Source organism: Benincasa hispida, chromosome 2, assembly GCF_027475165.1.
Source record: "Benincasa hispida cultivar pf3 chromosome 2, pf3_genome.v1.1, whole genome shotgun sequence".
In the NCBI taxonomy this organism is placed as follows: Eukaryota; Viridiplantae; Streptophyta; class Magnoliopsida; order Cucurbitales; family Cucurbitaceae; genus Benincasa; species Benincasa hispida.
In genome coordinates this window covers 28,843,606-28,915,694 of record NC_143479.1, presented here as the reverse complement: position 1 = coordinate 28,915,694, position 72,089 = coordinate 28,843,606, and the positions used below count along the sequence as shown (strand labels likewise).

Here is a 72,089-nt window from a genome sequence, read left to right as displayed (position 1 = left end):
ATCTATAAGGGACCTTTTGTCTAAGGCGAGTTCTGGCTAGGCTGGGGTATTTAAGCTGATGGAAACGAAACACCCCTACCTGGCAACCTACCTGGAAAGGTGAATTAGATAGATTTTCTACAAGCATGCAACAGTTGATTAATGTTCGTTAAAATGTTCAATGAATGTTGATCAAAAGTTGTTTAACTTTTCAATGTAAGTTTTACTTTTGGGTAAACTTAAACAGACACTTAGTAAAAATAATTAGCCGTGTTTTTCTAAGTGAATTAAACTCTAGGTTGTTTAAATACTCAGTGGGAGGAAAAGATATATATGATATGACAATTACACTCATCCGTGAGATTCATGCTTGGCCTCGTGGCCTCCTGCGAGCGTCTCCCTTCGGATGGTGTTTGCATGGGTCAATATTAAGGTGAATGGAGAGAGTATTTATAGTAAGTGGAAGAAGAATGTGTGTCAACATGTCCTACAGTCTCTTTCATTGGTTTGCACCATTAGACCTTCATGCACGGCCTCGAGGATCTTTGGGAGTGACCCCCATTGGATGGTTTGTGTGGTTGGTCAATATCAAGGCGAACTCCAAAAATGGATAGGGTCGCTTTAGTTTTTGCTCCAAAAATATTTGTTCCCTTCAGTTGGCTACTTGGGGGGGGAACTCTAGGATCTAAAATGAAGGATCACACTTATGAAAAATTTTTAAGCAAGTTAATGATTTCTTGACCAAATCAAAGATGGCTAATCGTTATAGGAATAAGAGTTATTTTGGTGTAATGATTAGTTGAAAGTGTCTCAATTCAGAGGAGGGATAAATTGACTACTCCTCGATGACTTTTATCCTAAACCACTGAAGCGTCATTCCAAAACTAGATGTATTACGAGGTTCATTTAGATTTTGCTAAACCTGATTGGATTTTTTTTAAAAGAGTAATGCAAAAATATAACGTAGATCAATATGTTTGTTTTTTTTCAGTACCATGTCAATGTTTGATTTTCCGTTAGTTGCCTTTTATACTTTGACCGATTACATGTGTTGGAAAGAGTCTATTAAAACATATTTCATGGTAAACGACCTTGATTTTTTCATGTTTGAGGACCGTCCTCAAGTCCCAAACCCTGATGCACCGCAAAATGGTCGTAATGCATATGAGGTGTGGATGAAGGCTAATTCGAAAGCCCGACTTCACATTTTGGCAAGCATACCCAATGCATTAGCTAAAAGGGTTGAAAACATGGTCATTGCACGTGAGATCATGGACTTGTTGCAAAACTTGTTTGAACGTAAGTTCTCACTTTTTAAGCAAAATAGGATTGAGACAATGAAACCAGTGGTGTCAGTTCCCAAGACAATCTTTAGTCCTTCTTGAATGTCCAGGGACTCACAAAGAAAGCAATTGTTGCAGACTCTGATGAAGTTCATCGATGAGAATTGTTCTCTGAAATGAAACTTGGAGTTTATATAGGTTCTGATACTGATCCCATTACCCTCCAGGAAAGGAAGAAATTTGAAGATGATAACTGTGATTTATTTGTCTTGGAGACTTGCTTTGTAGAAAATGATGATTCTGCTTGGATACTTGATTCAAGTGCTACTAACCACTTGTGTTCTTCTAATCAAGGATTTAGTTTCTGGAAATAGTTGGAAGCTAGAAAGTTGACTCTAAAAGTTGGTACTGGTGAGGCCGTTTCAGCTGTTGCTGTAGGCAGGCGTAAGTTATTTTTGGACAAGAAACGGTATCTGTTACTGGATAATGTTTATGTAGTTCCTCATATCAAGAGGAACTTAATTTTAGTTTCTTGTCTGATTGAATAAACGTATACCATCTCCTTTTCTGAGTATAAAGTGTTTATTTTTAAGAATGGTATGAAGATTCGTTTTGGTTCAATGAAAAATAACTTGTATGTACTAAGGTCGTTAGTCATAAAGGCCTCTCTTAATACTAAAATGTTCAAAACTGCAACAATTGTAAAAAGACCAAGAGTTTCTCATAAAGAAAATGCCCATCTTTTGCATCTAAGGTTAGGTCACAACAAAATCAATAGGATTGAGAAGTTGGTGAAATGTGGACTTCTAAATGGTTTAGAAGAAAACTCTTGTCCAGTATGTGAATCTTGCGCTGAAGGCAAAATGACCAAACGACTATTTACTAGAAAAGGTTATAGAGACAAGGAAACATTAGAGCTTATACATTCAGACCTTTGTGGTCCAATGAGTGTAAGAGCACAAGGTGGGTATGAATATTTCATCTCTTTCATAGATGATTATTCTAGATATAGGTATCTATATACCTAATGCAACATAAGTCTGATGCTCTTGAAAAGTTCAAGGAGTATAAGACTGAAGTTGAAAATTTGTTAGATAAAAAGATAAAAACACTATGATCAGATCGTGGTGGAGAGTATATGGACTTAGAATTCCAGAACTATATGATAGAACATGGAATAATGTCTCAACTTTTAGCCCTAGGTATACCTCAGTAGAATGGTGTATCAGAAAGAAGAAATAAAACCCTATTGGGCATCAATCTATAATGAGTTATTCTCATCTTCCAGACTCGTTTTGGGGATATGCATTAGAGACTGTAGTTTACATTTTGAACAATGTTCCTTTAAAGAGTGTTTCTGAAATACCTTTTGAGTTATGGAGAAGTCGTAAAGGTAGTTTATGCCACTTTAGAATTTAGGGATGTCCAGCCCACGTGCTTGTGAATAACCCTAAAACTTTGGAACCTCGTTCGAAAGTATGCCTACTTGTAGGTTACCTTAAAGAAACGAGGGGTGGATACTTCTATGATCCAAGTGAAAATAAAATGTTTGTATCGACAAATGCTACCTTCTTGGAAGAAGACCACATAAGGGATCATAAGCCACGAAGTAAGCTTGTTTTAAATGAGATTTCTAATGAGACTACTGAGACTTCAACAAGAGTTGTTGAATAGGTTGATAGATCAACAAGAGTTATTGATGTCAGTACATCTAGTCAACCATCTCAAAAGTTGAGATTTCCTCGACGTATTGGGAGTGTTGTGAACCCACCTGTACATTACATGGGTTTAATAGAAGCCCAAAACATCATATCTGATGATGGAGTTAAGAGTCTATTGTCTTATAAGCAAGCAATGGAAGATGTTGACAAAGATAAATGGATTAAAGCCATGAATCAAAAAATGGAGTCTATGTACTTTAATTCTGTCTGGGAGCTTGTAGATCCACCTGATGAGGTAAAACCTATAGGTTGTAAATGGATCTACAAGAGGAAAAGAGGTGTAGATGGAAAGGTACAGACCTTTAAGGCAGGCTTGTGGCAAAGGGTCATACCTAGGTTAAGGGAGTGAACTATGAAGAAAATTTCTCACCTGTTGTCATGTTAAAGTCTATCAGGATTCTCCTGTCTATAGCCACGTTTTAAGACTATGAGATATGGAAAATGGATGTCAAGACTACCTTTTTGAATGGTAATCTTGAGGAGACCATCTACATGATTCAACTAGAAGGATTCATTGAACAAGATCAAAAGCAAAAAGTTTGCAACTTCATTGGTCCATTTATGGACTGAAACAAGTATCTTGATCTTGGAATATGCGATTTGGTAGTGTGATCAAATCTTATGGCTTTGATTAGAATGTTGATGAGCCTTGTGTTTACAAGAAAATCACCAACAACTCAGTAGCTTTCCTTGTGCTGTATGTGGATGATATCCTACTCATTGGGAATGATGTAGGTTCCTGACTGACGTTAAGAAATGGCTAGCTGCCCAATTCCAAATGAAAGATTTGGAAAAGGCGCAATTTGTATTAGGGATCCAGATCATAAGGGATTGTAAGAACAAAAAGTTGACTTTGTCTTAAGCATCGTACATTGACAAGATGTTGATCAAGTACTCGATGCAGAGTTCCAAGAAAGGTTTGTTACCTTTTAGGCATGAAATTATTTTGTCTAAGGAATAGTGTTTTAAGACACCTCAAGAGGTTGAGGAAATGAGATAGGTTTCCTACACATGGGCTATTAGTAGCCTTATGTATGCAATGTTACGTACTAAACCTGACATTTGCTATGTAGTAGGGATTGTCAGTCAATATCAGTCCAATCTAGGATTAGATCACTGGACGACGGTCAAAACAATCCTCAAGTATCTTTGGAGAATGAGGAACTATATGCTCGTGTATGGAGATAAGGATTTGATCCTTATAGGATACACAAACTCTGACTTTCAGATTGATAGAGATTCTCGAAAATCGATAGTAGTGTTAGTGTTCACTCTAAATGGAAGAGCTATAGTATGGCAAAGCATCAAGCAAGGATGCATCACTAACTCCACTATGGAAATCGAATATGTAGCTGCTTGTGAAGCTGCTAAAGAGGATGTTTGGCTTAGGAAGTTCCTTACTGATTTGGAAGTTGTTCCAGATATATCTTTGTTGATCACAGTTTATTGTGATAACATTGAGGTTGTAACAAATTCTAAGAAACCTCGGAGTCACCGAAGAAGCAAGCACATAGAATGGAAGTATCATTTGATCCGGGAGATTATGCATCGCGGTGATGTGATTCTCATGAGGATCGCGTTGGAGCACATCGTTGCTAATCCGTTTACAAAGGCTCTCACAGCTAAAGTGTTCGAGGGTCATCTAGAGATTCTGTGTCTACGGGATATTCAGCACCTTGTCTAGGGCAAGTGGGAGATGTTACTGGGGTATAATATATGCCCTAGTTTATTGTATTTTGTACTATTTTTTTTATAGTGCATTAGTCTCTCAAGGCTTTAGAACAAATGGGAGATTGTTGGGAATGGTATCCTAAATCTCCTGGTAGTCTCGTAGTTTCTAAACTCTGTAAACATATTGTTATTAATAAAATAAATGTTATTTTATAAAAATTTACTCAATCCAATAAACTAAGATCCAATGTTATATTATGTAACTTAAGCATGTATGTGGAGACATACAAGTGGATCGTGCTTTAAATAATAACTAAATGGTCTATAGTATATGGATAAAGGAGGGATACCTTATCCTGGTGACACTTCGGACACAGCTCGCTTTGTAGATGTTATAAGTGTTGTAAAAAGCTACAAATGGTCTGATCCTGATCATTCACGTGGAGACATGCGAGCGGGGTTATCCTATACAAAGAGTCTGTATAAGAACGGACCATGAAATGATTAGTCTCTTTATATAACGCCATTGATAATAGAGACTTACATTTCACTAGGATGACCATAGGTGACATGACCTGAACACTGAGTGAGTTGGGAACTCTTGTCTATGAGGGCGGTCCTTTGATTTATATGAGTGAGAGTGACTAGATTGCCAACTCAACAAGCCTACCATTTTGGAGATTCGTCTAATTGGGGAGCTGAGAACTCAGCTACACAAGACGGAATTCACTCCTTCCCTGGAGAAGGGGTAAGTAGATAAATTGCTCCCTTAAGAGCTGATTCCGAGTCTTGAACATAGTGGCCACACCTTCTCTTGGGAAGAGAGGACTCAGTCATATTGGGACTATGACTTATTGTTCATTAGAGGAATTAGTGGTACTTAAGGAGTTAGATGTAACTATAGGGGCAAAATGGTATTTAGCTTTACTTACGAGCGATTTGTGAAGGGTCATCACACTGTTGATTGGTTACATGGACACAGAAATATATCTGTAGTGCGAAGAGTGCAACTATCGGTCTTTAGTGGAGTGCCTGACAGTTAAAGGATGGTGGATACCGTGATTAAAGAATTTAGTTAGTTATTCACGTACCGTTGGAGCTTCAAGCTACAGGTCCATAAGGTCCCCTTGGTAGCTCAGTGGGTTCAAGTTGAGAATAAGATTTTGGGTTAGTTTGAAGTGTTCAAATTAACCAGAGGGAATTTGATTATATACGATATAATTAAATTAATTCAATTATATGTGATATAATTGATTTGATGTATTTGATACATTATTTGATTGGAGGAATTAATATAAATATTATTTATATTAAATACCATAAAATAGAAAAAGAACTATGGTTTACATGTGGCATATGATGCGATATTAAAACTATAGGTTATAAATATAATATGATAAGTTAGTTATTGTATTTATTTATAATTTATTAATTATATGATAATTAATAATTATTTTTCTCTACAACCGACGTGAGTGGGAGGTTATTTGCGGTTTTATGGTAACTGTGAGATAAAAAGAAAAATTATTTTTCAATTCATTCGATCGAATCGTTCTCACAAAAACTATCGAGTAAAAGATGTTTTACTAAACGATAGCTTAGCAGAGCATAAACGATCAAGTATCGAGTTTACTATACGATAGTTAATCATTGCTATACGATCGAGTATCAAGTCTGTACAATAGGCTTCTTCTTCTACACGATCATTTGATCGCATACTCGATCATTTACCTCCTATTCCCTCTATCCAAAGTCATATAGAGCCCACAACTTCTAGATTTTCACACCGAGAATACCAAGGTAGTCTCGTGGTTGAGGATCGAGTTGTACTCAATTGTGATCGTGGTTTTTTTAGTTCGTGTTGTTTGATGTGTTGATCATTACATTCAAGTTCTTATCTGGACGCATTGGTGATCAATCGAGGGAATACGAGAAGAAAGAGTTCTTCAATGGTATTATACTCGATCCTTTTGTATTTACTTTAAAGAAGCATGTTGTAATTTAGTCTTTATGCATAATCGTTTTGGTTAGACTGTACTGAGAGGGATCCTGAGGATATGAAAATATGGTTAAGAAAGGCTTAAAAGAATTGAAAGTTATTACCTATACAAACAAGGTACACCTTTCTTTTCGGTGGGTCAATCATAGGAACTCCAAAGTTAAGTGTGCTTAGCTTTGACCAATTATGATGACATAATCAAGTCGCCGGGGATATAGGGGAAATGTTCAAATTGTAAATTAGGATTTGAATTTGAATTGTTCAATTTCAAATTAGGGTTTGTATAATTATAATTAGATGTGTGATTAATTTAATATCTGATACTAAATTATTATTTATTTAATTAATTAAAATCAAATTAATTTTCTTTCTCATTCAATTTCAGAAATTGGATTTTTTATTTTTTAAATTTAGTTAATTTTGAAATAATCAAATTTAGAAATGGAAAATGGAAATTGAGGTTGATAATGAGCTTTCCTAATACTTTTGGCATTTTGATGTGTTTGACCTCAATTCCAACACCTAGCCCATTTCATGCTCCAAATTGAAGTGTCCAAATATGAGAATTTTAGTGCTTGCATGAAGGTTATTGATAAATACCTAGAATTTCTCAGATTGGAGGAGGATGGTTGCTGAAAAATAGTTTTCTATACTAAAGTACCTCTTCACTTGAAACCCGCTCCATTCTCTTCTCAAATTCACTTCAATTTTGAGTTCCACCACTCAAATTCAAGACTGAGAATAGTGGAGAAGATCTCTTGGTGGTTCACTGAAGGTTTGGAGCTGAGAAATTGTGAGGAGCAGTTTGGATTGGAGGGTTCTACAAAGGTATGATTTTTGAAACCCTCTTCTATAAAATATGGTTTTGCATGCTTTTAGAACTCAAATTAAATGTAATTATAGTGCTTATTGATTCTGATTGCTTCTGTTGCATGTTTGTACATTCTATCACCATTTACACCCTATGGGTTTAACCCCTTCAGGTAGATTTACATGTTCTCATACTGAATTAAAGTACATGGACTTCATTTCAAGGTCCATGGCTTTGACCCATGGGTTCTTGTCTATGTCATTCATTACCTGTTTATAAGACAATGAGTCCTCAACACCATCATCTGGTATGAAAACTTGAGTTTCAGTTAAAGCCATGTAATGGTCAGGTGTTGATATAACCCTCCCACGCGTCGAGGCACTCTCAATGATTGAGAAGGACAAGACTGGCATGAAGTGCTTGCTTCTTCACTAACTCTTAATAAAGTACCAACTGTATCAACAACCCTTGTTGATTCTTTAGTAGCTTCATTTAATACTAATTTGTTTCGTGGTTTATGATCTCTCACGTGGTCTTCCTCCAAGAATATAGTGTTTATCGATACAAATACCTTGTTTACTTGAGGGTCATATAATAGAAAACCTCTCGTTTTCTTAGGGTAACTAAAAAATTGGCATAACCTTGAACGAGGTTCCTACTTCTTAGGATTTGTCACTAGCACATGTGGAGGACAACCCCAGATTCTGAAGTAACATAAACTAGGTTTACGTCCCTTCCATAACTTGAAATATGTTTCAAAAACACTCTTCAAGGGAACATTATTCAAGATATGAGCTGCAACCTCTACAACATACCCCCAAAACAAGCTAGACAATTGAGCATAGTTCATCATAGAACGAACCATGTCTAACAAGGTTCTATTTCTTCTTTCTGATACCCCATTTTGCTGTGGTGTACCATATGCTGAAAGTTGAGATTGGATTCCATATTCTATTATATAGCCTTAGAATGCTAAATCCATGTACTATCCACCCCGATCTGATCGAAGTGTTTTAATCGTATTATCTAATAAGTTTTCAACTTCAACCTTATACTCCTAGAAATTTTCAAGGGCTTCAGACTTACATTCCATTAGGTATAAGTAACCATGCCTTGGATAATCATCTATGAGAGAGATAAAGTATTCGTATCCTCCTCGAGTTTTTACATTTATTGGACCACAAAGGTTTGAATGTATGAGGTATGAGAGAGTTGAAGTATTCATATCCTCATCGAGCTTTTCCACTTAAAGGACTTTTAGTTATTTTTCCTTCAAGACAAGATTTACATGGAGATAATGAATCATCTTCTAACTCGCTTACAAGTCCATTCTTTACCAATCTCTCGATCCTATCGAGATTTATGTGACCTAATCTCAAAATCAAAAGATACGTATTATTGTTACTTGGAGAAGTTCTTTGCCTTTTAGTTTGAGTATTTTAAGTTTTAAACATCTCATGATTTAAAAAGGCCTTTGATTCAATTGGTCTTAACGCATATAAGTTATTTTCTAGTTTAGCTAAACAAATAGTCACACAATTTTCATAATGAATGCTTCATTTAATGAAAACTATGGAATATGATTGTTCAATTAAACAAGAAATAGATACAAGACTCCTCATAATTTTAGAAACTATATACAAAATATAAGTATCTATTCCTAAAAAACAACTTACAACTTCTACTGCATGAGCTGAAATGACATCTTATGTTCCAACCTTGACCGTCATTTTACCTTAAGCTGCTAGAAGGAACTAATTCCTTGTAAAGAAGAATAAACGTGATTATTGACTCTTGAATCAAGTATCCGGGCATTATGCTCATTTTCCATTAAACAAGTTTCTAGAACAAGTAAATCATATTTATCTTCCTTCTCTCTTCTCGATGAAGTACTTAGGGCAATTACGTTTCCAAAGACTAGCTACATTGCAGTGGAAGTACTTGCCCTTGTTGGCCACCTAGCCTTGGCCTTGTCTTTCCCAAATGCGGAGTTTTCCCCTTCCCCTCTTTCTTTTTCCGGATCTTCTTAGAACTAGAAGATGAAGAAATAGACTTAATTCCAGAGGATGAAATCTTGTAGAACTTCTTGTACCGGATAACATTTGCCTCTCCTTCTATTGGTCCCTTACATTTCATAAGAGACTGATAAGTTTTTAACTCATTTTGGAGGGTAGTTATGGTGTATTTTACTTTATTCATAACTCCATTGCTATGGAAATGGAGGAAAATCTTCAAAAGAGATTCCAAAATAAAGGAAACCTGATTCTGCTCGTCAATGACCACGTCGTTCATCTCAACGACATCTAAGTGGACCATCAGATTGAAACCATGTTCTCTAACTGTTTGGCCTTCCTTCATGCGCGCGTTATAAATGTACTTGAGAGGCTCATGCCGGATCTAAGAGAATGGTTGTTCATGAAGGAACTCTTAACGAAGAGCATCCATGAGCACGTTCGGATCTTTCCGATTTCATTGTGACCGAAATACAACATACACATTCTAACAGATAGTTATGCAATTTAACACTAATTAACGACATGCTTTGATAAATAAAAACAAGGGATTGAGTTCACCTACTAGGAAGACTCTCTTCAATCTCGAACTCAACGAAATGGGAGAACCTTTATGTTCTCTATCACCCAGCAAACCAGTGAGCTATGGCAGCACAATCTTCTACACAAACGGCTGCAACACGAAAAAGCACGAGTAAGTAGAAGCGAGGACGACACCAACAGTTGAAGCCCTTGGTATTCTCGAAGTGAGAATCCAAATTATGGTCTTTGGTGAATTAGAGGTCAGAGGAACAAGCTGATCATGTAGAAGATAAGCAAGTGGGATAGAATGCTATCGTATAGCGGAGTGCTTATCATTTAGACAAAGCTACACAATCGTGTAGGATTTACTAAGCAATTGTCTAGTAATAGGTAAACGATTGTTTAGAAAACGCGGCACACTAAGCGATCATTTAGAGAAAAGCGTGCGATCGTTTAGACGATGAGACTCTAGCATATAAGCTATCAGCTAAGCGACCGATAATTTTTCACACCGATTGCAAATATTTTCGAACTTTTGCAAAATGAAACAAATTGTCATTTTATTCTTCAGTTACAATAACTAAATGAGATTCTCCCACTTACGCACGACCGAGGAGAAGAATTCAGCCAATTATCTCATAATTAACTAATTTAATAATAAATGAATATAATCATATTATATTCTTACCCTATAGTTTGATATCACATATCTGCTATAGTAATTTCTCCTCCACTTGATATAAATCATATTTATATCTAATTTCCTCCAAAAATAATGTATCTCATATATTTAGCCAATTATATCATATATAATCGAACTTCTTCTTGTCAATTTGAACATTTCAAACTGACCCAAACACTGATTCTTGACTTTATCCAAGCTACCTAGGGGACCTTATAGACCTGTAACTTGAAACTCCAACGATACGTGAATAGCTGACTAAACTCTTTAGCCACGAGATCTACAATCCGTTAACTGCCAGACATTCCACTAAAGACCAATAGCTGAACTCTTCTTACCACAAATATATTTTTGTGTCCATCGGATATAACCAATCATCAGTATGATGACCCTTCACAGATGCTCATAAGTACAGCTGGGCCAATTTACCATTTTGCCTTTATAGATACATCTCACTCCTTAAGTACCACTGATTCCTCTAATGAACAATACAACATAGTCTAACCATGTGTGAACACCTCTTGGGTCAAGAGAAGGTGTGTGGCGCCATATCGTTCAAGCCTTGGAATCAGCCCTTAAGGGAGCTATCTATTTACTTGCCCCTGCTTCGAGGAAGGAATGAATTCCATCTTGTATAGCTCAATTCCCAGCTTCCAAATCAGACGAATCCCCATAATGGTAGGTTTGAGTCGGCAACCTAGCCACTCGCACCCATACAAACAATGGCAGGAGTTCCCAACTCATACAGGATTAAGGTCATGTTACCTATGGTCATCCTAGTGAAGTGAAGTCTCTGTCATGAACGGTGTTATATAATGACACGTTAAAAATTTGTCATCAGGTCTTATACAAACTCTTTGTATAAAACGATCTGCTCGCATGTCCCCTACACAAATGATCAGGATCAAACCATCTGTGAAAAGTCACAACACTTATGACCATTCCACAAAACAGGCCACATCCGTAGCGTTACCAGGATAAGGTTTTCCTCCTTTATCTATATACTACAAACCATTTTGGTTATCACTTAAGACATGATCCACTTGTATGTCACCACATACATGCTTAAGTTACATGCAGATAACCAGGAATTTTTTGTTTATTGGTTTTTTGGTAAAGCAAATAAAATATACAACTGAGCAAAAACAAAATGTGAAGTAAAATATCATATATTATATAAACAAGCGTTCGTACAAACTGTTTACAAACTACAGGACACGAGAATTTAGTGCATCAACCCAAACAGTTCAAACATCTCCTAGAGAGACTCCATGATCTGACGTGTAGTGATCATGATCTCGTGTTTCTTGGTAAGAACGTCAGATAGACATGCCAAGATATAAACTTGAACTTTGTCACTGGCCTTCATCCAGCGGACATAAGCATCAAATGAATAACACGTTGCATAATTTTCTCTGGTTAGTTTTTCGTTCTTAAGCAAATAAATTATTGTTGAAGACATGTTGAAATGAATAACAAACAGTTGACCACATTAGTTATATTTATCTTAACTTGTTACACAAAAAAACAAGTATCCAATAAATTTAGAAAAAATAGACAATCACAGAACCCTAATTAAACTATTGATTTAGTTTTTGCAACGATACTTCAAAGGTTTAGAGCAACAACCACCAAAGGGTGATAAGCTAACTTCCCCTGAATTGAGACAATCTCAGCTAATTACTGATACTAGAATAACTTTTAGTCCTGTAGTTTTTTGCTACCTTTTTTTGGTCAAGGATTCATTAACTAGCTTAGTTCATCTAAGTGTGACCTTCCAATTTTCGGATCCTAGAGGTACGCTTCAACAGGCTACTATAAGGAAAAACAACTGTGTAAGGTCAACCTATGTAACCCTATCCACTATTGACGTTGTTCCAAATCCTATGATCAGGCCCTCCGAAGGGATGGTCCTTTAGGATGGCACGCAAACGGACTATAGGAATCTCATAGTGCTCTCTAATGAGGGAGACCGTAGGATACGCTAACACGCGTCCTTCTCCCACTTACTATGAATAATTTCCCTATTCATCTTGGTATGAACCCATGCAAACACATTTCGAAGGGAGGTCAAACCCAGAGCGATACGAAACCGAACATGGATCTCATGGTGTGAACTCTTAGGGCCGTGAGAGCTAAAAATTGATATATCCTATATACCATTTTTCTCTCACTAAAGTATTATACTATTTTAGGGTTTTATTATACTTAATTAAATTCTGACTAATGACAAGGTCTTTACTCTAATGTTCTATGTGAATTAAACCATTTAATTAACATAGTGACATTGCATGCTAACAGGATTAAGGTTAACTCAACTCAAGTTCCGAGTCAGTTTCCAGGCAGAAGGTGTTTTGTAAATTGTCACCATAAGAACCCCTAACCTAAACAGAATTTCACTGGTAGAGTTCCCTTATAACCTATAGTCCTATTCGTCCTATTAGTTATATTTTAAAACTATTAAAACAAGTAGGATGCAATTCTAATCTTATCATAATTATGTGATCTAAGGTCTAGATTAATTTTAACCATTTTAAAATTAACTCCAATTCCCTAAGATCCTAAATTTGCATGCAATTCTTATTATAGATTGATCATTACTAAATATTAATTTTATAACTATTACAAAATTAATTATTAGCCATATAAAAATGCTTTCTATTATTTACTTGAGTTACAATCAAATTCTAATTAACAAGAAAATCATATTACATGCATTTCCTGACTTTAATATAACAATTATACTAAACTATGGATGTGTCATGCTCAATGCAAATTGATTTTCAACTTAATTAATATAACACTTATATTAAACCACTCATGAAAATCTACTAAGCATATACAAGACATTAATAAATATAACTCTTTATATTTATCTAAGTAATGTCTTGCATCATGTTTTTCCAATTTCATATATTTAACATATCATAATACATTAAATAACTCATGAAATCAATTCCACATCATGCATTAAAACCATACATTATAACACTTATAACATATTAAAGAAATGTATGATCATGCTTAACCTATAGTGAAACTTATGTAAATGACATCCATAAAGTATTTAAATAGCAAATGAACCACTAATTTTGGTCTCTAGAATAAAATAAAACAATAAATTACAACAATTATGCTAATTTTATCCTAAAATAAGCTTCTGCTACTCCAAAACCAGAGTAGACCAACTCTAACTGACCTGGACGCCTTAAAACGACCCCAAAACCACGAATTGAGCCAACTTAGTGATAAACCAAACCAATCCACCTTGAACTGGTTGAACCGGATCGAAACCACCCTAGACCACTACTAAACCACGTGCAACGCAACCTTAGCATTGCATTTTCGTAGCGTTGCAACGTCGTGATCAGTGTTGCAATACTACAAATCCAGGTTGCATTTCTAGGAAGAAACTACAATTGTTCTTCATTTTGGTAAAAAAAAAATGGTCTCAGCCTTCATCGAAACAACCCCTAATTCTAGTCGCAAACTTATAAAATACAAAAAATTTCATGATAAATTCCCAAAAATGCAGGGGCCTTTACATTTTTTTTATGAAATCAAAACATGAAATCTATGACCATAAAATTACCGTAAACATTCATTCACAAAAAAATAACATTCACAATGCAATTTAATCCCACTAAAACCCAGTGCAAATTTCAAAAATCTAAATTAGTATAACGAGATGGCTCTGATACCAATTGTAGGGATGGAAACCCTAATTGCAGCAAAAAACACAGAATCAAACTCATTTTTAATTTGGGTTTTTTAAAATACCCATACACTGAGCAATTTCAGAAAAATACAGAAACCAATCAACAATTTCCTACTGTAAAATATAACCTAGGTTAAGCATACAATTAAAGAATATAGAGAGGATGGTAAGCCTTACTTATGTTGACGACTCAGATAAAATGGCCAAAGTAATACCACCACGAAGGTTAACTCCCTATCCTTTGAGAAGCTTGATGTGAGGTTTGTGGGAACCAAATATCAAAATTGGGAAAAAAGTTGGTGAATTTTTTAGAGTGGCAAAAGGGAATACATAACTTTTCTATGTTATTAGAATAAAATCTCGGTACAACCAACCCCCATGCAAAACAATTTGTAGGAGTTTTATTTGAGAAGAAGAGAGATGGTGAAATGTGGGATTCATCCCACGTTCTTATTAACTCCCTACGTGGGAGTTAACTGTTAAGTTAAATAAATAAATCAATCAATCAATAAATTTAATAATTAATTAAAATAATAATTAAAATAAATTTTAATTTAATTAATGATTTCATTTAAATCATATCTAAATGAAACATTTTTCACATAACCTCTAGTTTTAATTAAATTGAATTAATAGTTAATTAATTCTCCAAAAATTATAAAAATTAAATATCAAATATTTAATATAGTCTATACTCGAATCCAATTCAAATTAAAATTAATATTTGAATTCCTTCAAATATTTAATTCTTCCATAAATTAAATTTGAATTATATCCAAACTTAAATTTATATTATAAAGTTTTAAATAGAATATAATTTTTATATTATAATGTATCATTATACATTATATCATTTTCCTAAGTGAATTGAACCTTTCAAATTCAATTCAAGACATAGTTACCTCAATTTCCTTTATGAGCAAGGAAGGGGACCTCATGGACCTACAGATGAGAAACTCCAATGATATGAGATTAATTGGGTGAACTCATTAACCAAATTAATAAATATTTGTTAATTGTGGGTCCACTCCACTAAGGACCCACAACTACACTCTTCTCATTGCAGATATATTTCTGTGCCTATGGATATAGACCAATAACAATAAGTTAGTCATTCACAAGTGTTCGTAAAACTAGTTGGGTCAAACTAATGTTTTACCCCTAGGTTACCCCTGTATCCTCAAGTACCAGTGCTCCTCTAATAAACAACCTGTTTATCGTCCAACCATTAAGCAGAAAATCCACTTGGGCCAGTTATATGGTAGTGCCCTTTGTATTATTATGTTTCGAGCTCCCTACTCGGTCTTGTCCCCAAAATGGTAGGCTTATTGAGTAAGCGAACTAGCAATTCTCACCCATACAAATCAAAGGACAATCCCTTGTGAACATGAGTTCATAATACACTCAGGATTAAGATTAAGTTGCTTAGGTTATCCTACTGAAATAGATACCTAACTAGTCAACGATGTTACATTTAGTGGTTACTATTTCGCGGTCTGATCTTATGTGAACTCATTGCATAAAATAACCCCACTTGCATGTCACCTACACGAACGCATTGGATCATTGCGTTTTTATCAAATATAAAGTGGGTCGTATCTATAGTGTCACCAGTATAAGGTACCCTTATCCCTATACTGTAGACCTTTTAGGTTGTATCTTGAACATTGATTCCTGTATGTCTCCATATACAGTTCAAGACTCATAAGATAATCTAGGATGTTAGTGTATTGGATTTATGATTATTAAGAGAAATTAAATATAACATAATCAATAACACTTATTGAAATAATATCAGTAACACTTTATTGATGACAATCAATTATTTACATTTACTATACCAAGTTTTAGGGCATAAAAACCAACAAAACCAACATCAACAACTCTTGTTGATGTACTAGCCTCTTCAACAACTCTTGTTTGAATGTTAGTAGTTTCATTGGAAAGTTCATTGAACACAAACTTACTGTGGGGCTTATGCTCCTTAATGTGGTCCTCTTCCAAAAATTTATCGTTTTTCAACACAAATACTTTTTTTTGATTTAGGATCAAAGAAGTAACAACCTTCATTTCCTTGGAATAGCCTACAACTAGGCCCAAATTTTAACAAGGTTCCAATTTCTTAGAATTTGCCTCAAGTACTTATTCTAGGGAGCCCACAATTCTAAAGTGTTGTAAACTACCTTTACTACCTCTCCATAATTCTAAAGGTGTTTTAAAAACACTATTGGATGGAATATTGTTCAAAATATAAGTTGCAGTCACTATTGTGTAACCCCAAAACGAATCAAGTAATTGAGCATAACTCATCATAGACCGAACCATGTTCAAGGTTCCATTTCTCCTTTTTGATACATCATTTTGTTGAGGTGTATCAGGTGTAAAAAGTTGAGATGCGATTCCATGTTCTATCATATAGTCCTCATACCTTAGATCTATGTACTCTCCACCTAATATGATCAAAGTTTTTTAATGGTTTTAGCTAATGCATTCTCAACCGTAGCCTTATACTCTTCGAACTTTTCAAGAGCTACGGACTTATGTTGCATTAGGTAAACATGCCCATATCTCTAATAATCATATATAAAAGAGATGAAATATTCTAACCCTCCTCTTTCCTTAACATTCATAGGACCACAAAGATCTGAATGTACAAATTCCAATGGTTCTTTGGCTCTATGACATTTTCCAGTAAAAGGGTCTTTTTGTCATTTTGTCTTCAAGGTATTACTCACATATTGGTAAAGATTTTTCTTCTAACTCGCTTAGAAGTCCACTCTTAACGAACCTCTCAATCTTATTGAGATTTATGTGACCTAATCATAGATGCTAAAGATGAGCATTGTTCTTAGGAGAAACCTTTTGTCTTTTATGTTAAGTTGTTATAGTTTTGAACATTTCAGTATGTAATGATGCTTTTGATAACGACCTTATCACATATAACATACTCTCTAAATTTTTAGAATAAATATTTATACCATTCTTGTAAATAAATGATTTATTTACATTAAAAGAAATATCATAAGTAATGTTGTTCTTACAAAGTTTGTACAGAAGTTAGGTTTCGTTTCAAATCTGGAACCACATAAACATTGTTTAATAATAATAAAAAAAAAGATTTATGTAAGAATAGTTTCATGCCTCCCACTATAACTACTGAGACGACATACCCTATTCCATCCTGCATCGTTATCTTGCCAATCCCGACCTGCTGTCAGAAACTAATTCCCTAAAAAGAAGAATAAACATGATTAGTTGCCCTTAAAATAATTATCCAAGCTAAATCATCATTCTCCATTAAATAAGTTTCCAAAACTAATAAATCATATGTAGTTTTTTGGCCTTATTTTTCTCCACCAAATACTTGAGACGGTTCCTTTTCTAGTGTCCCTCCTAGTTGCAATTGAAACATTTTCCTTTGGCAACCTTGGCCTTCTTACCTTTCTGAGTCATAGCAGGGTTAGCTTTATTTTCTCGAAGTCCCTTCTTCTTCTTCCATTTTTTCATGCTAGATGAATAAGGAAAAGACTTTGTTCCAGAGGTTACACCTTTGTAGAACTTCTTGGAGGAAGTGGCAACATTTGTCTCTCCCTTCTGTTCCTTGACTTTCATCAAGGATTGATAAGTATGTAGTTTATTAAAAAGACTGGTCAAGTTGTAGTCTGGCTTGTTCATAACAACATTACTATGGAACTGGAGGAAACTTCCTGGAAAAGTCTCTAGTATAAAGCTTGACTGGCCTCATCAATGACAGTCCTGTTTCATTTCGGCCACATTAAAGTGGACCATCTTATTAAGAACGTGTTCTCACACAGATATTCCCTCTTGCCTATAGGCGTTGAAAATGAACTTAATAGTGTCGTGCTTGAGCTTCGAAGACGATTGTCCAAACATCTCTCACAGTGAATCCAAAATCTTGAGTGTAGTGACCATGGATTCATGCTTCTTTGCCAAAACTTCAATCAAGTTGGAAAGTATATATGCTCAGAACTTTTCATTTTCCTTTACCCACCTCTCATAAGAATTCTAAACATTTCGAGATTAATTTTGAGTGGGAACTTGAGGACACTCCTCAAGTAGGATAAATCTTAAGTCATCGGTAATGAGTACAGTGTTGATTTTGTTTTTTCAACTAGTGTAGTTGTCACCAGTTAGATTATCGACACTTAAAAGATTGATTGTAATGCTAGTCATTTTAAAGTTTATCGAAACCATAAAAATTATTTATATTAGGTATAAGCATTACCCATTAAAACTAATCAAATTTAGTAAACTTTTAATGTACCCTATGTGACATCTAATTTTGCAACGATGCTTTAGTGAGTTAGAACAAAATCCACTGAAGGATGGTCAATTATCCATTCACTAAGTTGTGACACTCTCAACCAATCATTACACTAGAATAACTCTTATTCCCATAATAACTAGTTAGATCAGTCAAGAAATTATTAACTTGCTTAAAATTTCTTGTAAATGTAATACTTCATTTTAGATCCTAGAGCTCTGCCCAAATGAGTCAAACGAAGGGAAAAGTAGATTGGGGCAAAAAAATAAAGAAATCATATCCATTTTTAGAGATTGTGATCAATTTCATGCAAAGAATTCCCAAAGGGGGACACAAACAAAGGTGCCATAGAGTCGAGTATGAAACTTCAGAACAAAGTAACGAAAGAGGCTATAAACACTTTTTTCATTCACCTCGGTATTGACCTATGCAAACACCTTCCAAATGGGGACACAAGCAAATGGTGCCACGAGGCCGAGCATAAATCTCACGGTATGAACTTTCAAGGAGAACATGAGAATAAATTGACATATCATATACATCTCTTTTTCCTCCTCACTGTGTGTTTTAAACGTAGGGTTCTTTACCTAGGTGAATTCGACCAATAATTTATCTACGCCCATTATTAAATTGGCCCAATATAACTCTTATATTGGTAGTTTAACAATATATTATTTTGTTTATTAAACACTTAATAAACTAAACCATGTATTGCATGCTTATAAAATATTTGTCTAATTCACCTTCCAATTTGGTTCCCAAGTAAGGATGTTCCGTTTCCATTAGCTTAAATACCACGACCTTAGATAAAACCTTCCTTGACAAAGGTTCCTTATAGACAATTATTTTTATAAATTTAATCTTTTATTATTTTCAATTTAATTCTATTAAAAAGAAAATAAAAGATTAACCTATTTCTAATCATATTAGAAAAACTCTTTAACATAGGTCTAGGTAAAATTAGTTTTAAACCATTTAAAATTAATTAAATCCTAGCATGCAACTTTTGATTATTGATTTTAATTATAATTCACTAAACTTATAACACTTATAAATTAATGAAATAATTAAAACCTATAATCATGCATCTAATGAATTAATTTAATGATATTCACTAAAAATGTCATGCTCAATGCAATTTCATTTTTATTATACAATATAACACTTATATTATAAACTAATAAAAATAAAACATATCCATCATTAAACTATATAATATAACTTTTATACTATACTATGGTGCATGAACATGTTAATGATACATGTAATCATATATAGTAACATTTATATTCAATATGATACATGACATATTAAAAATGATACATGACAAATGTTTATCCTATGGTGGGATTTTAAAACTATATGCCATATATTATGCAACATATAAAATTTAATCATACATCAAAAGTAAATTAAATAAACACAAAAAATTGGACCAAGTTTGGGCATCCTAAAAACTAATTAAATCAATATAATCTTATTATATTAATTTAATTAATTAAAGAATTTTTTTGATAAATATTAAAAAAAAACAATAGAATGCAGCCAAAACTCGTCTTGAAGCTTCGAACCCACAACCTCCAACCCTTTGAAATGCGCATGAACAAGCCTCAAAGTGTTGCAACGTGTCTAAAAAATGCCTAAGCCTTCCAACACTGGAGTGTAGCAATGCAGGGCTTCTGTGTTGCAGCGTAAAGTGCCACGTTGCAATGCACTCTCTCTACGGTCCAACACAAAATACATTTTCTGTTTATTTCTGAATCCCTTTTTTTGCCAGTTTTCACCAATCTTCTAAGCAACTCTTTCATCATGATCGAAACGGACTTACAGACTCGATAGCAATAATTAAATGCCTAAAAACAATGGGCCTTTACAACTTTAATCGGATCAAGGTAGTAAATCTAATGCCAAAACTCGAAAACATCCCATTTTGTAAACGGACATTCAAACTGTAGTAAACACCAACCATTTCTTTGACTTTCGTACCAAAAAAAAATCAGAGACACGATTTGACTCTAATACCAATTGAAGGATTTGAATCCTCAGTTGAAGCGAGTGATCATCTTTGTGTCAGTGAATTCATTTTTTGAAAGAAATTAAAAACAGAGAAAATACAGAATGATAAACATTATTCGAAGTACGATATCTAAATATACAAAGAGAAAAGAGAAGACGAGAGACTTACCATTAATGACAAACGTTCTTCACGCACTCTTCTCTGAAAGGCCACAAACACTACTCTTCCTCACAAACACAGCAAGATAAAATCTCCAGCATGGACACCACCACCAAAGTCTTCCTTACTATTTTTAAGGTAAGAATCAAGAAAGAGATGTGGGCTCTTCTTTAAATTTTGGTGAGGGAAAGAGATATATTCGAGAGAGCTTTTTGAGAGGAAGAAGAATGAAGAGAGAACACCTCTTTGTGAGCTTCATGTTTACCACTCACTTCCTCTTCTATGTACTTTTGTTATAAGAGCGAACGAGGCTCCCTTCATCACCTAAAATAACTCCCAATGGAGTTATTCTATATTTAATTTTAAAATTAATATAATTAAATCAAATTTTATATTATATCACATATAATATAACATATAATTTATATTATATCGTATATAATCTAATCTAATAACTTTACATTCCATCATATAACCCTATAGTTTTAATATGAATAATATTCATGTTAATTTTAACTTATAGTTTTAATATGAATCTCATTCATGTAATTAATATTTGAATTATATCCAACTATTTATCTCTTTCATCAAATTTTATATTGTAATGTTATCCATATAGATTATATTAATTGCATCTCATACAATTAATTTGAACAATTCAAATTAATCGAAAATCAATTGATTATTATTTAATTCTTATTGAACTAGCAAGTGGACCTTTGGACGTACAGATTAGAAGCTCTAATAATACAAGATTAATTAATAAACTCTTTAATTAAATTAATCAACATTCTTTAACTGTCGGTCACTCCACTAAAGATCGACAGTTGTACTTTTCGTACTATAGATATATTTCTATGTCCGTAGATATAACTAATTAACAATAAGTTGACCCTTCACAAATTGCTCGTAACTACTGGGTTAAATTACCGTTTTACCTATGTAGTTACATCTAACTCCTTAAGTACCACCGATCCCTCTAATAAATAATTAGTTATAGTCCAACTATAAACTACAGTCCTCTCTCATCAATGAAAGGGTGAGACATCTCATTGTTTAAGACCCGGAATCAGCCCTTAAGGAAGAAATTCATCTACTTACTCTATGACAGGGAAGAAGTAAATTTCATCTTGTGTAGTTATGTTTCCAACTCCCTACTCGAACGAATATCGAAAATGGTAAGCATATTGAGTCGGAAAATCTGGCAATTCTCACCCACACAAATCAAAGAACCGCTCTTATAGGCACAAGTTTACAACTCACTCAGGATTAAGGTCAAGTACCTATGGTCATATTAGTGAAATGTAAGTCTCTTCAAGTAATAGTGTTATAAAGAGAGATTAATCACTCTGTGGTTCGGTCTAACACAAACTCTTTGTATAGGATACCTCTACTTGTATATCTCCACATGAACGATCAGGATTAGATTATTTATAATACTTTACAACAATCGTACAATTACAAAGTGGGCCGTATTCCGTTGTGTCATCGGGATAAAGTACAACCTTATTCATATACTACAAACTATTTAGGTTATTACTTAAACATGATCCACTTGTATGTCAGCGACATACATGTTTAAGTTAGACTAAATAACCTTGGATCTTAGTTTATCGAACTTGAGTTAGTGCAAACTAAATGTCAAATAAAATAACCATTTATTTTATTAAATAAATAATATGTATACAAATCATTTACAAACTATGATACCCACGAGATTTAGTGCATCAACCCTAACAACTGAGACTTCATTATGATATAAAGGCTATGGTGGTAATCTCTCAAATAAGAAGGTAACATTTGAGTTTTGGAAGATCACCATGGTCATTCTTCAGCAATAATATCAATATTATCAACCAAAACATTAGTAGGCTAACCAGTGGTAGAAGCATCATTATTTACAGTATTATCAATAGCAAAAACATCATTATTTACAACAGCCAAAGAACTATCATCAATAGAATTTTCAAAAACAGCAGTATCATGAAGCAGTGGACTTTGGTATTGTAAATCAAACTGATCAACAGATTGTACATCGACATTCTCAACATTATTCTCAACATTATTCCCAACATTATTCCCAACAGTTGTAGGTTCAACAAGTTGTTCACTAACTGAAGGCTGTCTCCTAGTAAAAGTGAAAGAAGCAGGTAGAACCAAATCAAGAAAGAGGTTAATAACATCATTTTGAATTGTGATATCATGAAAAGGAAACACATGCTCATCAAGAGATGTACGACACAAAAAAATTCTTATTTTCAATGTCAGATTATCGAAACCCCTTCGTCCTCGGAGGATAGCCAAGAAAAATTGCAGGCAAAGCTCTAGGATGAAATTTTGATCATTGTGACTAAGAGTAGATGGAAAACACAAATACCCAGACTCTGATATTAGAGTAATCAACATGTTTTCCATGAAGACAAAAGTAAGGAGTGTTCCATTTAAGCAAATGGGAAGGAGTTGGATTATTAAGGAAGCAGACTGTCAAGGCACATTGTCCTTAAAATTGAATAGGAACACGTGATTGAAAAAGCAAAAATTGAGCAAAATGTTGGTATTTCCTTTGCACTACAGAATTTTGTTTAGGGTGAGCAACATAAGAAAATTGATGAATAACACCCTTAGATTCAAAACATTATGTGAATGAAAGATCAAGGGGTATTTACGACAACAATTTGATTGAGACCAAAAGAGCGTCATAAACCTTCTAATCCAAATCAAATAAAAATTTATAATTCGTGAACTAACTACTTATACTATTATGTAGCACAAGTAGCAAGTACGGAACCACTGGGAAGCATGGAGATTAGTCCTTCAAAGCCCATTTTTAACTAAAATGGTAAATGGGGGAGTGGGGTATTGCTGTGGATTGAGATTTAGATATGCATAAAAGTAAAAAGCAAGAAAGTAAAGATAGAAATGCAATTAATAGAGACATTATAACTTATAGGATGAAGATGAGAATGATTCAATGTAATCTTGTTCATTGAATTATCCAAATGTAATTTCAATTGATTGGAAATCCAACCAATGATCCTAATTACCTAATTAAATAAACATGTTAGATGAATCCATACCAAACATACTTAACTAACCGTGTTACGCTCTACGGCCTATGCTAGGATGAATATTTAATTTCCATCGTCTAATTAAATATTCAATATAGTTTCCCCGAAGTCAATAGGAACAATGCTCATATCTAACCTTTTGCTTCTTGGAAATTAACCTATAATTTCATCTCATATATTATGAGTTAATCTAAAGCAATCAATTGGAAATTCCCAAATAGTTTGTCAGATAATCAAGATAAAATACAATCATAAATCACATCTAAATTGAAACAAACTCATAGCCAAGAAATAAGAATCACATTCAAACAAATCTCCCAAAATTACATAGAATTCATTCCAAAATCCTCTAAACTAGAAACCCATAGAACTTACCTTCTTAATGTGATGGAGAAGACAAGATCTAGAATTATGTTTATCAATTACATGACGGGAAAGGAAGAAAAATATAAGTGGAAGAGACAAAAGGGGAAGAAATTCGGTTGGGGGCCGAAGGGAGGTTAATTTTTGCCCTAAAATGAAGATTTTGTTTGTGTCATGTGCATGCTTCCTGATGCTCCAGAGTGCCACGACGCTTCACCAAAATGGTGCCTTCTGAAATTTGTACCATGTGTGGCACTAAGCATGGCATCACTATGCTAGCCTCTTGGGGGCATTTTCATTTTTTTTTTCAATCCGTTTGAAACCCGATTACTCTTTTTAACTCTTAATTGCTCCAAATTAATCCTGAAAATCTATACCGCTCTCGAATGCATGAATTGTCAAAGATTCGATAAATATAATCATATAAGCACATTAAACATCATAAATGAGCGAGATTAAAGGTATTAAGATAGCACATTTTGGGTGCTATCAAGGGGTATTGTCAAAATGAAAAACCTTAATAGAGGTGTTATACTGAGTCTCAACAAGTTAAAAAGTCGTGGAACTATAACAAGAGCATCAAACTTTTGCGTATTAGGAAAACCCATGTATATCTTGAAAAATTATCCACCAAAGTGAGAAAGTAACAAAAACCAACATACGTACGCATTTGGTAAAGACCCCATACAACACAATATAAAAAATCAAATATATGTTCACCTATGCGGTTGTATGAATAAAAAGATAACCTTTGTTACTTAGCAAGAGAACAAATCATACAAGGTTCATAATGAGAATGTTTACTCAATTCAAAATATAACACATCACTTAAAGCAGAGAACTATTTGTATGAAGGATGACCAAGACTATCATGCCAAGTATTAAAAGAAATAGAAACAGAAATAGAGTGGCAAATACCGTAAGAGATCACAATCTTATTTGATTCAAAAAGAGTATATGAAACAGTAGTATGGAGCAAATACAATCCCTGCCAAGAATTGGCCTTCCTAATCCTCTGTTGAAAAGTTTGTCATTATTAAACTTTATTTGTGGCATTTAGCATGACTTTTGGGTTTTGTGACTTTTAGTTTTTTGTAACCAATAGTGATTTTTGAGTTATAGGAGTTATGTGAGTTATGAGCATTTGATGACATTTATAACTTTAAACCATTGGCATTCCTATGGTTATGTTTGTAAGCCTATATAAAGGCATGCTTAGTTGAATGGAATATATATCTCTCATTTTTCATATTTGTCCTCCACATTTTTTTTCTGACATAGTAGTATTAGAGCTAATAGAAAATATTGAGAGAGAAATGGCCAACGGTGGGATAGGTTCACTTCAACTACCAATGCTTACCAAGCTCAACTATGACAATTGGAGCATTAAGATAAAAGCATTACTAGGAGCACAAGACGTGTGAGAGATCGTGGAGAACGATTTCCAAGAGGCAGAAGCTAGAGCCGATCAAGTGTAAAGAGGTGCGTTAAAGGAGACAAGAAAGAAGGACAAGAAGGCCCTTTATATCTTGTATCAATCGATGGACGAAGACACGTTTGAGACCATCGTCAATGCGGAGACGTCAAAGGTAGAATGGGATAAGATCCAATCGAATCATAGAGGAGCCAATCGTGTGAAAAAGGTATGGTTGCAAACCTTCTGTGGTGAGTTTGAATCTTTACAAATGAAGGAAACGGAGGTGATAGCGGAATATCACACAAAAGTAATGGCTGTCATCAACCAATTGAGACGGAATGGTGAAGAAATCACCGATGTTCGTGTCATGGAGAAGGTTCTACAAAGCCTAAATACAGAGTTCGAGATTATCGCCACGACGATCGAGGAGACATAGGATCTCGAGAACATGACAATTGAATAATTTATAGGCTCGTTACAAGCCTATGAGGAGAAAAAGAAAAGGAGGATGGAGCAAATAGAGACCGTTGAACAACTTCTCCAACTCAAAATCAAGGAGGAGAATAGTCGTGGACGTGGAAGAGGTCGTGTGGTCGAGGCCATGGTGGAAGAGGTGAAGCTAACACCGATGTTTCTCAAAACTCGTCTAAATCCTCAAGAGTGAAGAGGAGGTCGAGGTCGTGGAAGACGTGGTGAAAGGTCCGAGAGAGATAAATCTCAAGTAAAATGTTATAATTGTAACAAATATGGACATTATGCGAATGAGTGTTACTCATCTCAAACAGAGTCGATTGATCGAAAGCATCAGGACCGATCAACCCCTAGCACATCAAAAGCACATCAAGGGCAATCCAATTATGCAGAGGAGAATGGAACCTTATTTATGGTTTTAAAGGGAGAAGAAGAGAGTCAAGATAGTATGTGGTATCTTGACACAGGAGCCTCGAATCACATATGTGGAAAATGCGAGATGTTTGTGGAGTTGAACGAGATGGAGAAAGGTAATATTGCCTTTGGAGACAATTCTTTGGCCGCCATCAAAAGAATAGGTAAAATTCTCATTCGGTTAAAAAATGGAGAAAATCAATATATCACAAATGCTTATTAAATTCCCAATATAAAAAATAATATATTGAATGTAGGACAATTGTTAGAGAAAGGTTTTGAAGTTCAAATGAAAAATAATTGTTTATATTTGAGGGATGATCATGAGAGACTTATTGTTAAAGTCTCCATGACCAAAAATCGAATGTTTCCTTTGAATATATGTAATGATGTTCCAAAATGCTTGAAGACGTGTTATGAAGATCTCTCTTGGCTATGACATCTATGGTTCGGGCACCTCAATTTTGGAAGTCTAGAAGATTTGTCGAAGAAGAAGATGGTGCGAGGTTTACCACACATTCACAAGCCAAACCAAGTGTGTGAAGGGCGTTTGCTTGGCAAATATCATCGAAGTAGTTTTCCGAAGGAGTCTATGACAAGAGCAAAGAAGCCTTTAGAACTCATCCATGTCGATGTGTGTGCAATGATCAGACCAGAGTCTCATGGTAAAAATAAATATTTCCTTCTCTTTATTGATGATTTTTCTAGAAAAACATGAGTGTACTTTTTGAAGGAAAAATCAAAAGTATTTGAAATCTTCAAGAGATTTAAGGCACGTGTGGAGAATGAAAGCAACCTTACAATCAAGTCTATGAGAACCGATCGAGGTGGTAAATTCACATCAAATGAGTTCAAACAATTTTGTGATGAAAAAGGCATCTGACATCCATTAACAGTCCCAAGGGCACCGCAACAAAATGGCATGGTGGAGAGGAAGAATCGGACAATCTTGAACATGGCAAGAAGCATGCTAAAGATAAAGAAGATGTCGAGGGAATTTTGGGTGTAAGCTGTAGCTTGTGCAGTTTATTTGACAAATAGAGCACTAACCAAAAGTGTGCTTGACAAGACGCCTCAAGAAGCATGGAACGGAAGAAAGCCCGGGATTGGTCACTTCAAGGTGTTTAGGAGTATTGCATATGCTCATGTGTCGGAAGAAAAAAGAACCAAGCTCGATAATCGAAGCGAGAAACTCATCTTCATCGGCTATGATGCAAGTTCAAAGGGTTATCGTCTTTACAATCCTTTGAATGGGAAGGTAATGACTAGTCGTGATGTTGTTTTTTATGAGGAAGCCTCTTGGGATTGGAACATACAAGAGGAGGAGTATGATTTCCTTCCATATTTTGAAGAAGACGATGAAAATGAGCCAACCAGGGATGAAATGAGTGAAGGTTTGCCCATTCCAATGCCACCTCATTCGACCGATCGATCATCATCTGAAGGTTCATCCAGCGATTTGGAGAACGAAATTGGCCCAAGAGGAACTCGAAGTCTACGGGAACTTAATGAGGTAATTGAAAATCAAAATTACATATTTCTCTATTGTCTTTTTGGTAATTGTGAGCCTATTAGTTTCCAAGAAGCCATTGCAAGCAAGAAATGGAAGGATGCAATGGATGAAGAAATTTGAGCGATGGAGAAAAATGGCACATGGGAGTTGACCAAGCTTCCAAAAGAGCACAAATCGATCGAAGTGAAGTGGGTATACAAGACAAAGAGAAAATTCAATGGCAATGTTGAGAGGCATAAGGCGAGACTAGTGGTGAAAGGGTATAGCCAACGACATGGCATCGACTATGATGAGGTATTTGCCCCTGTTGTTTCGCCTTGAAACTGTTCATTTGATTGTTGCTTTGGCAGCCCATAATCATTGGAAGATGCATCAAATGGATGTCAAATCGGCATTCTTGAATGGAATTCTTGAGGAAGAGGTCTATGTGGAACAACCATTGGGTTATGAAGTCAAGGATGAAGAAGATAAAGTGCTTTGATTGAAGAAGGAACTTGTATGGTTTAAAGCAAGCACCAAGAGCATGTAATTCGAAGATTGACAAGTACTTTCAAGAGAAGAAGTATATGAAGTGTCCTTATGAGCATGCCCTCTACATCAAAATGAAAAGTGAAAGCATACTAATCATTTGTTTATATGTTGATGATTTAGTATTTACCGGAAACAATCCTAGCATGTTTGATGAGTTCAAAAGAGAGATGGCAAAGGAGTTTGAAATGACGGACATTGGTCTCATGAGTTACTATCTTGGGATCGAGGTCAAACAAGGTGAAGATGAGATTTTTTATATCCCAAGAGGGCTATCCTAAAGAAGTGCTCAAAAAGTTCAATATGAATGATGCTAATCTAGTTGGAACACCGATGGAATGTGGAGTCAAAATCATCAAGCAAGATGGAGGAGAGAAGGTAAATTCTACATATTTCAAAAGCTTGGTTGGAAGTTTGAGATACTTGACATGTATAAGACCGGATATTCTTTATTCGGTTTGAATTATTAGTCGATTTATGGAGGAACCGACAACAACACATTGCAAAATGGCAAAAAGGATACTTCGCTACATCAAAGGGATGATTGGGTATGGTCTTTCATATGTCTCTTCTAGCAATTTTGATATTATTGGTTATTGTGATAGTGATTTGGATAATCGAAAGAGCACTACGAGGTTTGTGTTTTTTATTGGTGAAACGACATTCACATGGATGTCAAAAAAGCAACCCATAGTCACATTATCAACATGCGAGGCAGAGTACGTCGCAGCAACTTCATGTGTATGTCATGCAATTTGGCTAAGAAACTTAGTGAAGGAGTTGAAGTTTCAAATGGAAGGTCCAATGGAGATTTTTGTTGACAAAAAATCGGCCATTGCCTTAGCCAAAAATCCGGTATTTCATGCGAGAAGCAAGCACATTGATACCCGATTTCACTACATTTGGGATTGCATTACGAAAAAAGAAGTGAAACTCAAATATATCAAGTCACAAGACCAAGCGGCGGACATTTTCACAAAGCCCCTCAAGTTGGAGACTTTTATCAAAATGAGGAGTTTACTTAGTGTAACAAATCAAGTTTAAGGGGGGGTGTTGAAAAGTTATTAAACTTTATTTGTGGCATTTAGTGTGACTTTTGGGTTTTGTGACTTTTAGTTTTTTTTGTAACCAATAGTGATTTTTGAGTTATAGGAGTTATGTGAGTTATGAGCATTTGATGACATTTATAGCTTTAAACCATTGGCATTCCTATGGTTATGTTTGTAAGCCTATATAAAGGCATGCTTAGTTGAATGGAAAATATATCTCTCATTTTTCATATTTGTCCTCCACGTTTTTTTTCTAACATCCTCTTCAAAGAGAACTTGTCTTGAATAAGACATAAATTCCCAACAAATTGAGCAACAGAGGACTAGTAAGTGGTTAAGGCTTTAATGGAAATAATGCTGAATTGAGTGGAGGGGATAAACATCACATTCTGAAGCAAAATAATTATTTCAGCCATATATCATCAACAATTTCAACATCCACACGAGTTTAATTTGGCAGACAACCAAACATTCCAGACACAAGATTAATACAAATAACTCTGGAATAAAATAGATAGGATCCAACAGTGAAGGGAAGGAGCAATATTAGAGATATACGTATGAGCCACATTGGTCTGAGAATCAGAATTAACCTTTACTTTGGCAAAGTGACTCTGCAACATGGTTAAAAGGCCTTGACATTGCTCAACAATCAATTTAGGCAGTGAATCAGATGTATTAGCAGTGAAAGATAAAAAAGATGAAGTACCATACTTCATATTTGAAGCAGTAGATTTCTGAGCACCATGATTCCCTAGAGGGTATCCATGTAATTTGCAACATCAATCACCAAAATGACTGGGGATGCTACAATTAGTCCAAATTGGTCGATCCTTTTTCTTGTCATTATTGTTATTCGGAGCATGAGAAATGGATGAAACAGAAGAATTTTTCACCAATATGACAATAGATGATGAACAAGAAGGAATAACAGTAGAAGCTCATTATTCCACTTTCTAAGTTGTTGGGTTTGTACTTTGTAAACAAATTGTTTATTAAATAAATATAGTGTTATTTATTTTAACATTTTGGCTTGCATAATTCAAATTCAATCAACTAAGATACAAAGTTATTTAATATAACTCGAACAGTAGGTGTTTGACATACAGGTGGATAATATTAAAGTAATAACCTAAAAGGTTAGTATATAGATAAGTTTGGGTACCTTATCCTTGTAACACAATGGATACAACCCACTTTGAAAACGTTACAAACGATTTGATCCAAATCATTCATGTAGAGATATGTGATTGAGGGTATCTTATATTCTTTGTATAAGACTAGACCATGAAATATTTAATCACTTTTTGTAATACCATTAACGGAAGAGATTAATATTTCAAACGATGACCAAACGTAACTCGAACTCAATCTTGAGTGAGTCATGGAACTCCTACCTTTGAGGGGTTGTCATTTGATTTGTATGGGTGAGAATGACTCGAGTCCCCGACTCAATATGTATATCATTTTGGGGACAAGACCCAGTAAAGAGCTGGGAATATAGCTATATAAGATGAAATTCACTCATTCCTACATTCAGCGTAAGTAGATAAGTTGTTCCATTAAGTGTTGACTCCAAAACTTGAACAATAGGTCTCATCCACTCACGGACCGAAAAGGGACTTGGTTTATGGTTGGACCATAAACATATTGTTCATTAGAGGATCAGTGGTAATTAAAGAAAAAAAAAGTAATTACAGGGGTAAAATGATAATTCGATCCAACTATAATTATGAACAATTTGTGAAAGATTGACTTACTCATAATGGTTATATCAATGACACAAAATATTCTACCGTCCATAAAATGCAGTTATGGGTCTTTAGTGGACTATAACATAGTTAATGAATATTAATTAATTTAATTAAAGAGTTTAATTAATTAATCTTGAATCACATTAGGTCCCCTTACTAGCTTACAATGGGTAAAACAAAAATAATAGTTTTGAAAGAATTTGAAATGTTTAAATGGATTAAGGGAGTATATATTAATTATATATATAATACAATTAATATAATGTATACAGATACATTATAATATAAGGTCAATTTTGAATGAGACTCAAAATTAAACTATATAATATGAGAGTACTAATAGGTCTGAATAAGATTTATATGTTAATTAATATAAATTAGATTCAAATTAAAACTATCGGTTAAAATAAATGTGAATAAGATTCATATTAAAACTATAGTTACGAGAGAAATATGCATTTGTATATGATTCAAATATATAATTAATTAAATTGGTTAATTAATTAAATTAAATTAATAACTCTCCTATTATAGAGAAGTGGGGTAGTGCGTAAGGGGAGTTTTAATTTCGCTCGCTCCTTTATTTGGAGAAGGTCTGCATAAATGAGATGATTTGATTTTACGTGAAAATTAAGTTAGCTCTCCCTCTCTCTCAAGAACTATCTGATTCTCAAAATCTCAAAAGAAGTTCTCTAAAGTTAATTATTCTGACTTTCAAAAAGGGTTCCCACAAACCTTTCCTTGCCAAGAGATATAACGGGAAAATCCTGTTGGTGGTGTCCTATACAAATCAAGATGAAGTTTGTGTTGTTTTTTAAGAATTTGAGAAGACTTGAACAACGGTTCTTCAAATGTAACTTTCTCTTTCCTTGTAATTTAACATGTTTGTTTCTGTATTTTAACTATTAAAATTAAATTGAGGCAAAGCGATCATACGCTTTCGCATAAGATTCAATCCCTTCATGAACAACTAAGGAAAAACACGTTGAATGGAAGGTTCAAGCGAGTAGGAAGAGTTCGAATTTGGCTAAATGACTATTTGAGTCCCATGAGAAAAGCCATGACGTGCTTTGTTTGGAAGTAATCTACAAGTTCCTTTACACTGCTGCAAGAATATCGACTACATGTACAAGTAGGTTGATAAGATGCAAGCCTATTCGACCATTCCATGAGGATTATGAGATCTTGTAGGTTAGTTTGATGAAGAAGACGAACCAGAAGATTGAGTCGTATGGTTCGGTACGAGAACCATGGCGAAACTGAGGAGTCAAGAAACTCTAAAAATAATTATTCAACTGATACCATATTACACCAAAGAGTAAATAAGACTTGCTCAACTTTATTCAAAGATAGTCAAGCCTTTAAATAGGTAAGAAAGAATATACATAGGGTCAAATAACAAACTAACTAAACATAGAAATACAATAAAGAACTAAAATCTCTAATAAAAGGATAATGCACAATACAAAATATAGAGAGAGAGTTGGGTATAAAGAGGAACTCAGATAGTCTAAGGATATGTTTGATGTAAAAATTCAAGTATTTAATTTAAAAGAAAAAAGTCATTTTGAAAAAATTTGAAGTATTTGGTAACTATTCAAAATAGTTTTTGAAACATTTTTTAAATGTATTTTAAACCGTTTATACCAAAAGAGTTTAAATAAAAATCATTTTTTGAAATTAAAAATCATTTTTTCTCTAGTCATTCCAAACAAACCCTAAATTCATTTAAGAAACAGACCAAAGTTTAATTTTGAATACTTACCGATATCTATATCTATATATATGTGTGTGTGTGAACTAGATGAATCATGTGTTAAATTCTAAGATCTTGTGAAATAAATAATATAACTTTAATTTCAATAATTAAAATTCACATTAAGATGGTGTTCTAGTTAGGGTAATTTCTCCATGTCCACATTGAAAAAATTGAAGAGGGTAATGGGCCACTTGAAACACACCTAAAATGTACGTGATTTTGCTCTTGATTTAGAATAGTTTTTATATGATTTTACTGGATTTGACATTGTTTGTGATTTTTCAGGGTTATGTTCGGGATAGAGATTCAATGACTAAATGAGGCGAAAAGAACCTAAATGAACCCAATAGAGTCACCCGAGCTAAGCATCAAAAAGAGGGAAAAAAGTAGAGAAAAATCACATGGTGCCTGAAATAGGGTAGCGCAGCAGCGTTACCCTAGGTGCTATTTCTAGTTGTGAGGTGCTGCAATGGACTGGGAAGCACCGCAACGCTATCAAAGAGCACTGTGACACTAGATGAAATGCGCTACGACACTAGACAAAGTGCCGCACTATGCTGCGATTGAGGGCAAGAGCGTCGCAATGCTGTCCTAAAGCGTCACAACGTCAGTGATGCAAAAAAGGAAAGAATTTTGTAGTTTTAAAAATTTTTGCCTATTTAATCTAGGTTTTTGGCTGGCCATCATATTGAATTTTGCAGTGTTTGAGGCTTAGAGAGAGGGTTTAGAGCAGAGTATGGAGTGCTCTTGATGCTAAAGAGATCGAAGATCGTTCTAGGGTCAAATTCATCACAAAAACACGATTGGAAGTCAGATAACTCTTCTTTCTTTTTTGTATTCTTGAATTCTTTTATGTATTTTGGTATTCTTGATATGGTTTTGTTTATGAAAACCATGTTAGGCCAAATTTCTCATAGTTGTAGAGGCAAATGAACTCTTATGTTAATTATTGAACACTTTGCTTCTTGAATGATAGTTTGCATTTACACTTTCTAGCATTGTCATTCTTATTGCTTTTGAATGTTTGATCAATGTTTGAATGATTCCACGATTTAAATTTTTCTTTAGCAAGTCAGGTTTGGAATAGATCATGCATGCTAGAGTATCATTTGAAGATACAAAAAGTAGTCGAAAGTAGAGATTGTTGATGAAAAATCTTGATGTCATGCTTCTTAATTTAGTTTCAAGAATTTAGTTATCATTAAGTAAGATGAGAAAAGATTATTTGCAAAAGATTCAATCTGGATAAAAGACTTCTAGATGTAGGTGTTGTGTTAATTACTTCAAGAGTTCAAACCATATTAAATTTTGCAGTGTTTGAGGCCTAGAGGGAGGGTTTAGAGTAAAGTATGGAGTGCTCTTGATGCCGGAGAGATCGAAGATCGTTCTAGGGCCAAATTCATCACAAAAACACGATTGGAAGTTAGATAGCTCTTCTTTCTTTTTTGTATTCTTGAATTCTTTTATGTATTTTAGTATTCTTGATATGGTTTTGTTTATGAAAACCATGTTAGGCCAAATTTCTCATAGTTCTAGGGGTACATGAATTCTTATGTTAATTATTGGACACTTTGCTTTTTGAATGATAGTTTGCATTTACACTACTTTCTAGCATTACCATTCTTAATCCTTTTGAATGTTTGATCAATATTTAAATGATTACATGATTTAAAATTTTCTTTAGCAAGCCAGGTTTAGAATAGATCATGCATGCTAGATTATCATTTGAACACACAAAAAGTAGTCGAAAATAGAGATTGTTGATGAAAAATATTAATGTCATGCTTCTTAATTTGGTTTCAAGAATTTAGTTATCATTTAAGTAGAATGAGAAAAGATTATTTGCAAAAGATTCATTTTGGATAAAAGACTTCTAGATCTAGGTGTTATATTAACTACTTTAAGAGTTCAAGCAATTATGTTTTATAATGTCTTTGATGAAATCTATTCCCTAAAACATCTCTTTGTTTATAATCTTCATATTTGATCAATTTTATTGTTTTCCTAGTTTAGTTTAATTAATTTATATCCTGAGTCAATCCCTAATTAAAATTGGAACGATCTCTAAATAGCTAAAAGATAATCAATCTGATTTCTTGAGGACGATACTCGACCAAGACCGTTTTAATTATATTATGATTCGATGCATGCATTTCTATGTATCAAGATTTTGGTTTCATTGCTGGGGAATTGACTTTTGTTTTTCTTTTAATATTTAAGTGATTTTTTACTAATCTTATTTTTGCTTTTGTTTTTTTTTTTTTTTCAAGTCTTTCCTTGATTGATTAATTTTGGTGTTCGCATGATCTAACTTTCAATAATTATATGTGGCCTTATGGGGGGATTGCAACCTAACCTAGGTCCAACACTACCACAATCACCCTTCAATCTTAATCTTTACCCATTAAGTTACCCTCCTACGAGTACGAGTGTTACAATCCAACCCTGTAGAGGAGAAACCTTCCCTAGTTGATTTAATGCAAGAGTATATCCTAGACTGTAAGATGGAAAGTTTCATTAGAGAGGAGAGAGAGATTGGTTAGGATAGAATCCCAAGTGGTAGAGAATGAAGCCGTCTTGAACTATTTATGCAATCAATTTAATCTGATAGTTGAGATCCTTAGAGCCTTGGGTGAGGAAAATACTTAGGATGCCACCAAGGTGGAAAGATCTAGAGTTGTGTACTCTGATGGTGAGGATGAGTTAGAGGAGTTTGAAACAACTAAAGAGGAGGTCTGTAAGGTTGAGGAAGAAATTATGCCTAAGATAGAGTAAGACATTCAAGTGATAAAGTTTAAGGTTGAAAAGCCTAATTTTTTATCCCTAGAGGGTCCTCATATTGTTGATCTTTCTTTCTCTATTACTCATGAGCCTTGTAAATATTTTTCCAATTCTTCTAATTTTGAGTCCTCTTGTTTTTTACCTTCCATATATGGAAAATAAAAAAAATATTTTTCTGTTGTCAGGGGTCCAAGAAAAGAAAAAAGGAAAGCCTACTAGGTGTAGCAAGTTACTTTGATTCAAGCAAGGGACCCTAAAAAATGAGAGACTTTTTATGTTCCTTGATTAAAATCTCCCTTGTCGTCTAGCTTGAGACATTAACTCTAGCACTTCCTGAGAAGCAACCCAAATTTTATTTCTTATGTTATTTAATATTTTTCTTTATTTTTCACTTTTTTTAGGTTGGCTTCCATGACATTCCTAACATATTTCTAGTCTCTCTTACAGAAGTCTGTTAGCAACACATAGTAGTCATTTCGCCAACCTGTTTGGTGGACTAGTGCACACTCACAAACTTATATCACTTACTTTAAGTGTCCTATTCTTTTTCATGCATTGGGGACAATGCATCAGTCTAAGTCTGGAGTGAGAGGCGTACTACGTACTTTTATGTTTGTGTTGTTTTTATTTTGCTATGCATGTTAAATGTACTTGAGAGCCTTGTGCCAGATCTGAGAGGACGGTTGTCCAAATATCTCTTGGACGGACTCTATGATCTGACAAGCAGTGATCATGGCCTCGTGTTTCTTGATAAGAACATCAGACATACTTGCCAAGATATAGACTTAGGCCTCGACAAATACTCATCCAGATATAGACTCGGGCCTTGACATTGGCCTTTGTCCAGCAGTCATAAGCATCCCTCAATGCTTGGGATACATTTCAGCAGGGATTGGAGGACACTACTTCGTTAAGACGAATCGCAGATCATCTGTAACTAAAATCATATTCAAGTTAGATTTTCACTTCGCATAGTTCTCACAGACTAGTTTTTTGTTCTTAAGCAAGGAAATAATTGTGGAAGACATGTTGAAACGAATAACAAACAATTGAACGTCCCAGTTATATTTGCCTTAACCTATTACACAACATATAAGTATTCAGTCAATTCAGAAAAAACAATAAATCAAAGAACCCTACTTAAATTATTGATTTAGTTTTGGCAACAATATTTCAGAGATTTAGAGCGACAGCCACCAAAGGGTTATCAGCTACCCTTCCCGTAAATTGGAACAATCTCAGCTGATTACTAATACCAAAATAATACTTATTCCTAGAGTTTGTGGCTACCGTTTTTCGACCAAAGATTCAGTAACTACTTAATTCATCTCATAAGTGTGACCATACCATTTCGGATCCCAGATGTACATTTCAACAAGCTACTTTAAGGAAAAGCAATTGTTGAAGATTAACCTAAGAAACCATATCCATTACTGGAGTTTGTGTTGATCTGAATCCTATGATCAGGCCCTCCAAAGGGATGGTCACTCTAGAATGACATGCATGCAAATTATAGCAATCTCACGATGTAACCTAATGGAGGAGACCATAGGATATGTTAACATACGTCCTTCTCCCGCTTACTATAAACATTTTTCCTATTCACCTTAGTATTGACCCATGCAAATACTTTCCAAAGGGAGGCCGCGTCTAGGACGATACAAAGTTGAACATTAATCTCACGGTGTGAACTGTTAAAGATGTGAGAGCTAAAAATTGATATATCTCATATACCATTTTTCTCCCACTAAAGTGTTCTATCATATTAGGGCTTTATTATACTTAGTTTAATTACGGCTAATGAATCCATCTAAGTCTATGCCTAATATGACCCTTATAAAAAGGTCTTTACTCTAATGTTCTAGGTGAATTAAATGATTTTATTAACTTAGTAACATTGTATGCTAACAGAACTAAGGTTAATTTAACTCAAGTTCAATGTCAGTTTCCAGGTAGGAGGTGTTCTATAAACCGTCATCTTAAGAACCCCCAACCTAGATAGAACTTCACCGATAGAGTTCTCTTATAACCTAAATTTCTATTTGCCCTATTAATCATATTATAAATCTATTAAAACAAATAGAACTTAATTGTAATATTATTAGAATTAATGTGATCTAAGGCCTAAAATAATTTTTAACATTTAAAATTAATTCCAGTTCCCTAAGATCCTAAGTTTACATGCAATTCTTTATTATAGGTTAACAATTACTAAATATTTATTTTTATAACTATTACAAAATTAATTATTAGCCCTGTAATCATGCTTTTTATGGTTTATTCGATCAAATTCTAATTAACAAGAAAACCATATTATATGCATTTCATGACCCTAATATAACAATTATATGAAATTAGGGCTAGTTGCATAAATAGAATTCAAGCTCAAAATAATAGAATATGTAGTACAAGGATAAAATAATTGCATATATAAATCAAAAAACGGTAAAAGACTAAAAAATTCATGCATAGCCACCATTTTGCTCACTTTTTTCCAGTTTTCTCAAATTAAAAGCTGTCACTGATAGCAACTATCAGTGATAGCCTCTGTTAGCTGCTATTAGCTGCTATTGCGGATAACTTCTATCAATTGCTATCGATTATAGTTATTATCAGCGATAACTTTCAATTTGAAAAAAATTAAGACAATCTTGAAATATTAGATTTTATTTGCTATCAATTATCAGTAGCTATCTTTGATACACTTTCATCAATTGGAATCAACTTTGAAATATTAATACTTAAGGCTATCAGTGGCTATCAATGATAGATTTATAAATAATGATCAACTTTGAAAGAAAACCAACAACTTTGATTGTCATAGTAACTATCACTAATAATATCTTTTATCATGGCTATCAATGATAGCAGCTACCAGTCGCTATCACTGATAGACTTTTACCAATTAGGATCAACCTTGAAATATTAACACTTAAGGCTATCAATGATAGACTTCTTTAACTGGTTATCAACTTTGAAAGAAATTTGATATATAGATATCACCAAGTTCTATCACCGATATCACTAATATCACTCATATTGTGGTTATTAGTGATAGCTTCTTTCACTAATAAGATGCTATCAATGATCTCACTCATATCATGTTATCAGTGATAGTTCTCTATTACCGATAACGTGCTATTAGTAGTAGCTTCTATCACCGATAATATGCTATCGGGTAGCTTCTATCACTGATAACTTGCTATCGAGTAGCTTCAATCATCAATAACATGTTATTAGTATTAGCTTCTATCATTGGTAACATGCTCTCAGTAGTAGCTTCTATCCATCATAGCCACTGAACACCTTTTTGCCCATTTTTTATCATTCCCAAACATTTATAAGTCCCTTTTCTTTTCAATGATAGCTTCTATCACTGATAAACATGCTATTAGTTATAACTTCTAAGCATTCCACTTACATTTTAGTTTAAGATTCAACTTTATTAATTAAATTCACTAAGTTGGTTATCAATGATAGATTTCTATTAGTGGCTACTAATTATGGAAATATAATCAAAGATTAAGCTATCAATGATAGAAAATATTAGTGGTTATCACTTATAGACTTTCATTTGCTATTTATATTTATTATTTTTTACAATAATCAAACTTGATGATTGGCTTGTTGGTGTTAAATCAATTATGAATCGAGTACTTCAAATAAAGGAAAGAAAAATTTTAAAGATAAGAAAAAGAGAAGAAGCAAAAACTGAAGAAATGAAAAGACAATGAAGGGAAAAATTAAAAATTAAAAAAAAAAAAATCAAAGATTGACTAGTCAACTCATACATATTTACAAATATTTTAAAGATGTAATATATTTTTAGATTTTTTTCTCTTGTTCTACTATCTATTACAAATATCCATGAAACTATGGATGGGTCATGCTCAATGTAAATTGATTTTAACCTTTATTAATATAACACTTATATTAAATAAATTATGAAAATCAACCATGCATTACACAAAACATAAATAAATATAACTCTTTATATTTACCTAAGTAATGTCATGCATCATGTTTTTCCAATTTCATATATTTAACATATCAAAATATATTAAATAACTCATGAAATTATATACATATCATGCATTAATGCCTACATTATAATGCTTATAATATATTAAAATGCATAAACATGCTAACTTATGGTGGGATTTATCTAAATGACATCCACAGAACATTTAAATAGCAAATGAACTGGTAATTTGGCCCCTAGAATAAAATAAAGCAATAAATTACAATAATTATGCAAATTTTATCCTAAAACTACTTCTGCCTCCCCAAAACTGAACAAACCAACTCAAACCGCCAGAACCACTTCGAACCGGATCCCAAAATCACGACCAAGCCAACCCAGTACAAAACTAGACCTAACCACTTTAAACCAACCAAACTGGATTAAACCACCCTGGACCACAACTAAATCGCGTGCGGTGCAACCCTGTCAACATAGGTATCGTAGTGTTGCATTGTCGAGAGCAATGTTGCAACGTTGCAACACCAAAAGTCAACTATGGGCAGTTCGTCGATTGTTCTTCTGTTTTTGGCCAAATTTGGTCTCGATTTTCATCATTTACAACCCTAGTTCTAGACATGGACTTACAGAAGACTCAAATTACATGATTAAATGTCCAAAAACGTAGAGGCCTTTACAAGTTGATCGAATCAAAACATGAAATTCTATGGCCAAAATTACTGTAAACATTCGTTCACAAAACCACGTTCACAATGCAATTTATCCCACCAAACCTAATGCAAATTTCAGAATTCTAAACTAATTTTATGATATGACTCTGATACCAATTGTAGGGATAAAAACCCTAGTGCAGTGAAATTAACAAAACATTTTCTCAATATTAATTTAGAAAACGAGATACCAATACATTGGAAAACATAGAATATCACGGAGATTTAATAAAATTAAACCTACTGTAAAATCCTAGGTTAAGCATGTTTAAAAATAAATTCAATTCTACAATAAAGAGGAGACAAGCTTCCTTTTGTAGATCACTTGAATAAAAATCACCAATTCTCCTTTGGGATTGAAATCAATATTACCAATAGATGACCATTTCTATGAGAATTCTTGGTACTGATTTGTGGGAAAGAAAATGAACAATCTGAAGAAAAAAGGGAGAATTTTGGGGAGATCTCTTTGTAAAACAAGAAGCACAACCTTACCTCTATCTTCTTCAATTCTTTTTACAGGTTTTTAATCAAATAAGAGAGAGATGATCCCACGTTTCAGATAACTCCCCTATGTAGGAGATATTTGATTTAATTAATAAAAAAATAAACTAATTTAATTAATTAAAACCTTATTTAATTAATGATCTCATCTAAATCATATTTAAATGAAACATCTCTCACATAACCTATAGTTTTTAATTCAATTAATTTAATTAAATCAAATCAAATTAAACTTAATTTAATTAAATAATTTTTTAATTCGCCAATTAAATATTTACCAAATTAAATATCAAATATTTAATTTAGCCTACATTTTTAATCATATCCAATTGTATTTCTCTCATAAACTATAGTTTTAATGTGTATCTAATATGCATTAACTTTAATCTATAGTTTTAATATGAATCCAATTCATCTTAAATTAATATTTGAACTCCTTCAAATATTTAGTTTTCCCATAAAATAATTTTGAATCATATACAAAATTGAATTTATATTATAAAGTTTAATTAAAATATAAACTTTATACTATATTGTATCATTATAAATTATATTATTTTCCTAAGTGAATTTGAATATTTCAAACTCTATTCAAGACATAGTTACCTCAATTCCCTTTACGAGCTAGGAAAGGAACCTCATAGACCTACAGATCAGAAACTCTAACGACATGAAGTTAATTAGCTAAACTCATTAACCACAATAATCAATATTTGTTAACTATAGGTACCTTATCTTGGTGACACTACGAATATGACCCCCTTTGTAGTTATTACAATTGTTGTAAAGTACTACAAATGATCTGATCCTGATCATTCATGTGGAGACATTTGAGCCAGGGTATAGAGAGTTTGTATAAGACTGGACCATAAAATTAATAGTCTCTAACACTGTTACTAGAAGAGACTTACATTTTACTAGGATGACCATAGGTGACTTGACCTTAATTCTCAATGAGTTGTGAACTCTTGCTTATAAAGGCAATCCTTTGATTTGTATGGGTGAGAGTAGTAATGTTAGCTGACTCAATATGCCCTACCATTTTAGGGATTTGTTTGAGTAGGGAGCTGGGAACACAACTACACAAGATTGAATCCATTCATTCTCGACCTTAGATAAAGTAGACAAATTACTCCTTTAATAGCTAATTTCGAGCCTTGAATAATGAGGCCTCAACCTCTCACTAGCTCGAGAGGTATCAATTTATAGTTGGATTATAAACTGATTATTCATTAGAGGAATCAGTGGTACTTGAGTTAAATGTAACTATAGGGGTAAAATGGTAATTTGGTCCATCTGTAGTTACGAGTATTTTGTGATGGATTAACTCCCTATTATTGGTTATATTCGTAGACACATAAATATATTTGCAGTGTGAAGATTGCAACTATCGGTCTTTAGTGCAATGACGGTGGTTAATGAACATTGATTAATTTAATTAAAGAGTTTAATTAATTAATATCATATAATTAGAGATTCTAATCTATAAGTCCATAAGGTCCCCTTGTTAGGTCGCTAAAGGATACTAATGAGGAATGATTTGAATTGCTCAAATCATTTGAAGGAATTTTATATTAATATCATTAATATATAATGTTGTTAATGAAGGAACCGATGAAGGTCCTAAAGCGGAAGGGGAGATCGACCCAAATTTAATTTTCACATAATCATACAATTTTTACATAATATAAAATGTGCATAAACAGCAATTACAGCATGCATTCTAGAGGGGAGATAAAGATATTAGGGTTAGAAAAACCTTACCTTTGAATAACGGATTTCTTCAAGGAATTCCTCTACTCCAAAAAGACCGCGATAAAAAGGGATGTAAAATGGCCACCACCACAATCAGAACCTCCTGCATTCTCCTTTCGGATGAGAATCACTTAAGAGTTTGTGCGCTCTTAGATATTTGGAAGAGAAGGGGAGATTGAGAGGAGTAGTGCGTCTGAGGGAAAAGTTCTTTAGCGATTCAAAAATTACAGACCATTTGTATATTTTTCCTATGAGAAACCATTTGTATATTTTTCCTATGAGAAGAAGAAGATCGCACAAAAAAAAAAACCATTCCCCATTCACTACCTGAGTTAGAGAATAAAGGGGAGGAAAGTTTCCCTCCTTTTAATTCCAAATTAAAATAAAAATAAAACTAAATTAATTTTTTAATTTAAAATAAATCTAATATATATATATTAAGTTATATATATAACTATATATTATATCATATATAACATATAACCTATAGTTTAATATTGTATCAAATACAATATAACCTCTAGTTTTAATTCTCTCATTAATGGTATTTAATATAAATCTCATTTATACTAAATTTAATTATATGAATCTATTCCACATAATAAATATTTGAATCATAACCAAATATTTATTTCCTCTTAAATAAACTTTTTATTATAATGTATCAAATACATTATAGTCAGTATATCATATATTATTAAGTTAAGTTAATTATATCACATATAATCAATTCCCTCAATTAATTTGAACAATTCAAATTAATCTAAAAATTAATTTTCATTAATCCCTATTGAGCTACATCTATGGGACCTCATGGACCTGTAGATTGAAGCTCTAATGCTACTTGAATAATTAATTAAACTTCTTTAATTGACTTATTCAACATCCATGAGCTGTCAGACGCTCCACTAAACACCAACTACTGCACTCTTTGCACTACAGATATATTTCTGTGTGCATTGGATATAACCAGTCAACAGTGCAATGACACTTCACAAATTGCTCGTAAGTACAATTGGGTCAAAATTACCTTTTTGCCCTTATAGATACATCTAACTCCTTACGTACCATTGATCCCTCTCATGAACAATAAGTTATAGTCCAACTATGACCAAACCCCTCCGAGCCAAGAGAGGGTGTGGTGTCACATTGTTCAAAGTCCTAGAATCAGCTCTTAAAGGAGCAATTTATCTACTTACCTCGACGTTAGGGAAAGAGTGAATTCTGTCTTGTGTAGTTATGTTCCTAGCTCCCCAATTAGACGAATCCCCAAAATAGTAGGCATATTGAGTGGGCGATTTGGTCACTCTCACCCATACAAATCAAAGGATTGCCTTCATAGGCAAGAGTTCGCAACTCAATCAGGATTCAGGTCATGCCACCTATGGTCATCTTGGTGAAATGTAAGTCTCTATTATGAACGGTGATATAATGAGACTAGTCATTTCGTGGTTCAGTCTTATACAAACCCCTTTGTATAGAATATCTCTGCTCACATATCTCTACACGAATGATCAGGATTGGATCGTTTGTAGCACTTTATAACAACTGTAATATCTACAATGTGGGTAGTTTCGTAGTGTCACCAAGATAAGATACCCAACCTTATCCATCTACTACAGAGCATTTAGTTTTACATTTAAACATGTTGCACCCGTATCTCTCTACATAAATGTTTAAGCTATAGAAGATATCCTTGGATGTTAGTTTATTGGTTTGTGAGTTAATTCTACTAAATGTTAAATAAAACATCACATATATTATTAAATAAATAAATTGTTTGTACATTATAATTACAAACTACAAGACCCTACAAGATTCAAGGCATCAACCCCAACAGTTTATTATAGGTGTGATTTATAATCCAAGTTATGTAAGAGAGAAATATTTGAATGAGATTAGAATATTAAATTCATATGAATTGGACTCATAGAGAATTACAGTATAAGAGAGATGTGTTTGAATGAGATTCAAATATTAGATTTATATGAATTTGATTCATAATGAGATGTATGAATATAAATATGTGATATTTATATGTTGATTAATTAACTCTATATTAAATATCATATAATATAGTTATTTAACTTATATATTAATGGAATAATTGGTGTTTAATTAATTAATTAATTAACAAATGATGGAAAATGGAGGTTAGTATAAATATGTGATATTTATGTTAATTAATTAACTCTATATTAAATTTGATTTAATATATAGTTATTTAATTAGTATGTCAATTAATTAAATAATGATTATTTAATTAATTAGCTTTATAGGTGGAAAAGGAAAAATTTGGAGAAAGGGTTAACTCTTCTCCACATAAATACATCTTTATAGTCTATTTAGGACAAGGGTTTCATTTGATGAATAAACCTAGCCTCTCCACTAAAAATTCTCTATACTCTCTCAACAAATTATCTCTACCTCTTCCTCTTCCAAGTGTTAGAGACCACACTTCTACCCCTTGGAATCCATGAGAATAACAATGTAACTCTTACTGTAGTGTCCTTGTTCGTTAAAGAGGTGTTCATGAGAAAAGGGAGAGGAAATCGTGAAAATCAGGATTTGAAAAAAGTGATATCCTTTTCCTTCTTCCTCTTTTAGTAGCATGCTTAAATTTGATGTTCATCCTCTGTTTTTATGAATAGTTCACTATTTCAATAAAACCAATTTTGGAAATTGCAACGTGATCCAATGCTTCCGTGGGAATTCGATTCCCTTTAGGGGGACCCATTTCCTTCCCTTTCGTTTCCCCACGGGGACTTTTTTTTTCTCTAAGATACCCTTTTGTTTGGTTTGGACTTGGACACTTTAGTTGGGCTTAGATTGGGCCAAATTAAAAACTAGACTAAACGTGAAAAGTTAGATATATATATATATATATGTGTATATATATGTAAGTATATCTAAAAATATAATCGAGGTCGGGGCGGGGATATCCTCCCTGTCCCTGGACGGGGACCCTAAAGAGGTCCTCAATTTAACCCCCATCTCCTGTCAAACCAGGGATTCTCCGCTTGGGGACCGACCTCACGAAGAATTTTTTCAACCCTAGTTACGAGAAATTCGTCAATGGTCAACTTACTATTGGTTGATTATATCTGTGGACACAAAATATATCTATAATGCAGAGAGTGTAGCTATCGGTCTTTAATGGACTAATCGAAAGTTAATAAATGTTGATTAATTTAATTAATTAATTTCGTATCCTTGAAGCTTCTAATCTATAGGTCCATAAGGACCCCTTACTAGCTCACTACGGATAAAAAAAGAAATAATTGCTTTTGGAATAATTTAAATGGATCAAATTATTTAAAGGAATTGAGGGTTTTAATTATAATGACGTGATTAATATAAAATATAATGTAAAGTGATCAATTATAGTAATAGTTAATTATAAATATGATTTATAATCAAAACTATATAATATATGAGAGATAAATATTTGAATAAGATACAGAAATTATTTATATGAATCTCTATATGAATGAGATTCATATAAATAATATGTCAAAACTTAATGTGAATAGGATTCATATTAAAACTATAGGTTATAAGGGAGAGTTTTATTTTAATATGATTAAGATGCATAATATATAGTTAATTATTAAATGGTTAATTAATTAATTATATATTATTAATATTATATTTTATATAATATATTAACTCCCCATCATAGGGGAATTATTTTTCCTAAATGTGAGAGGGAGTTATTGTAACTCCCCTCCCTAATTTCTTCTCATCAGTGTTTTATGAAAACAAAGAATGGTAAAATAATTAATGTGAAATCACAAAAAAAAAAAAAAAAAAAAAACAAGAAAGAAAGAAAGAAAAAAAACTCTCTTAAATTCCTCTCTCAATCTCTCTGCATTTCTACTTTCCCTTCCAAAACTCTAAAGGAGATCATAGTGGTGTCTAGTGTTTTAGTGTTCGTGTTCATACAAATTTGAGATGTGAACTTGAAGAGGAATTTCGATAAGATGTTATCTTTAATAGTAAGTTCTTTTCTCTCTAACTCTATGTAGAAAGCATGCTTGTAGGCTTTATTTTATTTATCTTGTTGTACATAATACTGTATGCTCATATCTGGTTTTGATGTTTTTCTAAATTGAAATTCAATTACACGGCGCTCACATGCTTTCACGAGGAATTTGATTCCTTCAATCTCTACACCTCTAGCACATGTTAATCTCCTAAAGAGACAGTTGACAAATAAGCCAAGAGCCATATCCCCTGTTCTAATACCGCTTGATATACCTAATGGTTTATACTAGACCAAATCTAGCACACAACTCAAGACTCGTTAGTTGTTACATGGGAAACATGGGTAAGAATCATTCAGAGACAACCAAATGGGTTTTCAGATTCCTATTTGGAACTAAAAAAGGGGACTACTTTATAAACCTCCTAATGAAATAAACTATTGATTAAAGAATTCATGGATGCTGACTTTGCAGGTGATTCTGATAAAAGAAGACCCCTGACTGGATTTGCCTTTACCTTAGGGAGAATCTAATAGGGTTAGAAAAACCTTACTTTGAAGGACGGATTTCTTCATGAAATTCCTCTACTCCAAAAAGATCACGATAAAAAAAAGATCCAAAATGGCCCCCACCACAATTAGAACCTCATATATTCTCCTTTGGGATGGGAATCACTAAGGAGTTTGTGCGCTCTTAGATATTTGAAAGAGAGAGAAAGATTGAGAGGAGCAGGGATATTCTTCCTACGAGAAGAAGAAGTTCACACAAAAAAAAAAAAAAAAAAAATACAGACCATTTGTATGTGAGCAGCGATATGTGATATTCTTCCTACGAGGAGTAGTAATATGTGAGCAACGATTCAAAAATTACAGACAATTTGTATATTCTTCCTACGAGAAGAAGAAGATCACACAAAAAAAAAAAAAAAAAAACCATTCCACACTCAATACATGAGTTGAGAGAACAAAGTGGAGGGAAGTTATTTTCCTTCCTTTAATTTAAAATTAAAATTAAAATTAAACTAAATTAATTTTAATTTAAAATAAATCAAATATATATATATATATATATATATAACACCATATATTATATCATATAACATATAACCTATGGTTTAATATTGTATCAAATACAATATAAACTATAGTTTTAATTCTCTCATTAATGGTATTTAATATAAATCTCATTTATACTAAATTTAATTATATGAATCTAATTCACATAATTAATATTTGAATCATATTCAACTATTTATTTTCTCTCAAATAAACTTTGTATTATAATATATCAAATACATGTGATTATATCATATATAATTAAGTTAAATTAATTATATCACATATAATTAATTCACTCAATTAATTTGAAAAATTCAAATTAATCCAAAAATTAATTCTCATTAATCCATGTTGAGCTATAGAGAGGACCTTATGAACCTGTAGATTGAAGCTCTAAGGGTACTTGTATAATTAATTAAACTTCTTTAATCAAATTATTCAATATCCATTAACTTTCGGACACTCCACTAAAGATCAACAGCTGTACTCTTCGCACTACAGATATATTTCTGTGTCCACTGGTTATAACCAGTCAACAGTGCAATGACCCTTCACAAATTACTTGTAGTACTGTTTGGCCAAAATTACCTTTTTGCTATATAACTCTTTACCTACCACTGATCCCTCTAATGAATAATAAGTCATAGTCCAACTATGACCAAACCTCTTTCGAGCCAAGAGAGGGTGGTGCCATATTGTTCAAGCCCTAAAACCAGCTCTTAAAGGAGCATTTATTTACTTACCCCGATATTAGGGAATGAGTGAATTTCATCTTGTGTAGCTATGTTCCCAGGTCCCCAATCAGACGAATCCCCAAAATGGTAGGTATATTGCATCGACGATCGGCCATTATCACCCATACAAATCAAAGGACTGCCTTCATTGGCAGGAGTCCACAACTCAATCAGGATTCAGATCATGTCACCTATGGTCATCTTGGTGAAATATAAGTCTCTATTATAAACAGTGTTATATAATGAGACTAGTAATTTCGTGGTCTAGTCTTATATAAACTCTTTTGTATAGAATACCCCTACTCACATATCTCTACATGAATGATCAGGACCAGATCATTTGTACACTTTACAATGATTGTAATATCTACAAAGTGGGTTGTGTCGTAGTGTCACAAGGATAATGTATCCAACCTTATCCATCTACTATAGACCATCTATGTTATCACTTAAACATGGTACACTTGTATGTCTCTACATGCATGTTTAAGCTACAGAAGATAACATTGGATGTTAGTTTATTGGTTTGTGGGTTAATGCTACTAAATGTCAAATAAAACATCTCATATTTTATTAAATAAATAAATTATTTGTACATTACAATTACAAACTATAGAACCCTATGAGATTTAGGGCATTAACCCCAATAGTTAATATAGGTGTAATCTATAATCCAAATTATGTAGAGAGAAATATTTGAATGAAATTAGAATATTAAATTCATATGAATTGGATTCATATAGAATTACAGTATAAAAGAGATGTATTTGAATGAGATTAGAATATTAAATTCATATAAATTGGATTCATATAGAATTACAGTATAAAAGAGATGTATTTGAATGAGATTAGAATATTAAATTCATATAAATTGGATTCATATAGAATTACAGTATAAGAGAGATGTATTTGAATGAGATTCAAATATTAGATTTATATGAACTGGATTCATAAAGAGATGTATGAATATAAATATGTGCTATTTATCTGTTAATTAATTAACTCTATATTAAATATGTTTTAATATAGTTATTTAATTTATATATTAATTGAATAATTAATGGTTGATTAATTAATTAAATAACAAATGGTGGTGAATGGAGGCTAGTATAAATATGTGATATTTATGTTATTTAATTAACTCTATATTAAATTTGATTTAGTATATAGTTATTTAATTAGTATGTCAATTAATTAAATAATAGTTATTTAATTAATTAGCTTTAAAGGTGGAAAAAGAGAAACTTTGAGAAGGGGTTAACCCTTCTCCATATAAATACATCTTTATAACCCATTTAGGGCAAGGGTTTCATTTGATGAATAAACCCAGCCTCCACTAAAAATCCTCTAATACTCCCTCAATAAATTATCTCTACCTCTTCTTCCTCCAAGTGTTAGAGACCACACTTCACCTCTTGGAATCCAAGAGAATAACAAGGTAGCTCTTGTGGTAATGTCCTTGTTCGTTGAAGAGGTGTTCATGAGAAAAAGGAAAGGAAATCGTGAAGATCGGGATTTGAAAAAGGTGAGATCCTTTTTGCTTCTCTTCCTCTTTTAGTAGCATGCTTAAATATGATGTTCATCCTCTGTTTTTATGAATAGTTCACTATTTCATTTTCTTTTATAAATAGTTCACTATTTCGTTTTCAATAAAACCGATTTTGGAAATTGCACCGCAATCCAGTGCTTCCATGGGAATTCGATTCCCTTCATGGGACCCATTCCCCTTTTTCCTTTTGTTTTTCCACGAGGACTTTTTTTTAGTTTTTTCCTAAAATACCCTTTGGTTTGGGCTTCGACACTTTAGATGGGCTTAGATTGAGCTAGATTAAAAACTAGGTTAAATGTAAGAAGTTATATATATATATATAAGTATATTTAAAAATCTAATCGGATGGGATACCCTCCCATCCCTGGACAGGGACCCTTTATTTATATATATATATATATATATATATATATATAATCTAATCGGGTGGGATACCCTCCCCGTCTCTATATATATATATTTAAAAATCTAATCGAGTGGAGATACCCTCCTGTCCCTTAAAGAGGTCCTCAGTTTGACCCTCATCTCCTATCAACTGAGGGATTCTCCACTCGGGGACCCGACCTCACAAAAAATTTTACTAACCCTAATTATGAACGATTCGTGAATGATCAACTTACTATTGATTGATTATATCACAACACAAAATATATCTACAGTGCGGAGAATATAATCGTCGCTCTTTAGTGAATTGACCAAAAGTTAATAAATGTTGATTAATTTAATTGAAGAGTTTAATTAATTAATCTTACATTATTGGAGCTTCTAATCTATAAGTCCATAAAATCCTCTTGTTAGCTCATTAAGGATAAAAAAAAAATAATTGTTTTTTGAATAATTTGAATCGATCAAATTATTTAAGAAAATTAAAAATTTTAATTATATTGATGTGATTAATATAAAATATAATGTACAATGATCCATTTATAATATATAATTGATTATAAATATGATTTATAATTAAAATCATATAATATATGATAAATAAATATTTGAATAAGATTCAGATATTATTAAAAATGTAAATTATAAAAAAATTATATTTAATATGATTAAGATGTATATATAATTATTTAATAATTAATTAATTAATTATATATTATTAATATTATATTTTATATAATATATTAACTCCCATGAAAGTTATTTTTCCCGAGTTATTGCAACTCCCCTCCCTAATTTCTCTCTCCCCAGTGTTTTATGAAACCAAAGAATTGTAAAGTAATTAACGTGAAATCACAAGAAAAAACACTCTTAAATTTCTCTCTTCATTTCTTCTTACCCTTCCAAGAATAAGGGAGGTAACTACGTGGTGATATCTAATATTTTGAGGTTAGTGTTCGTACAAATTTGAGATCGTGATCTTGGAGAGAAATTTCGAGAAGACGTTACCTTCTTTTCTCTCTAATTCTATGTAGAAAGCATGCTTATAGACTGTTGTACATAAGATTGTATGTTCATCTCTGATTTTGATGTTTTCCAAAATTGAAATTCAATTACATGACGTTCACATGCTTTTACAAGGAATGGATTCCTTCGGTCTCTGCACCTCTAGCACAACACGTTAAACTCTCAAACAAGAGATTCTCCTAAAGAGCCAGCTGACAAACAAGCCAAGAGCCATATCCTCTGTTCTAATACCACAGGAAGCTTGATGTACTTAATGGTCTATACTAAACCAAATCTAGCACACAACTCAAGCTTTGTTAGTCGTTACATGGGGAACCCTAGCAAGAATCATTCGGAGGCAGCCAAATGGGTATTCAGATACCTATTTGAAACTGAACATCCTAATGAACATAAACTATCGATTAAAGAATTCATGGACGCTGACTTTGGATTCTGATAAAAGAAGACCCCTAACTGGATTTGCCTAAGAGTACAGACAAGAAGCAGTATGCGCAATCCATCTCACCAGAAACCAACAATACCACGACCGAACTAAGCATATCGATGTCAAACTACATTTTGTCAGAGAAATGGTTGAAAATTGAGTAATCAGAATATTAAAGTTAAAACAGAAGAAAACTGTTGTAGATTTTCTAACAAAATCATTACCCAAACCTAACTTTGACCTTTGTTTAAATCTACTCAAAGTAGTGGATTTAGACAGAAAAGAGTAATTAACAAGTTGAATGTCTCCAAGCTGAATTTACTTCAAGAGAGAGATTTGTTGTTTTGTAAAGTCAACCCAGCTCAGCCACCAGCTCAACTCAACCACCCGAATCTGTTCAAGTAACAAAGAAGAAAGGGATCTCAATAACTTCTGTAGCTAATTTCTGTTTAGCAAAATAACTTCTTTGTAGTAAGTAGAAGACAGAGAAAAAGAAGAACTATTCATTACTTCGTCTTCTGAACAATGAAAGTCAAACCACTATAATCTTCTGTGCATCTTCTTCTTCACCCTCTAATTGCTTTGATCATTGATAAACGCACTACCTTCAAAGTAAACCCTCGATCAACTCACTCTCGATCGCCTGTAAGAAGGAAAAGAACAAATAAGGAGTTTTAGTGCATTAGTTTAATTCGTGGAAGGAAGAAAAAGCTACACGTGTTCTTTCTTTGACAACACACTGTTTTATTTTCAAGAAGGGCGAAAACTCGAGAAGCTCAATTAAATCTAAAGTTGGTTTATGTGTTTTGAATTAAATGTGATTTGTACATAAACACATGAAGATAAAAAGATTTGGCATTAAAATTTTTAACAAAAGATATGCTCGACTACTTATGAATCTATGTCATTCTTACTATTGAGCCCTGAATTAATTTCATATATATTAAGAATCTTTCCTACGATCATATTCTATTTTTGTTCGAGACTACCACTCCTATCACTATAATAGGAGTCTATGTCTCTAGTTTTAAGTCGTCCTAATTAGATATAATTTAAGTTTAGTCTACTAACTCTAATTAAATTCCTTTTATATTTTCTAGTATGAGAGAAAAAAAGGTGAGTAGTTAAAAGTTTTGAGAGGGTGATGTGTAATTGAGATTGGGAGACAAAATTATTTTGTGAGATTTTAGCAATTTTTCACCTAGTGGGTTTTTCATGATCCATGGTTTTTCTCCGACTTGAGAGTTTTCATATAAATTCTCATGTTCTCCGTTTTTATTGCTTTTTTTTTTTTAGTTTTTTCGTTATTTTCTGCTTATTCCTGCTATAGAAGTGTGAGGTTTTTCCCAACAAAAATTACGAGAAAAATAATTTACTAATAACACATATCCTGAATAATGTTGCCTAAGAGCTAAATCTGCGTTAGCGGTGAGTTTTTGCATTATAGTGTATTATTTCCTCTTAAATAAACTTTTTATTATAATGTATCAAATACATTATAGTGATTATATCATATATAATTAAGTTAAGTTAATTATATTACATATAATTAATTTGAAAAATTCAAATTAATCTAAAAATTAATTCTTATTAATCTCTGTTGAGCTACAGATGGGACCTCATGGACCTGTAGATTGAAACTCTAGTACTTAATAATTAATTAAATTTTTTTAATTAATTATTCAACATCATTTAACTGTCAGACACTCCATCTAACAGCTACACTCTTCGTACCAACAACTAATGTAGATTTAAGGGCTAAATCTGCATTGACTGTGAGTTTTTGCAGTGAAAAATTATGGAAGAGAGAGTGTGGATTGAAAGCCCATCAATTAACTTCCACATTTTTGTAGCATCTTAAGCTTTAAAAAAATAATTAAATAATAATAATAATAATAATAATAATAAACTGCTCCTAATTTCATGTCACAACATTGACTTCTTGCAGAGGTTTCATCTTGGAGGAAACAAAAACTCCTTCCCCTTCTCTTTGGCTATCAAACAACTCAGTTCCAAACACATTAGTTTTTGTAAAAATGGCCAACTAATAGATTCCATAAATCATTAATGAGATAAGGATTATGATGCTCAAATTTGTTTTTGGTTAAATGGTTGGTTTAGGTCTCTAAAATTTTCAAATTCGGTATGTAATAAATTTCTTGAATTTGAAATGATATCTAATAGATCTTTAAACTTTCGATTTATGTCCAAAAAATTTCTAGATTATCAATTTATATCTAATAAGATCCTTGACTTATTCAACCAACATTATTTTTAAGTTTCATAGACCTAGTTACTAGACATGAAATCCTATTTCGTATATAATAGAGCAATTAATTTTAAAATTTTCAAATATGTCATGGATCTTGTGGCCACAAAATTAAAAGTTGAGGAATTTATTAAACATTTGTAAAGGTTATGAATCTATTACGATACAAAGTATTAAAAGTTCAGATAATATTATTAGATATTTTCTAAAATTCAAAAATCAAAATAGCCAAAAGTGTATATATATGTGTATGTGGCTCAATAATAATTGACATTCAAAAGTTAATAGTTTCATCAACTTTCCTGCTCTAGAAAAAAAAAAGTTAAAATTTAGAGAACCAAGCATAGTATAGAAAAAGAGATTTAAGTTTTGATGAATTCTTTCTCATAGGAAATATGTATATATACATATAAATATATATTTATATGGTGGACGATGAATATGATTGAGAATGAATATATATATATATATATGAATGGACGTCACCACAAAAGCTGGCATCTAGCAAACATAAATTTGCATTAGACTAACCTAATGTTTGTTTGATATTTTGATACATTGAATATATTCGAACGTAGCTCACAACTTCTTTAAAAAAATGTACGAAATATGAAATAAGTTTTTTTATTGGAACTTATTAAATTGATAGATAAGTATTAGTCTTGAACCAACAAAAAACAAGGGTTAAGATATATCATTTTTTACCCTATTTTTCCGATTCTTATACCAATCTTCTCAACAACCAAACATAATCTAAAACTTTATGTTAAAGCATAAAATTCCTCAAAATCTTACAAAATTCCAAAATCAAAAACACCACTTAAAACCCAACGATGAATAGTTAAATACAAAAAATGCCGACAAAGAAATATTATATTTGATCATTACGACCCTTCTTAACTAATCACAATAAATAAAATAATTTTGACTGCAAAAATGATAATCGATGTCTTTTTCACTTCAAGTATGAGAGTATTGAAGAATAGAGTGAAAATATAAAAAGGTTTGACTATAAATTGAAGTAGAATAAATAGAGGAAACAAAAGATAGAGATAAAATGAATGTAGCATCTATAGAGTAATGTTAATGACATTTTTTAACTTTTTTTTTTCCAAAAATTAAAAGAGTAGTAGCCCAACTTGTGAAAGTTCAACGGTATTTTTAAAACAAGGTGCAAGTTACTTTTTTAACTTTATTTTTTTTCTTTTGGTCTAAGGGAAATAATAAAGGTGGTTTTTAATATAGAAAAATAAATCAAAATATTTACAAAATATAGCAAAATTTTAAAACTATCAATGATAAACGCTGATAGATACTAATAGACAATGTCTATTAGTGATATTGATAGACACTGATAGAATTTCTATCAGTGTCTATCAATATCTATGATAGTTCTAAAATTTTGTTATATGATGTAAATATTTTCAATAGTTTTACCATTTAAAATAATTTCCCAATTCAAGAGTATTTTTTTAAAAAAATGAACAATTTTCGCTAAAACTAATGACAAGAGTACTTTCAAATTTTTATTCAAAATTCAAGAGTGTTTTGAAAAGTTGTGGGATATTTTCTATAATTTAGCTTAATTTTTATAAACTTCTTGATTTAGAAGGGAAATAAAACAATAACAATAATTCTCAATATCAATAAAATTGAGATTCCTATATCTTTCTTGACATAATGATTTAAAGTCAAGTTTTAGGCATCATCTGAACAAATGTATTCAGAGTATTTTCGTCTGAAAGATCAACAAAACATGAAATTTTGAGAATCTATACAAAGTTCATACTTGTTTAGCATTACTCTCCATGCCCTTATGAAATTGAGGGCTCCACACGTCTTTCTAAACGATTTGTACCAACAAATTATAATCCACAAATTGCAGACCATCAAAACATGCAAGCACATTGTTATACATTAAAAAGAAGAAAAGAAAAACAACAAATTCTATCATGTCAACAGGGGACCTTTTCAACTTTCAATCCTCAAGTTTGGAAAGCTGTAATTCATATATATATTTATAGCTTTGACTTCTGCAAATTAAAAGATTAGAAAAACCAAAGTACAATGATGAACAAGGAAAAGCAAGCTATATAAATCAATCAAGAACACACATTTTTTAAACGTCCCATTTCAATCCCAGAAACGAAACAGAAAGAAAGAAGTTACCTGATATTGGGATTGAAATGGCAAGGTTTCAATCTTTTTCTTTAGCCTTTTTGGTCTGTGTGATTGTGTCTAATCATATTGTTGTTGATGCAAATATTTCAAAGAACATGGTCATAAGCTGGGGAAATAGTCAGTCCAAAATACTAGGGGATAGCCTTCAGCTTGTTTTGGACAACAGTACAGGTGACAAATAATATCATTTTTCTCGATTATATCTCCATGTGTCTCATACCTGTGTGAAAAAAAACACAAATTCATCTATTAGTTAGCTTTGACAAGCAATAATGATTCTGTTGTTGTAGGCTCAGGAGCAAAGTCGAAGAGAAGTTTCTTATTTGGAAGCTTTGAAGCTCTCATCAAGTTGGTTCCGGGAAATTCTGCGGGCGTAGTAACGGCATATTATGTATGGTTCAATGCTGAACAGTGAATATATATATGACCCTAAATTTCACAAAATATTGATCTGTCACATCATTTCGTTTCTGGTGCTAATTCTTGATCTTGAAATTTTTGCAGCTGTCTTCTACAGGTACAGCTCATGATGAGATAGACTATGAGTTCTTGGGGAATGTTTCAGGACAGCCTTACACCATTCATACAAACATATTCACTCAGGGTGTTGGAAACAGAGAACAGCAGTTTCGAGTGTGGTTTGACCCTACTACTGGTTTCCACAACTACACAATTCACTGGAATCCTAATGCTGTTGTGTAAGTGAGAGTTAATATCCTCAACAAAAATATTTACACTTTAAAAGAACATTATTTACTGCATTATTTCATTCAAATATTAACGCCCGTTTGATAACAATTTCGGCCTCATTTGGTAACATTTTATTTTTTGTTTTTATTTTTGAAAATTAAACCTATAGACACTACTTTCACCACAAAATGTCTTCCTTTGTTATCTACTTTTCACTAATGGTTTAAAAAACTAAGCCAAAATTTGAGAACTAAAAAAAAGTAGCTTTCAAAATGTTGGCTTTGTTTTTTGAATTTAGCTAAGAATTCAACCATTGTACTTAAGAAATATGCAAATCATTGTAAGAAATATAGATGAAATAGGCTTAGTTTTCAAAAAAAACAAAAACAAAAAATCAAATGATTACCAAATTGAGCCTCCATTTTTAGTTCACTTTATGAGATTTATGCATGTTTCCTATGAGTTTAACTATCTTTCAAAAATATTTAAGCTTTTAGTCAAAATCCAAAACCAAGAACAACGTTTTACATACTACTTTCTTTTGGTTTTAGAAAGTTGGCTTGAGTTCTTAAAATTTTGGTAGAAAGTGGAGAACAAAACAGATAAATTTATTAGCAGAAGTAGTGTTTGTAAACTTGATTTTCAAAAACCAAAAATAAAATGGTTATTAAATGGGCCTAGTGAAAAGAAAATAACAAATGTGAGATATGGCTAATTTCAGGTGGTATATTGATGGTACCCCAATCAGAGTTTTCCGCAACTACGAGAAGCAAGGAATAGCGTTCCCTAACAAGCAAGGTATGAGAGTATATACCAGTTTGTGGAATGCAGATGATTGGGCAACACAAGGAGGTCGTGTGAAAACAAACTGGGCCAACGCACCATTCACTGCTAGCATGCGCCAATTTAGGCCAAGAGCTTGTTACTGGAATGGAGTGCCCAGCATTGCCCAATGTGCCACCAAGTCCCCAGAACATTGGTGGAATTCTCCCGTTTATGCACAGCTAAGTGCTCCTCAGTTGGCCAAGCTTAATGAAATCCAAAGAAAATACAAGATATATGATTACTGCAAAGACGCTGAACGGTTCAATGGGCAAATGCCACCGGAATGTTATAGAACACAGTATTAAGATAACGATAAGTAAATTCTACCAACAATAACAATATTGCAATCGCCTGTATTTGAAAATTGTTAATTTTTCTTCTTTTGGAGAACATTTCTCCTTTTCTTGCTCGGTTTCTGTTTGTGAGCCCATTGCTTTTTGGATTGTTCTGATATAAGTGTTCACTATGTTCTAAAATGATTTACATGTTTCATATAAAGCTTGCTTTTCCATTGCTTTATCTGTGTAAGCCTTGTAACTAAGGAGCTCTACAGAGTATAAGCGCACAAAGTATTCTAGGATAAAGGAAACAAGTCATGCAGATAAGTCAAGAGAGACAAAGAAATGTTAACTTTTTTACTTTGTAGAAAGACCTGAAATTGAAAACAGGACCCCTAACAGATTTACCCCAAAAATAACAAATGCATTCTTTTTAGCTGTAGGATACCTGAAATTGAGGTCAAACCAAATTAACTTTAAGAAAGACATTATGCCTCGAGTAGTTGAGGAAGAGAAATAGCCAAAAGGTCAACTATCTTTGATTCAGAATTTGTCCATGGTTCTCTGGAGACCACCACATTGTGGCAGACTATTTTACAACGTTGGAGATGCTAGTGAGAAACTGGCTGCAAAAACACTTTAAAAAAATCTAGCGGTTATTGTAGCGACCTCATTGAGTAATGTTTGCGTTACTCCTGAAACCGTTCAAGACACACAATGGCCAATTTGCACTTATCTGTGCTCTTTCAAACGCCTAACCCTAACATGACTACGATCCATTTTTGCTCCCCATATATAAGATAGGTGAAGGAACCAAATACAAAGCCAACCAGATCAAAAGAGTTGGATGGAAAGTTGACATAGGAACTCCCAACCAAGTCCACCCTCTCACGTGTCTAATTCATTCGATCCATCACCCAAACCAACCAGCTCTCTTTCAGAACATTATACAAATTAGTTTCGAATTTGAAGAGACAAAACACAACCCTATTTCACTACGGTTAATCACAGAGTAATTAATAAGTGCCAACACTGGACAGATTCATATCATACATCTCGGGAACGAGGAAAATTACAAGAAAAGAATGATAAGCAAACCGATTACAAATAAACCTCAAAACCTAAGTTCTCCCATTCAAAAAATACAATTAGTTAATGCAAAGCCATACGCCCAAACCAATGAGAGCAGTACCAAACAGAGCGTACCCGACACGAGTGTCCTCGCCAAGGAGCATTCCGAACACGGCGGTGGCAGCAAAAGTAGTGGCGTTGGTGATCGGAACGGCGAGCGATATTGGGGCATCGCTTAGAATGGCGAAGAAAGTAGCGGAGGCAGTGAGATTAAGCAAAAAGGGAAGAGTATATTGCCAGATAGAGAGGAGCTTGAGCCATCGACGGAGGGAGGAAAGGAGTTTGGTTGAATTGGAGGAAGATTTGAGAGCTTGGTCCCAGAGAAGGGCGCCACGACGCATCAGAGCGTTGGTGGCGCCCCACACGAGACCGATCGCAACCATTTTCTCTACATCTCCGATCATCTTCTTCCCCAGTCTGTTCAGTTGTGAAGCAAAAAACAAAGAAAAAATTGATGAAAGTTATGTACCAAAAAAAAAAACAAAACAAAACAAAAATAAACTTAACATGATTGATTAGTTTTTTATCCTTGTCATCTTAATAAATTCAACCAATTAACTACTAATTAAATATTTTAAGGTCGTTTATATGGGGAGTGGAGTCCACTTGATTACTTTGTGATTGTCTACCCAATTCTAAAGCATTGGTAGGCTCACATTTTAACATTACCCTCATTACAATTCAATTATTCCCACTTAAGGTGTCAGTCTCATTACAATTGATGAACTACATGAGACCCACTCAGATTTTGACATACTTTGTCTTCTCTTCTCTCGGTCTATACACCTTAATTGAGTGAAAAATACATTACATTTTCTTCTGAAGACCAAAAAAACCCAAAAATATCAAACTTCATACACATTTTTTCTCTTCATCCTAGCACTTTTCTTGAATCCCTCATTTTTTCTCTTTGCATTTTTTGCTATCACGCATGCTTGATCTCGCTCTCGCTCGGGCTTGCTCAAGTATGATTTCGCTCTTGCTCTTTCTCCAACCCTAGCTATGTGGTCAAAACCAAACGCGCTAGGTACTTCTCGCCCTTGTTTAAGATTATAAAGCAAGATTATTGTTATTTTTTGGTCTTCCAAACTTGAATTCAAATTCTAGATACGTGATTGTTTGAGCTTATGTCCTAAATCTCGTGGTTTGTAATGTATAAACAAATTATTTATTTAATAGAATAAAGAGTTGTTTTATTTGACATTTAGACTTGCACAACTCAATCCAATAAACTAAGATCCAAGATTATTTCATGTAACTTGAATAATATGTGGTTGACATACAGGTGGATCATGTTTAAGTGACAATCTAAATGGTTTATACTATATGGATAAGCTTGGGTACCTTATCCTGGTAACATAGTTGACTGAAGAGATTAACATTTCATAGGATAACCGTATGTAACTCGATCTCAATCCTATGTGAGTTATGGATTCCTGCCTTTGAGGGTTTGTCCTTTGATGTATATGAATGGTCTGTGTCACCGACTCAATAAACTTACAATTTTGAGACCAAGGCTGAGTGGGGAGTTGGGAACACAAGACGAGATTCATTCCTTCCCAACTCTAGGGTAAAGTAGAGAAGTCGTGAGATGTAATATCAATGAAAGTCCTAGCTTGTGTTTATTTCAGAGTTTTCCCTATTTAGTCTACTTGAACGTTGAACTCTCAAAAGGTTTGATTTCAATTTCTTGTTTAAGCTTAACCAAATTAATTAGTTTGGTTCAAGGTTCACAACCCAAACAAATCGTGAAAAACTGAATATAACTAACCCCTTTAATAATAAGTAATTCTATTATATATAGCTTGTTGGTCTTTTGGCCTTTAATCTCAAATTAATTAATTTTCAATTGATGAAATTAATATTTTGATGATAACAAACCTACTTTTATTTATTAAATTTGAGTGTTTTAAAGTGTTCATTGTGTAAAGCTTGGAACAACAATTCCAAAGCAATTTGAATCACCCAAATCGGAGTTCAAACAAAGAAGATATAGCCAAAACAAACTTAACGAAAAAATACCCAAGGTGATGATGTGGCAACTTATTCATCAAAGTGGATCCAATTGTAAGGGGAAATGTGTAGTAATAGAGGAGTGACACATGGTGGGCTTTTACTTTTTGTTGGATTTTAAAAGAAGAATTTTTTAAAATATGTATTATTATATTATTTTATGTTTTGCTTTTTGTTGGTTTTTTAAAATGAAAATGAATTTAATATTATTTCTTGTTTGTGTCTAATGTCTAGTTGATTCAAAAAGAAAAAAAAAATCTTCACGATGGATTTTTCTTTTTCAAGATCTAAAGGCCCAAAATTAAATTTGGTTTTCACCTCTTTCGTCTCTTTTTAAATTCTTCATCTTCTCCAAAATTTCTACAAAAATTTCACATCTTTTATAATCTTTCATAATTCATTAAGCCTCCATTGTTGCTTTCTCAAAGCCTCAATTTTATTTATTTCATCTTATTCTTGAGAGATATGTACTATGATTATTGATTTGTTGTGAGTTTAACATTTGTAAATCGACTCTATTGAGAGAGTTGTAAGCTTACTCTTTAATTTTTTCAAACTATTGTAAGAGTTGCTCTTGATCTTAGCAAAAGAGTCATTGTAACAGTTTGATCCTTAACCATAGAAAAGATCAGGTTTATTCTTGCGTTTGGAGAAAGAATGTTGTACAGTTCGACTCTAAGCCGTGAAAAGAGTCAAGTTCATAGTGACATACCCATGAGAAGCTTGGGAAGTGAATGTAGGCCGGTTGTGCTGAACCATTATAAAATCACGTGTTAATTTCTCTATTCCTCTCCTAAATTTTGCAATTAATTTATTATTGTTTTTTATTTGCATTAAATTAATTACTATAATTTATTCTTGAAATTAATTGCTCACATTTGTCTATTTAGGTTGATTGAATTTGTCTTTGCATATTTATATTATCAATCTTATTATGAAAATTAAATTGGATACTTGAATTTATTCCTATGAATTTATTGTTTAAATTACTTGTTAGCAAAAAGTTTGATAATCATTTTATTTTGGCCCACATTAGGAAAATGTTTTATTAACTTTTTATTAAACTCTATTCATCCCTTTCTAAGGTTGTCATATCGATCCTACATAGCTAGCCTACCCTTTAATAATTACATTTTCTATATAAGCCTAGCCCACCCTATAGCCCTCAACCCAATCCTAACCCTCAGCCAGCCAACCCAATACTAAAATAATTAGCAAACCCTAACTCAGTTTCAGCTTTAATCATCCCTCATCCCTCGGGTCTGATCGTCCCTCACTCCTTTAGTCTTCATATTCACTTCTTCTCTCCATTCCCCCAGCCCCTCACTCCCTCTGCTTTAGTAGTCTCCATGCCACAAAAATAGTCACCCTATGTTTCAACACTTTTCTCTGTCCTCTCTCTCCAATTGACAGTTAGTCTTCATCTTTTTCTAGTGTCCCTCTTGATTGTAGTAAAAATATTTTACCTTAGTAACATTGGTCTTCTTGTCCTTCTGGGCCACAACAAGGTTAGCTTTATTCCCCCGACCTCCCTTCTTTTTTTTCCATTTTTTAATTCCAGATGAAGAATGGACAAAGTTCCAGAGGGTGAGACTTGTAGAACTTTCTAGAGGAAATGGCAACACTTGCCTCTCCATTTTATTCCTTGACCTTCATTAAGGACTGTCTGTAGCTCGTTAAGAAAGGTGGCCAGGGTATAGTCTAGCTTGTTCATAATATCATTACCACGAAATTGAAGGAAACTACGAAACTGAATCTCTAGTAGAGTTCCTAGAATAAAGCTAACTTGATTGGCCTCTTCAATGACGGTCCCATTCATTTTAGCCACATTAAATTCATTACAGGAAATAACTGATTTAATAGCTAACGAAAAATACTATAAAAAGGGTTTTATAATTTTTTTACATAGGTCCTGACTACTTATGTTATTAAAAGTCTAAGACTTTTTATAGTATTTTTATATAGCTATAATGGATGTTATAATATAATACGAAGGTATAGCTAATATGTATTGCTATGAAAACATTTGATAGCATTTTTTATTACAGCTATAATATCTTCATATAACTACAATATTGTGCTATCATTTGTTCATAATAGCGTTTTTTGTTTGTGCTATTATATATTATCAATAGCCTTAATCATGTGCTATAATAAACTTATTTACTCTTTTCTCATTGATATGGTTATCGTAGTCACCTTTCCGTAGCATTCATTTTTTGCCATATGAATTTTGTTATAACATTTATTCATTGTTATAGAAAAGTATTTTTTTTAATAATATAATTTTTAATAGTGTGTTTTTTTGTAACTAAAATTGTTATTTTTTGCTACAGATGAAATCATTTTATTATTTAGATATTTGATAAATTGATTCACTTTCGATAAAAATTACTTTTTATTTGTGAGTAGACAATTCTACCCACAAAGTACTTCATATATATAATTAAATATAAATACAACATCGCTTCATCCTCTAATTAAAATTTTGTAATCCATATACATTACAAAACAAAAGTATTGATGATTTTCTAGAGTAAAGTTATCCAACATTACAAGATACATGTTCAGCTTAATTTCATTTTCAACAAGATAAGTTAGTTAACAAAATACAAAATTCATCAATTATCTACGGTAATTACATCCTCATGGAGTTAAGTAAGCTACAGTATATAATTCTCTTGCATGTCAATCACCTACATATATATATATATGAATATATGATTAGTTATGTGAATACCAAAATAGTAAAGTGAATAAAGAGATTTCTTATTAAGTGAAAAAAGGCATAGAGAATAATATACTGATAATCGTCCTTTTGTCAGATGGCCATGCAACCATATTTCCCAAAGCTTCTTCAATATAAGTCATTTCTCATGTAGACATCTACAAATATGCATTTGGTTTCTTTGATACATCAACCCATACTCTAACTGCATGTGGTCCAATAAGAATATGATGAACAAGAGCAGTGAGGTCATTAGAAGACCATCGTCCTTCGACTACTATCTCTCCCGAGTCATGTCAATCTAATAACTTGCAATTAATTTGAGTATTATTATTAATACTCATAAAGAGAGAGAAAAATTAAGATGTGATAATCGGATGATAATGAAATCTATAATATTATTCATCACATACAAAATAGATTTACCGATGGAGAAGATATAGGAAAAATTGTAGGAATGTTTGTTGGCATTGGTAAATTTCTCGTGGCATTAGAAAGTTCCTCGGTTTTCTCTATAACAAAACTTATTAAAGAAGCTAAGTTTACTTGTTTTTTAAAAAAAAACTTGACATCAATTATTTCATTTCTTTCATTTCATCCTTCATCTTCAAATATTCATGTTCAAGCATTGTATACCTACTTTCTCGTTGAGACAAGAGAGATAATTTTGAATGAGTAATACCAAATCCAAGACCTCTTACATGTCTACGATCAAGGCCAGGAACTTTACTTAAAGCATCATCAACCAAGTTATTCGAAGAAGTTATTGTCTCAGTATCAATTTGTTCAATGCGCTCTGATCGAAAATTGTACCACATATATACAAATCATAAAAAGTTACAAAAAATAACCCATCTAAAACTTTCACTTTTCCATTCTCAAGTTTGGAAAATAAAACAAAATCAATTTGAAGTTCAAAACATGCACCTACTATATACCACAAGTAACCAAGATAACTCTCCTAGGCTTTCACCCCATCAATCCCAACACATGCTTGAAAGCAAAACCCACTCAGAGAGCCACTTTCAACAATTTAAAATCCAAGATATGCACCTGTTATATATCACAATAAGTAACTAAGATAATTTTCCAAACTTTTTCACCCTCAACAACATTTCAAAACAAAGTGGAACTCATAAAGCCACGTTAAACCAATATGAAAGTCTAAACTTTTTCACCCCCAACACACATTTTCTATCATCAATATACTTGTTATTGATCTCATAAATTGTATGAAAGTCTAAATCCAATAAACTAAGACCCATGACTATTGTATGAGTACTTAAACTTTATGTGGAGGCATAAGAGTAGATCGGTTTCGAGTAAATAGTCAAAATGATCTATGGTACATGAATGAGGTTGGGTACCTTATTCTGGACCATTGGATGTGGTCTACTATGTAGTTATTACAAAGAGTTGTAAAGTGCTATATACAATGTGATCCTAATTTGTACATGTTATAACATGAGAAATGGGGGTGTCCTATGCAATGAGTTTGCATTAGATCAGGACCAAGAAGTAAGTCACTCTTACTTTATAATGTTGTTTACTGTTTAAGACTGACTATTTCACCTAGATGACCTAGGTAGCTCGATCTTAATCCTGAGCTAACTATGAACTTCTGTTTATTCGGGATTGTCCTTAGATTTGCATAGTTGAGGTTTGACTCAATAGCGCCGACTCAACAAGACTCCTATTTCAGGGGTAAGACAAGATAGATAGCTAGAGACATAGGGTGCAAGACGGAGTTCACGTCTACCCGATAAAGGGATAGAAGAAAGGTTGTTCTCTCAAGTACTGAATCTAGGTCTCGAACAAGGGGCTCCACCCTTTCACTGGGTTGAGAGAGTTTGGTTTAATGATTGGATCACAAACCAGTTGTTCATTAGAGGATCAGTAGGTACTTGAGGAATAAGATGTAATCATGGGGGTAAAATAGATATTTGACCCAGCCGTATTATGAACAACCTATGAAGGGTCAACTTGTTGATTATGGTTAAATCATATGGACATAATATATCTACAGTGAAAGGAGTGCAACTATGGATTTTAGTGGAGTGACCCATTAGTTAATGAATGGAGATTAATTTTGTCTAATGAGTTTAGCTAATTAATCTCGGATCGTTGGAGCCCATGATCTGTAGGTCCGCGAGATCCCCCTACTAGCTCGTAACAAACTAGCTCTAGAATAGCGTGATAAGTTAATTTGAAACATTCAAATTAGAATTAAAGGATTTAGTAATTATATGAGATATAATTATATATTTAATTTTACAATTACACGGAATAGGAGAATTATATATTTAAATATGATCTAAATATATGAAGATGAATATGTGTTAAAATTAATTTAATATTTGATATTAAATTAATTACATTTTATTTAATACTTAATTTATGAAATTAATTAAAATTTTCATTTTAAAATCAAAATAGATTTAATAAAATAAAATTTTTATTTTTTGAGATAAAATTGAAAAAGGAAAAAAAAAAAAAAACACTTAAATGGAAAAAGAGGATTTTCCATTATCCATCACCAAGTGGCTCACTCAAAAAACAATATCTTTGCTTTGTCTTCTCCAAGCATGAGCTGCAATTCATGCAACCCTTCTCTTTGCATGTTGATCTGCAATATAATGAAGAGATTGTAGTGAAAATCGGGCATGCAATCAATAGAGATTTTGAGAGAAAAACTAGTTTGAAGAAAGAGTTCTTCAGTTGTTTTTCTGCAATGAGCTTTTCTCCATCTACCCTTGATTCAAGCTTGTTTTGAGTCCCACAACTCAATCTAGAGCACCAAGAGAATAGTGAGGAAGATCTTGAGGTGGTCTACAACAAGATTTAGAGAAGATAGCAGCTGGTGAATGCTTTGAAGAAGTTCTACAAGAGGTATGTCTTGAAACTCATTTTTTCTGCAAAAGCATGTTTTATATTTTTCCAAAATTAGTGAACTTGAGTGCTTAGATGATCCTTGTGCTTCCGCTGCTATTGATACAATCTTACAATCGGATATAACCAATCATAAGTACGATGACCCTTCACAGATGCTCGTAAATACAACTGGGCCAATTTACCGTTTTGCTCCTGTAGTCGCATCTCATTCCTTAAGTATCACTGATTCCTCTAATTAACAATATAACATAGTCCAAATATGTGTGAACACCTCTCGAGCCAAGAGAAGGTATGTGGCACCACATTGTTTAAGTCCTAGAATCAGCCCTTAAAGGAGCTATCTATCTACTTGCCCCTGCTTTAGGGAAGAAGTGAATTCCATCTTGTGTAGCTGAGTTCCCAGCTCCCAAATTAGACGAAACCCCAAAATGGTAGGTTTGAGTTGGCGACCTGGCCACTCGCACCCATACAAATCAAAGGACCATTTTTCAATGGCAGGAGTTCCCAACTCACTCAAGTTTGAGGTCATGTTACCTGTGCTCATCCTAGTGAAGTGAAGTCTCTGTCATAAACGGTGTTATATAACGAGACGTTAACACTTCGTGGTCAGGTCTTATACAAACTCTTTGTATAGGACACCCCTGCTCGTATGTCTCTACACGAATAATCAGGATCAGACCATCTGTGACAAGTCACAACACTTGTAACCATTCCACAAAGCGGGCCGCATCCATAGCGTTACCAGGATAAGGTTTCCCTACTATATCCATATACTACAGACCATTTTGGTTATCACTTAAGATATGATCCACTTGTATGTCACGACATACATGCTTAAATTACATATAGATAACCAAGAATTTTAGGTTTATTAGTTTGTGGTAAAGTAATAAAACAAACAACCGAGCAAAATCAAGAAGTGAAGTAAAATATCATATATTATACATGGCGTTCATACAAATTGTTTACAATCTAGAAGACACGAGACTTTAGGGCATCAACCCCAACACCCACTACGTCAAGGTTCCCTCAACACTTAAGGTGGATTTGATCTACTAGATGATCAAACATCAACAACTTTTGTTGAGGTGTTGGGTTCTTCAAAAACTCTTCTTGAAGTTTTAGTAGTTTCTTTGGAAATTTCATTCAACACAATCTTACTGCAACGCTTATGCTCCCTTATGTGGTATTCTTCTAGAAAAGTAGCATTTGTCGATATAAACACTTTATTTTCTTTAGGGTCGAAGAAGTAACGACCTCTTGTTCCTTTGAAGTAGCCTACAAATAGGCACAGTTTTGAACGAGGTTTCAATTTCTTAGGATTTACCTCAAGCACATGTGTTGGGTAACCTCAAATTCTGAAATGACGTAAACTAGCTTGACGACCCTTTTATAACTCCAAAGATGTTCTCGTAACACTTTTGGACGGAACAAAGTTCAAATGTATGCTGCAATCTTTACTACAAACTCCAAAATGAATCAAGTAAGAAAGTGTAACTCATCATAGATCGAACCATGTCAAACAAGGTTCGATATCTCCTTTCTGATACATAATTTTGTTGAGGTGTACCAAGTGTTGAGAGTTGGGATACAATTCCATGCTCTATCAAATAATTCTGGAATGTAAGATCCAAAAACTCTCCACCTCGATTAGATCGAAATGTCTTAACTGTTCTATTTAATTCATTTTCAACTTCCGCCTTAAACTCTTTTAACTTTTCAAAGGATTCAAGACTTATGTTGCATCAAAAAAACATACTCATACCTTGAATAATCATCAACAAAGGTGATGAAATATTCAAACTCTCCTCTTTCTTTTATATTCTTTGGACCATAGAGGTCTGAATATATAAGCTTTAAGGGTTTTTTGGCCCTATGACCCTTTTCCAGTAAAAGATTGTTTAGTCATTTTTCCTTCAAGGCATGACTCACACATAGGTAAAGAGTTTTTTTCTGAATGACTTAGAAGTCCATTCTTTACCAATCTCTCAATCCTATTGAGATTGATGTGTCCTAATCTTAAGTGCCAAAGTTGGGCATTTTCTTTAGAAGAAATTTTAAGTCTTTTATTTTGAGTTACTGCAGTTTTAAACATTTCTGTGTTAAGGAGGGCTTTAGTCCTTAACGGTTTTAGCACATAAAGAATGTTTTCCAGCTTAGCAAAACATATATTAATACCATTCTTTGAAATAAACACTTTATTTACAGAGAATTGAATACAATAATTTTGTTCTAACAAACACTTTACAGAAATTAAGTTCTTTTTCAGACCAGAAACAACATATACATTTTCAAATAGAACATATTTATTTTGTAAAGTCAGCTGGAGTTCTCTCACTGTCACAGCTGAGACAACGTGCCCAGTTCCAACATGCATCGTCATCTCCCCAGCTTCCAGTTGCCGCTAGGAACTAATTCCATGAAACGAAGAACAAACATGGTTAGTGGCGCCTGAATCAATTATCCAGGTACAATCATCATTCTCCACTAAGCAGATCTACAATACAAGTAAATCATATTTATCTTGCTTGGTCTTATTTTTTCTGCCAAGTACTTGGGACAGTTTCTCTTCCAATGTCCCTCGTGGTTGCAATGGAAACAGATTCCTTTTGCAACCTTGGCCTTCTTGCCCTTCTGGGCAACAGCTGGTGGGTTAGCTTTTCCCTTTCCACCTTTCTTCTTCTTCCATTTTTTGGTGCCCGAAGAAGAAGGCAAAAATTTAGTTCCAAAAGACAATCCTCTACAGAACTTCTTTGAGGATGAAACAACATTTGCTTCTCCATTTTGTTCTTGTTTTTCATCAAGGATTGAAAAAGTCTGAAGCTCATTGAGCAAGGTGGTCAGGTTGTAGTCAATCCTGTTCATAATAGCATTCCTACGAAACTGAAGGAAACTTTCAAGTAAAGATTACAAAATGAAGCTAACCTTATTGGCTTCATTAATGACAGACCCATTCATCTTTGCCACATTGAAATGGACCATCATGTTGAGAACATGTTCTCTAACAGATGCCTCTTCTTGCATACAGGCATTAAAGATGTGTTTAAGAGCGTTGTGCCTGAGTTGTGTAAGCGGTTGTTCGAACATTCCCCACAAAGACTCCATGATCTCACGAGTAGTGATCATGCATGGACTCATGCTTCTTGACCAAGACTTCTGAAAGGCTTGCCAAGATATACTCTCTGGTCTTCTCGTTTTCCCGTGTCCAGCGCTCGTATGTCTTTCGGACATTCCGATTGGCATTTGGAGCAGGAATAGGAGGACACTCTTCCATTAGGACAAAACGAGGTCATCAATGATCAACATAGTGTTGATTGTGTTTTTCCAAGATGTATAACTATCACCTATTAGTTTGTAGGCGACGAGCAGATTTAAAGTCGTGGAAGTCATAATTAAATTCCTAAAATCATACAAATTATTTATATTAGTATATCTTGCTGCATTAACTCATTTAGAAAAACCAATCAATTTTAGCAAAAAAAAAAAAAAAAAAAAACTAATGCACCATAAGTGACATCTATTTTGAAATGATGCTTCAGTTAGATAAAACAAAAGCCACCGTAGAGGGTGTTGAGATTGGTGTCCTAATTCTTTCGGAGTCTCAGAGTTTGTAATATATACACATTGTTATGAATAAAATAAGAGTTCTTTCATTCTGGCATTTACTCATATCCAATAAACAAAGCTCCATGGTTATTGTATGTAAACTTAAGCATATATATGAGATATACAAGTGGATCATGCCTTAAGTGATAACCTGGTGAAACTATGGATACGACCTGCTTTATAGAGGTTTGCAAGTGTTGTGAACTACTACATATGGTAGATCCTAACCATTCATATGGAGACATGCGAGCGATGATGTCTTATACAAAGAGTTTGTATAAGACCAGACCACGAGATACCTAGACTCTGTATATAACGTCGTTGATACTGGAGACTTACATCTCACCTAAACGACCATAGGTGACATGACCTCAATCCTGAGTATTTTCGAAACTCTTGCCTTTGAGGGCAGTCCTTTGATTAGTATGGGTGAGAGTGGCCAGATTGCCAACTTAACATAACTACCTTTCTGGGACTTGTTTGATTTGGGAGCTGGGAACTCAATCACAGAAGATGGAATTCACTCCTTTCCCGAAGAAAGGTAAGTAGATAGATTGCTCCCTTAAAGGCTGATTCCGGGTCTTGAACATAGTGGCCACAACTTCTTTTTGGAAGAGAGAACTCAATTATAGTAGGACTATGACTTATGTTCATTAGAGGGATCAGTGGTAGTTAAGGATTTAGAAGTAACTACAGAGGCATAACGGTTATTAGTCTAGCTAAACTTACGAGCGATCTGTGAAGGGTTATCGCACTATTGATTGATTAAGATGGGCATATAATATATTTGTAGTAAGAAGAGTTCAGCTATCGGTCTTTAGTGGAGTGCCTGAAAATTAACGGATGGTGGATCTCGTGACTAAAGAGTTTAGTCAGTTATTCACGTACTGTTGAAACTTTGAGCTACAGGTCCATAAGGTCCCCTTGGTAGCTCAATGGATTCAAGTTGAGAACCAGTTCTTAGTGTTGATTTGAAATGTTCAAATTGACAAGAGGTAGTTCGATTATATAAGATATGATCGATGTGATGTATGAGATACATCAAGTGGAATCAAGTGGAGGATTAATGTAAATGAGATTTTCATTAAGTGCCATGGAATAGAAAAAGAGCTATGGTTTATATGTTTAATGAGATGAAATATTAAAACTAAAGGTTATAAATATAGTATGGTAAGTTAGTTATCATATATATTTATAATAATATTAATTATTGGAGAATAATCACTTTTTCTTTAATAACCAATTGAGTGGGAGGTTATTGGTGGTTTCATAGTAACCGTGAGATAAAAGAAAAAATATTTTCCTAAATTTAGTAGTTGAAAGAGAGTTTCCATTCTCGAAAATTACTCACGGTGGCTATGCGACAAATTCGAGTAAAGAGTTGATGA

General features: G+C 33.2%; 2 protein-coding genes and 1 pseudogene across 5 annotated transcripts; 1 reads left to right on the top strand and 2 right to left on the bottom strand.

The window, feature by feature from the left end:
• Positions 1–52,168: 52,168 nt before the first annotated feature.
• Positions 52,169–59,979, bottom strand: LOC120071452 (uncharacterized). Of its 4 annotated transcripts, XR_005480262.2 has the most exons (5): positions 59,538–59,976; positions 58,043–58,256; positions 56,527–56,758; positions 52,599–52,731; positions 52,169–52,481 (listed from the first exon to the last, which is right to left on the bottom strand). XR_005480262.2 is itself a non-coding variant. In XM_039023744.2 (1 exon), exon 1 carries the CDS (start codon positions 59,864–59,866, stop codon positions 59,480–59,482), a length of 387 nt encoding a protein of 128 aa, XP_038879672.1. In that variant the 5' UTR covers positions 59,867–59,979; the 3' UTR covers positions 59,267–59,479. The 4 variants fall into 4 exon arrangements, 1 of the variants encoding a protein (XP_038879672.1); XR_016527817.1 differs by lacking the exons at positions 52,169–52,481; positions 52,599–52,731 and adding an exon at positions 56,054–56,390; XR_016527816.1 differs by lacking the exons at positions 52,169–52,481; positions 52,599–52,731 and having other exon boundaries at positions 56,054–56,758.
• Positions 56,544–58,415, top strand: LOC120071451 (putative xyloglucan endotransglucosylase/hydrolase protein 26). Its single transcript, XM_039023745.2, has 4 exons — positions 56,544–56,709; positions 56,829–56,929; positions 57,043–57,236; positions 57,950–58,415. Exons 1-4 carry the CDS (start codon positions 56,544–56,546, stop codon positions 58,356–58,358), a joined length of 870 nt encoding a protein of 289 aa, XP_038879673.1. The 3' UTR covers positions 58,359–58,415.
• Positions 59,980–64,247: 4,268 nt separating the features above from the next.
• LOC150037791 (uncharacterized) lies at positions 64,248–65,021 on the bottom strand (annotated as a pseudogene).
• Positions 65,022–72,089: the final 7,068 nt, after the last annotated feature.

Excerpts from the sequence above, each read along its gene's own strand:
- LOC120071452 (XM_039023744.2), bottom strand. The coding sequence starts at position 59,866 with ATGATCGGAGATGTAGAGAAAATGGTTGCGATCGGTCTCGTGTGGGGC.
- LOC120071451 (XM_039023745.2), top strand. The coding sequence starts at position 56,544 with ATGGCAAGGTTTCAATCTTTTTCTTTAGCCTTTTTGGTCTGTGTGATT. Across the intron at positions 56,710-56,828 it reads TGTTTTGGACAACAGTACAG|GCTCAGGAGCAAAGTCGAAG; the intron begins GTGACAAATAAT and ends CTGTTGTTGTAG. Across the intron at positions 57,237-57,949 it reads TGGAATCCTAATGCTGTTGT|GTGGTATATTGATGGTACCC; the intron begins GTAAGTGAGAGT and ends GGCTAATTTCAG.